The sequence below is a fragment of the Lathyrus oleraceus genome, chromosome 1 (genome assembly GCF_024323335.1).
Source record: "Lathyrus oleraceus cultivar Zhongwan6 chromosome 1, CAAS_Psat_ZW6_1.0, whole genome shotgun sequence".
Lineage (NCBI taxonomy): Eukaryota > Viridiplantae > Streptophyta > Magnoliopsida > Fabales > Fabaceae > Lathyrus > Lathyrus oleraceus.
The window spans coordinates 396,275,260-396,347,348 of record NC_066579.1 but is presented as its reverse complement, the minus strand read 5'-3'; the positions used below and the strand labels follow the sequence as shown (position 1 = coordinate 396,347,348).

General features: G+C 34.4%; 2 protein-coding genes across 3 annotated transcripts; one reads left to right on the top strand and one right to left on the bottom strand.

The window, feature by feature from the left end:
• Positions 1-36,104: 36,104 nt before the first annotated feature.
• On the top strand, positions 36,105-38,433 carry LOC127074487 (30S ribosomal protein S1, chloroplastic). Its single transcript, XM_051015821.1, has 7 exons — positions 36,105-36,489; positions 36,788-37,063; positions 37,169-37,249; positions 37,341-37,622; positions 37,715-37,825; positions 38,056-38,142; positions 38,221-38,433. The coding sequence occupies exons 1-7, from the start codon at positions 36,205-36,207 to the stop codon at positions 38,320-38,322; spliced, it is 1,224 nt and encodes a 407-aa protein (XP_050871778.1). The 5' UTR covers positions 36,105-36,204; the 3' UTR covers positions 38,323-38,433.
• Positions 38,434-50,865: 12,432 nt separating this feature from the next.
• On the bottom strand, positions 50,866-68,886 carry LOC127074473 (uncharacterized). 2 transcript variants are annotated; one of them, XM_051015809.1, is made up of 15 exons: positions 68,868-68,886; positions 59,750-59,975; positions 59,528-59,640; positions 59,185-59,281; positions 58,965-59,089; positions 58,036-58,531; positions 57,724-57,909; positions 57,194-57,487; positions 56,296-56,448; positions 55,687-55,841; positions 54,235-54,340; positions 53,050-54,000; positions 52,643-52,727; positions 51,607-51,966; positions 50,866-51,362 (listed from the first exon to the last, which is right to left on the bottom strand). In XM_051015809.1, exons 2-15 carry the CDS (start codon positions 59,852-59,854, stop codon positions 51,169-51,171), a joined length of 3,420 nt encoding a protein of 1,139 aa, XP_050871766.1. In that variant the 5' UTR covers positions 59,855-59,975; positions 68,868-68,886; the 3' UTR covers positions 50,866-51,168. The 2 variants fall into 2 exon arrangements, with proteins under 2 accessions (XP_050871766.1, XP_050871758.1); XM_051015801.1 differs by lacking the exon at positions 68,868-68,886 and adding an exon at positions 62,459-62,492.
• Positions 68,887-72,089: the final 3,203 nt, after the last annotated feature.

Here is a 72,089-nt window from a genome sequence, read left to right as displayed (position 1 = left end):
TTCTGTTTGACTTCAATTCCTTCAGCCTTGGTCTTTGAAATGCCAAATGAAGTTTATATAGACATGAATGAGACTTTTCCAATCAATTCCAATCATCAAATCACTGATTAAATCCACAGTTGACCACAGTTGACTTCTGTTGACTTTTGGTTGACTGGGCCATATTCTGATGAATTCCAAGCCTCTTTCAAATGAGATCTTGATTCCAAATGATACCACAAGTTATATGAACTCTTAATGAATGATCATGGTGTCCAAATTCTTCAAGAATGGTCACCATCCACTGCTCAATGCCTGATTTAACTGCTTTGACCTGGCTAGCTTCAGCTGCAAGCAACATGGTTAGATGACAATATTTTTGTACTTTTGGTTAGTAAACATATGAAAAGCAATGATATACAAATGCAATACATGCTTGGTGATCAGGAACCACACTCACAAGGTATCCCACCCACTAGGAGGGCAGCTAAGGTATGCAATGATCCTTGAGGCCATGATATGATATGATATGGGCCATGAGGGATCTTAGGGCCAAAATTGGGGTCTTACAGATGCCCCTATTTAAGGTCATTCTATCCGGAGAAGTGAAGTTTAGAAATCTTCATCTCGACGCGGTAGAATGGGCTTAAATAATAGTAATGAGACGAATTTTGGTCCCTAAGAGACCTCATGATGCAGATGTATGCATGCAAAAGCAAATTCTGTGGGGAATATATGATTCGCACAGAAGAAAGGACGATCCATCGGAGTAATACACTCACCAGGAACAGAGACTCTAATAACTCTTATTGGACTCTATTAGGGGATAATAAAAAAAGAATGCGTGAGCAGGACACGACTTGGATTAGGGACACAAAACTGACACAGCGTGACTAAGTCACGACTCCGATTGGGGATAACAGGTATCGGACTGGAGAACTTGCTGGGGAAGCAAAGGACTCACACCGGGGAATAAAGAATTCCAGAGGAAGATAAATCCTTCAGAAATACATAAGCTGACTCAAATTATCCACAAAGGATACTTCGGATAAAATCCGGACTCGGACCAGGAAAAGATTCGCAGAGAACCTACCTGCCGGGAAAATGCATATATTGGGGAACAACCATATAGCAAAGGGTAAAAATCACCAAAGGAAACTCCACAGGGGAATGTCTAACAGAGGGACTCTCCTGGGAAAAGCAACAGGAATGAGGTGTTACCGGTATAAGGGTAACAAACTCAGGAAGAATGAATATCTAAGACCGGTATGAAGGTGAGAGATACAAAGGGTACAAAACTCAGGAAAATCTAACTCCACAAGGGACCAAGGTCATAATAGGGAGTAGAAAGGAAGGAACACCAGGGATACCGAAGTATATAATAGGTGACCGATCGAAACGTGAATTGGTATATATGCCAAGACACTCATCATCCGAAAGGAGGGCTTGAAAAAGCAAATCAACTTAAAGGATGGATATTCGAATCCACAACGGGACAACGAATCTTACTCAACTGGGGACACAAACCCAAAGAGTGCATGAGATATAATATCCATTACCGGCAGACCGTGGATAAGATACTCGCATGAGACATATTATCTATTACCGTCAGAACGTAGATAATAAACTCGTATGGTAAGAAACACCAGAGATACCGAAGTATATAATAGGTGATCTACCGAAAACGTGAATTAGTATATATGCCAAAACACACATCCGAAACACCACTGGTTAAAGGATGAATATTCGATTCTACAAAGAATACGAATCTTGCTCAGGTGGGGAAAGTCAACAAAGGATTCCAACCAAAGAGCGCATGAGACATATTATTCACTACCGGCAGACCGTGAATAATATACTCGAAAGGAAAAGACACCAGAGATACCGAAGTATATAATAGGTGACTAACCAAAAAGAGAGACAATCGTTACCAAGCATCCGGGTAAACGAGAGACAACTCAAAGGATGAATTGCAAGCATCCGGCAATTATCCAATAACAAGGAAGAATATTCGACTCCGCAAAGGGAAATAACGAATCTTACTCGACCTGGGAAACACAAAGGCTTCGACTGAAGAGTGCATGAGATATATTATCCATTACCGTCAGAACGTGGATAGTATACTCGCATGGAAGATTATCCACAACCGGTCACTGGGTTAATAAAGGATAAATCGACCGAAAAGAAAGGCATCGGGATACCAAACAGGCATATAATGATGACCAATCAAAGGGGGTAACAACATTACCAACAAAAAGGTAAGTGAAAGACTCACTGGGGATAAATTGCAAGCATCCGGCAATTATCCGCGAAACTGGGGATACATTGATAAACAATCAATGATCCGGGGAACAAATCACTAGCAAACGGTGAAAAGACCCACTGGCGACTTCAAAAAGGATAACATTGCAAGCATCCGGCAATGATCCAGAAGACTGTTGGGAATACAAGTGCTTACTCAAGAGCAACTAACCCAAGGCAGGGAGGAATATCAACATCGAATATTGAATGAAGATAACCACAAAGAGATTAGGGTTTACATCTACCGAATACGGGGCAGAAGACCAAAAATCTGGCTGAGAAAACAAGAGGTTTAACAATACCGACTACTGGGTAAGAAACCAAAGACTCAGCTGAGGATAAAATTGCTAGCAACCGGCAATTATCCACATGTATCATAAGATACCACTCCGCTGGAGAGAAAAATCACAGCGACATAGAATTTACAGCTACCGAATACGGGGTAGACCACAAACTCCACTGGGGATAAAAATCACCACAGGGAACAAAACTCTGTTTGGGATACAACCACAACAACAGAAAATTCACCACTAATCAGATCGAACCACAAAGGTTACCACTGCTAGGGGGAAAAAGAGATAGGACTTACGACTACCGGTATGAGGGCAGTAGCCATACTCTGGCGGGAATAACCACAAATTAGGGTTTACATCTACCGAATACGGGGTAGAAAACCAAAAACTCCGCGTGGGGATAGAATAAATCACAAATCCGCACGGGAAACCAAAATAGGGTTTATAACAAACCACAAACTGCTGGAGAGCAGGAAAATAGGATTTACGACTACCGGTATGAGGGTAGAAAACCAAAACTCTGGCTGGAGAATAAAAGGTGTATAACCACAAATTCTGCCAAGAAGGCCAGGACAGATAGGACTTATAACTACCGGTATGGGGGGTAGAGGCCCGAAACTACTCCGCTGGGGATAAAAATCACCACAGGGAAGCACAAGGAACAGACGATAAATGTCAATTCAGGAAAGATCCGAAAAGACAGACTGAATCAAGACACGTCCTAATGAGGATATAACTCAAATAGGAACCTCCATCCCAATATATGTGCTGGGAGGAAACGGAAGAAACCGTCATCCACGAGGGTATATCTCAGTGGGGAACCGCAGAAGGAAAGACAACATTTTCTGCTTATGGGGCTGACTCTATATGGAGAGATTTATAACACCCGACCTCTGCTTGGGGGGATCTGTAAAGAGATCTATATCACCATAGCAGGGAACAACAAACAAAGGATATATGGCAAAAATGCAACATGAATATCTGAATGTTTTATGAATATGCATGAATATGCGTGGTTTATGTTTGATGAATGCTGACAAAACAGACAATTCTAACACAACAGGTCCAGGGATTAAACGTCCGGTATTACACTTCCAGGGGAAAACCAACTGGAAAGCCAATTCTGCTGGAGATCTACATGCTATAAAGCAAAGATCTGCGGGTACTGCTGGGAAGCAGAAGCAAAAGAATCGGAGATATCTGGAGAACATCACAAAATCTATAAGTAATGGATCAGCGAATCACCCCAACTAGGGCACAGAAAGTCACAACAGGCAAAACAGCCACCAAGACAAAATCTGTTGGGGAACAAGAGAAAATCTCAAAGTCCTGCAAGGGATCCTAGCAAACACTGCCATGGAACGGATCCAACATAACTCCATTGGGGAACAACCCACTGAGGGAGCAAAGGTCATCCATATAGAGTCTGGCTGCACAAGCAACTCTACTGGGGATATCATCAACTACTCTCTTGGGGAACAACCCACTGAGGAAGAAAAACACCAAACAAGTAGATTCTGCAACAAACCACTCTACTCGGGGCGAACACACATCTGATGGATCACATCAGTAAACTCTGCAATAAAATCCGCTCTACTGAGGATCGAAAAGTAATCAGGAAATCAATACAATCTCTGGATGACGGAGCTATCAACTGACCATACCGGGGATTGAAAGAGGTTCAACAGGCAATACTGCCACAACAACCGCTCTGCAGACAAATGCTGGAGGAAGATGGATGAAAATACGGGGATATCAACCCGAACAACCACGGAGTAGGAAAATAAATCCTGCTCTGCTGAGAATAACAACCATTCTGATAGAGTGAAAGTAAACAACTCCACTGACGACTTCGCCGAGGAAAAGGTAAAGTACCGGGCATCAAACCACTGACTTACCGAGTCTTCCAAAAGGAAAGCGACCGTGCTGAGAAAATAGATAAATCTGCTGGCCACTGCGCTGGGGAGAGTGACAACAACTCTGCTCGCAACTGCGACGGGGATATCAATAACTGCTCTACTCGTGACTGTGCTGAAGAGACGAATAAAGTCTGGGCGTAGGGACCCACTGGAGAAAGTGGCGAGGCACCAAGGTGACAAACCATCAAACGCCGAATCTTCCACAAGGAAAGCATCCATGCCGGGGGAGAACTGCGGCTGGAGAAACACTGAATCTTCAACAACACTCTGCTTGGGGAACAACCCCACCAACAACTCGGCTTGCAATTACGCTAGCAACTCACTTGGGGAGAAATACGGGATACGGGGATATCGACCCACTAACCACAAATATCCTGAACGACTAAGCAATCAAGCCGGGGAGAGACTACTGCCGGAGAACAGACTGAGTCTTCAATACACCACTCTGCTTCGGGGAGTCAAAATCCACAGAAGCTCTGCTTAGGGAACAACCCTAACAATCGAATCTCTGCTTGGGGAACAACCCCAACGATTAAATCGGGAGAAGAAGGATACAAACCAAACCGGAAGTATGAACAAATGTCTTACCTGTTGGAAACCATGCCACCCTTGGGAGAGCACTGAGAAATTCTGCGAGTATCCTTTCATCATTGTGAATGTTCACTTTGTTTAAAACAATAATCTTTGAAAAATTTTGTTTTTAAAACAATGATATTTTTTTTTTATCAATTAAAACATGCAAAACATTTGTTGAATTGAAACAAATAAGAGTGCAAATAATTGGATAAAAGCTCAAATTTATTTGATGGAATGGTAGTCTGCAAATGGCAAGACTCCATAGATCTGTACAAATTTGAAATCAGTGATATATATTGGAAGAGGGCTACATTGAACATAATGATCCTTTCTCTACCAATCTGAATCTCGATGTATCCGAAGCTTCAGTTGACGACGAATCGAGAATCCTCTGACGAACAGACAGCTGGTGAAACAGAAAGTCTTGTCAGGATGCAGTTGCTTGCCTGATCCCTAATTTTTGCCTAGATTGCCCCAGGGTGAGGTACTCAATCTAGCGGGATGCAAATATGCTTTTTTATCAAGTCTCTAACTTTTGCCTGGATTACCCTTGCAGGTTCTCCACCGAGACGCTCATTTTTGCTTAAGCCGCCCTTTCGGGTTTTCAACTTAGCGAGCTATTCTGTTTTTCATTTGCATATACTTTTTTTTTTAGGCAAAGTATCTCTTAACTGCATCTGAATTCACAGGACGAGTGAAATCCTCCCCATCCATTGTTGTAAGCATCAAAGCACCGCCTGAAAAGGCTCTCTTAACAACATATGGACCCTCGTAGTTTGGAGTCCACTTGCCCCTGGAATCGGGCACGAAAGACAGAACTTTCTTGAGCACAAGGTCACCTTCTCGGAACACACGAGGCTTGACCTTCTTATCGAATGCTTTCTTCATTCTCTGCTGATACAACTGACCATGACACATGGCAGTCAATCTCTTCTCTTCAATCAGATTCAACTGGTCATAACGACTCTGAATCCATTCAGCATCAGTCAACTAGGGACTTGAGGGTATCAGGCTTCTTTTATTCTTTTTTTCTATTTGAAAAAATTTTCCTGATTTTTGCCTTTACTTTGATTTTTCACCCTCTTCTCTTGTTTTTTTTTTTTACATTACATTGGTAATGCCCCAGTTTGACTGTTCTGCTGATTCTCATGATACATCTGAATGAGCTTCTCTGATGCTCAAGAAGGTGGGTAATTTCATCAGGAATCCCCTTCAACATCATCTTCCTCTGCCTTGAATACAAGGAATTCAAATTTGGGAGATAGCGTTGGATCATTATGTTCAATGGGTTTAGAAATCCCTGCATAATGATTTTGGATAACGAAAAGCTTTTGTATTTAAACAAGCAAATCATTTATGCAGATGAAAAAGTTGTTTTCTTGTTTTTCAAGGTTTTTTGTGATCACTGATTTCATGCAAAAAGCAAAAAGTGAAAACAAATGGAAAAACAAATGTTTAACAATGCATTAATTGAATGAAACATCATTGCATTAAAATGCTGCCAACAATGTCATCACTTCTCCTTTTGGCATGGGAGAAGGGTTTCAAACAAAGTGAACAAATCACGCTGACTTATGAATGACCGTAGGAACATCCACAGCGACCCAATTGTGGCAGACACCACCAGGTATGATGAAATTGTCCAGATCTTCTGCATCTTCTTCTAAGATAGCAGCAGCTTCCTCTTCAGGTTGATCAGCATGGATGAAACCTCCACTCGTGAACAAACCTTGCTCCTTAAGTGCCCCAGAACAGCAGCCAACGCCAGCCCGGGATTTAATCCATCAGAAGCACTCGGTCGGGAATATTCCTCCTTGAATTCACAATTCTCTGCTCAAGATGATCCATCAATCTCGAAGAATTGGCTCTGGTATAATACCGGTGAGGTGCGTCTTCAAAATAAATGAAGATCGCAGGGTCAGACCACAGGACGGGAGACCGGAACAAAACACCTGCTTATGCAAATGATGCATGAAGTGTTTATGCATATGCTAGTTTTTATTTCAAAGGAACTCGAGGGTTTTATTTGCAAACTTTGAAATATTTAGCATTTTGATCATATATGAGAATATCTCATCAGATAGATCAGGTAAAAAAAATTTTCCGGTTTTTTCATGTTTGAAATTTTTTGCAAATAAACTCCTTTGAGTTCCTTGAAAATTTTCTTTTTATCTGATGATATGGATGCGGATGAATGTATGAATGCATGAATGCAACAATCACACTCAAGGATCAAGCAAAGCACACCAAACAAAGGTCATGGGAAAGCTCTATGTATCCCTAATATCAATCATCCATTTTGGTGGATTTAGGTTTTCACCTTATCGATACCCAAGTTCCATTGATATTAACGGTACATGAACCGGCTCAAACATCCTTAATATCAACCAGCCGCTTTGGTGGATTTTAGGTTTTACACCTGATCCGGGATCCATTGATATTAACGATGTTTGAACGACTCAACCACGAATCACGGGTTTGCTGAGAGTCACGAGCATGGGGTCTTGGTTAAGAACCACCCAACGGGAGTGTACTAGGGTTTAAACCTGCCAGACATGTTCTACCAGAGGTTCCCATAATCATCGTTCCATCTTTCGAATATTATCGGAGGAACGAATACTCGTATTCCAAAAATATTCTCAAGAGAGACTCTTATGAGTGTAGTATCGCGTAACAATCGCATCAGATCTTACATCTGAACGACCTCCGCACTACGTCCTAAAAATAGGCCAAGATGGGTTTGGTAAACTAAGGTCCTTGGCTTCTAAGGCACATGATTGGAAGAATAATGCCTAACCACAAATAACTTGTGTGACATTATTAATCCAACATGACCTCCACCAAGTGAATGGGCTCGCAAGTCAACTGGCTAAGGACTACTCCACACCAGTCAACAAGACTACGCCATTCTCCTATCCTAGAGTGCACTCGAGTTCGGGTATAGAACTCATCTCACAGAGATCACCAAAGCAAATAGCAATTGTATATCAAGCAATTCACACATTACAATCAATACAGTTATCCCAAATTGTACAAAAACATGTCAAATAACAAATAATAATATATCACACAACAAGGGTGAAAAGTAGGCAATACCACCAAGGCAATACATCCCCAGCAGAGTCGCCACTTTTCTGTAGCGGTGTATTCGTTACTATATGATCTATTGATTAAATCATAAGCAATGTATACAATGAATGTAGAGTCGCCACCGCACTTTTATTTATCCTAAGGACTGGTTAAAAAGCGAACAAAAACCTAAGAAGTTTTACACGTAGAAAACCAATGAAAAGATCAGAGATCGGGGTAAGGGGTAAATTACGCAAAGGGAAGGTGTTAGGCACCCAATGCGTCCTAGGTACTCCTAGGGAGCCCTTTTCACACTTTGTTGTTTGAAAATTATTATTTGTCATGACATAAGTATTGTGCAAACATGATTGGGATGATGAGAAAAGAATGTACATGTTAATTATTTTTGTGTTTGGATGGATAACCATTGCCTATGTACCTTTACAGGATCAAAACCTCGTAGTTCGGCTAAAAACTTCCAAAAGTTAGTGGATTCAATTTTAAAACACAAGCTCAAAGGTCTTACGTTACCCACGGGAGAAAACTCAACCTTGTATAACAACTAGTCCACCATGTGAGAAAAGCTTCAACTTGCTAGAGAGGGGTTAACCCTATAATAAGCAAGGAAGACTTACAATTCAATCAACTAAGGACAAATAGGTGAGATTAATATCAACCAACTAGAGTAAATCAAACCTATAGCTAATGTATGAAGACTTAACAAACATGGACAAAGCCACAAAATCATTTGAATGGGTGAAGTTATTTGGATTATTTACAAAAAGTCAAAGTATGATTAAAGTCAATTCAAAATGAAGTATTTACAAAGATGAAGTTTGGAAAATCATGGACTTAAGGTCCAAGTTTCTAATTTGGAAAGAAGGTGAGAATGTTTGCACAACACTTATTTCAAGTTTTTAAAAGTATGTGTGAAAAGGTAGGACACAATGGGACGAATGGATAATGGTGGAATGTAAAACTTCTTAGAAGGGTCCACCTCTTGAAATCATATATAAGATGATTCAAGTGTGTCCTTAGGAATGGGCTACAAATGAGCAATGAATATGGTAACAGATGAAAGTAAATAAAAGCGGATACTGGATGCCACTCAATGGTCTTATACCTGTCTCCTAAAACAAGTAAGGATATCAGAAGCCACTCTATGGACTTACACTAATCTCCATCAGAATAAAACAAAAACAAAACAGGGAAGTCAACTGCCAATCTATCTGGACTTATGTTAACCTCCACAGTATGATCCTAGGAAAACCAATGCCACATCACAGGGACTTACAATGGTATCCTCACATACACGAATAAATGCACTAGGCAATGGGTATGAGTGACCAAGGAGGTCTTACACTCTACCCCTTCCATGTCATGGGAACAGATGCCAACTCACAGGGACTTATAACTGGTTCCTCAATGGGTAATCAAACAAACCACATAGGTATGAAATAATGGACATGCTACAAGGAGCATTGAATGATAGTAAATGCACTAAGGCAAGCAAGCAATCATGTGCAAATGAGTAATAAATCACAAATAATCAGATAGCACACTCTATAGCCAAACAAGGAGGCTCAATCAAAAGGGTTTGACTATGAAAGTCCACTGTAATAGGTAAGTGTCGCTCTTAACCTAGCCATTGAGGGGCTCAGGTGAAGCAGATGAAAGGATATGAGGGGTGTGCCTCATTGCTTCTATCTCAGGTCCGAGAGAGCATGTAAATATAAGAATGTGGGGGAGTTCAGAAAGATGGAACTCTTTCCCCGGTTAGACTCGATAGATCTTGGGTTTGGATCTCAATGCTACAACCATGTAATGGGAGCAAGGAGAAGACTCACAGAATAGTGGGGGATAGATTGCTTATCCCTACCTTCCACCAATTGCCTCAAATGAGGACTTTTCCTGCTTAGGACAAATATAAACATACACAAGCATTGCCTCTTAAGGAGGACTTCAGACAGTTTGCCCGGCCAAATAACGGGCCGGGTCTCCAGACTACATGAAGAAGAAGGTGCAATACCTCAATGCTAATTGCTTATAAGCAAAGCAATGCAAGTTCTTAAGAGAACTGAGCAACTAAGGGTACCTGGAAAAATCAAACAGAATCAGCATCCCAACATAATCAAACAACAATGCAAGAATCAACAATGTACAATCATAATCAAACAATAATGTGCATAGCACAAAGCTCAATGTGAACCAACATCCTACAAAACAGCCACATTAGTTTACAAGTATCAAGCAAAACATCCCAAATGTGAAACAATATCCTTAAGCCTTAACTTCTTAACCTGAAAAGCCAAAGACAAGTTCAAATGTAAGTGACAAGACCACTAGGGCTAGCCTAGGGTCCAAAAGAAGGAAAAATCCTAAAACAGCAACCAATTCATGATCAAAGTCAAGATATTTCAATAACAAAGGGATCCCAATTGGTCCCATATCCAAACTATACACCTATTTCATTTTATGCAACATGTAAGGCAAAGTGAGCAATGTTAAGCCACATAGGAGCAACCAGCAAGATCACATCCAAAAAATATCAAAACAGCATGGAAAATTCCACAAAAATTATATCCTAAACAGAGGACATTCAACAAGCTACATGTCAATTTTCAAGCAATTTGGCCTAGTAGAACTATGGGAATTAATTCAACATGTCTAAGCATGCAAAAACACAATCCAATGAAGTCATAAAATGTACACTAACTTCAATTAAATGGTAAACAGTGATGGTAAATGGGAAATTAGTAGGACCAAAGCCAAATGAAAGATACACATGTTAAGAACTACCCTATCAAATTTCATGGTCATTGGATAAGGTATGAAGATTTGGCAACATATACACAAAAGGTTACACAAGTAAAGCCCTAAAATGCTAGGCAGCAAGAAAAAATCCTAATCAATTAGGAAATGGATTATAAAAATCCACAAAAATTCATATTGATAGTCAACATATCAGAGATGTCTCATGCAAAAAATTAAGGCCATTGGCCAAGGGGAAGCATGGCAAAAAAAATCAGGGAATTCAGCATGTCACATTGTGTCACATTTGATCATACTCAAGTTCAATAAATCATATCAAAAAAACCAGAGGTCTAAAAAATACAAAACCTATGTCAAAAATTCCAGAAATGAGTTAAGAATCATCATGTAAATTTTCAATTCAATTGGAGCTAGCATGGTGATTTCATAATTAAAATGGTAGAACATGTGAAAATGGTATACATTAAAGATATCTCTATGTCAATTAAAAATTTCCTCAAGCACAATTTTATTTCTTGTTTCGATAAAAAAGTAGAGAAAAAATGGAGATTAACAAAAAAATCCCCAAATTGTTTGGATGATTATTGGTGGTTTTATGAATTTTTTTTTAGTTTGTTAAGTTTATGTAATAATTAATTAATTTGTGAATTAATGGAATTGTTTTAGTGTTACAGCTAGTAGCAGTAATGTGAAATTCCACGCCAGGCTTTGAAATGGTACTGTAGCATTAATGTGATGTCACATTTCTATTGGTCAAAACAGGTGGGAAACACAATTTTGAAAGTGGAAGTGCACAGCATGGATCTACAGCGGAAATCTCCAGAAAGCTTCACGTTCATCCGCGGTTCTTCGCTCTTCATGTTCATCATCACCGGCAAATTCGGTTACGGCTATTTCTTCACCAAATCCAATAAACCGTATACCGTTGGAAAGGTTATTCCGCGTAGAACACGGATATGCCAATGAAATCGCATAATTCTTATCGTACCGCACAGATCGAGTGAAAGAAGATTTCGCATCAAAGTGTAAATTCAAGATTGCTCTCTCTAAACTTAACGGTTTTCGATTCTATAAAGTGCTGCACGATCTACAAGGTATATTCTACAAGAACCACAACTCAATTTGGAAAATGGTGATGATCGAAATTTTCACCTTCTTGATGACAGTGGCGGAATTTGTTGATGTTAAGCTTCCTAATGCAAAAACAGATCCAGTACGCTGCTATGGTGATTGGTTGGAGTGATTTGCACAGCTCGAAACAGCTCCAGATGCTTGAATTCTCAATCTTCCATGGTTGAACAAGCTTGAGCAGTTATGGTTCTTGCACTCTTTTCACCTCAATTCCTTCGAACAGTCCTTTGGAAGCACCTGCAAATGAAGACTACACCAAGAATTTGCAACAATATTGATGAACAATTGATGAAAATGATCAAAAAGTGAGTGTAAAAATGTGAGAAATTGAGAGAATCTAAAAATTTTTCTTTTGGATCTTGCAGAAAATGATTAGTGTGTGCAATTCTGTTAGAGATTAAACTTATATACTTGCTCTTAATCCAACTTTAATTATAATTAGCAAAAATGGATTAGTGAAAAATGAGCTTATGTGATGCATTTTGGCTCTTATGCCCTCCTATCATTAGAAGCAATGTAGCAGCAATTTATCACTTCAAGCAAACCACAAATATCATTTGGAAGCTGATAGAATTGGTCTCATCTTCAAATTCCTCCTATTTTGCATTTTTACTATGTGATGGCTTATGTGTCCATTTTTCCAATTCATTTTCAAAACCAATTCTCAAACCACAAGGCCTAGGCATGTTATGAATATTCCAACAATTTTCAAATACCATTTATGAAGTGTAGAAAAAATCCCCACTCAAAAATTCCAATTATTTCACAAGTTGGACGATTTTGCCCCTGGTTCATTTAACAGTCCAGTTGAAATTTGACCTTTTGCATTGAGCAATTTTGAAGAAATCCAATTATGCACCATTGAAGTACATATTAAATGGAGTTTGTGCATATAAAGAACTTGCAATTTGGACAATCCATGTGGAAGTTATGGCCTCCTGATTACGGGTCTTTTTTGAAATTCACTGAGCCATATCTTGCAAACCATAAATGGGATTTTTGAGTTCTTGGACTTTTTGGAAAGTTGAGATCAAGATCTTCAACTTTCATGTTGGACACATTTTGATTTGAAGCTTGTATGATGAAGTTATTTTGAGGAGCAAAACTTTCCATTTTGGGCAGCTGAAATTACAGGTCCACTTGCCATTTTGGGAAATTTTCTGTTTGACTTCAATTCCTTCAGCCTTGGTCTTTGAAATGCCAAATGAAGTTTATATAGACATGAATGAGACTTTTCCAATCAATTCCAATCATCAAATCACTGATTAAATCCACAGTTGACCACAGTTGACTTCTGTTGACTTTTGGTTGACTGGGCCATATTCTGATGAATTCCAAGCCTCTTTCAAATGAGATCTTGATTCCAAATGATACCACAAGTTATATGAACTCTTAATGAATGATCATGGTGTCCAAATTCTTCAAGAATGGTCACCATCCACTGCTCAATGCCTGATTTAACTGCTTTGACCTGGCTAGCTTCAGCTGCAAGCAACATGGTTAGATGACAATATTTTTGTACTTTTGGTTAGTAAACATATGAAAAGCAATGATATACAAATGCAATACATGCTTGGTGATCAGGAACCACACTCACAAGGTATCCCACCCACTAGGAGGGCAGCTAAGGTATGCAATGATCCTTGAGGCCATGATATGATATGATATGGGCCATGAGGGATCTTAGGGCCAAAATTGGGGTCTTACAGGAAGGTCTCAATCGCAACGAGGGCGAGAGAAAAGAATCGCAACAAGGGCGAAAACAAGTAAGGATTAGTTGTTAGTTGTCAGTCAAACTCGGCAAGACATCGCATCTCGTGCCTACGTATCTCATCTAAACATGGGAATCAGAGTTGTCGTAGTTCGCCTAACTAGGGGTTAAGGATTGCCATCTGAACATGGACTTACAAAGGAGGACACCAGTTGTGTCAAAGGAAGGTGGGCAATGTGTTCACGTCCTAGCAATAGGTGTCGCAGCTCGCTGAATCGAGTCTTAGGCAGTTACCTCTTTGCAATAGAACGGATTGACATGCCACAAGATCGGAGACGCACGGAAGGTCTAAAAATGGGGAAGCTCTGCCCTAGAGTTGTCATGCAATGTGGACCTATGTGTTAGGATTTACAAAGGGAGTATCTACCTAATGTTAGCATGCAAAGAAATGAGGGAATTCTACCTATGTTATCATACAAAGAATAAGGGAATTCTACCTATGTTATCATACAAAGGGTTCTACCTAATGGATGCTACCTAAACGGAACAAGAGTTGACAGAAGGAGCAAAGAGAGAAACCATGGGATAAGGGTAGATGGCGATGCCTGAGGCAATCGACTTACAGGTAGATGGTGATGCATGAAGCAATCGACTTACAAGAGAAATGGCGATGCATGAAGCAATCAACTTACAAAAGGATAAATGAATACGTGCTGGTTCTGTTAAGTTTTGAAAATGATTACTCGACATTGGATCGAGCTTTTGATCTTGTTTTGAAATGGTTATCGTATGTTCGTTTTAATTCTTATTAACAAATGAATAAAGAATGAAAGAATAAATATTATACACTTCGTGGGAGAGGGGTACATTTATTATGAATGGGGGTTGTTCATGGCAAACAAACAATAAGAATATATGCCTCATACAACATACAAGTAGGCAACAATTAATCAGACAAATCAGATATAAACAGGTATGTAATCAAATCAACGAATCAAATAATGAAGCATGAAACAATGTATGGAAGTATGAACATGTTAAACAATCAAACAATAGTGAATATGGATGAAAGAAACAAGTATAAAAAATATCAGATGAATCAGACAGATGAAACTATGCACACAAAGGATCACTGAATAATTTAATCGGGAAATGATGCAAGGATCAAATAAAATCAAGGTAAAATGCCTCTAATACATGGCTTATGAGATGAACAAGGGAGGATCAAAAGATCTCTTCAATTGCCATAAGCAATCCCTAAGTCAAACATCAATCATAGAAAAGTCAACTAAAAAGTCAAGTCAACTTAAAAAATATCAAATAAATAGTAAATTAATCAAGAAAATTATGAAAAATTAAACTAAATGAGGTGGGGTCAGGACATCATCATCCCCCAAAAATATTTTAAAAATAATGCTAATTAGTGTATAAATTAATTGAAATAAAACAGAAGTCAAATGAAAAGTCAACCAAGCAAACTAGGTAAAAAATAAATCCAAAATAAATTGAAAATGGAAAATAAAATTCCAAGAAAAGGTCAGGTTGACCATGAAATATTGGTAAACCCTCATCCCAAAAATCAGAACCTAAAAATAATTCTAAGTCATGAAAATAAAATCAAGAAATAAATGTGTGTTAAAATGGCCCACTTGAAATAAATAATTAAAATAAAATATTAACATTAAATAAATATGAAAATAAAAATTAAATAAAATTAAATAAAACCTTAAGAAATGTGAAAAGTATTTTTTGGTATTTTTATGAATAAATAAAATATTTTATTAATTAAAAAACAAAGCAGAAAATAAAAATGTGAATTAAAAATGAAAATGAAAATAAAGGATGGATTTGGTAATGGGCCACGAATGCAGGGGTGCTGAAAGTAAGTGCAAGAAGCCCAGCCCAAATGAATTATTTAAACGTGTGACAAATAAATAACATTTTATTAAAAGAGTTATGTAATCGTGCTATCAATCGGTCAAGTGGTATAAGTGACTAAAGACAAAAACAACAACCAACGGCCAGGATTAAATCACGCATGCACGATCCAGCGGTCTGTAGCGTGACACGTCCTGTCTTCCTCACAAGCCAAGGAAACCCTAGCCATGCAGACGTGAGACACGACCAAGTGCAGTAAATTTTTTAAAACTTCATCTCCAAAATGCAAACACTATAGGTCATCAAACATCATGAAGTAAAGACCAAAGTTCATGTATGAAATGAGTAGTTTAAAATGGTATCTTATTTCATTAAAAATAGTGACTTGAACATAGATAAATATGGCCAAGAAGACAGCCACATGCACACGGATATGACAGAAATTCCACAACACAAACTCAAGCTTAAAGACCATGCCTCATGTTAAGGGCTTCATAACCAAACATGGCATAGTATTAACATGGAAAATCAGCATGAAACAAGCATGGCAATGGCATAAAAAAACAGTAATGAACAATGGTAAGCATGATGATAAGCATGAAATATTGTCATGGAAGACAATGAAAAGCTTACCTAGTGGAAAACAGTCCACTGCCTCTTGGTATTGGAGGAATGGAGGAAGAAGGAAGATGCTTTGATGCTTGTGCAATGGAAGAGGAATGAAATGGATCTTTTGCTCCTTGCCTTGTTTGCTCTTGCTTAGCAAGAAAATAGTAGCAGCCACCACCCTTCAGATTAGGGTTTATGTGCCTTAAATATGTAGGATTTGAAGTGTCTAATGGGCTTGCCAATGTTTGTTTTGTTTATGTGCAATATGATACAAAAGGTGAGGTGGTGAAAGCAAGCTCTAATTGTGGCAAAACTTAAGTGAGTGGACAACAAAAGTACATGACCAAATGAGGAAAAGCATGTGGCTGGTCGATTTTATCGTCTGGCTGCAGCAGGGCATGGCTTGAAAATAAGTTCAAGAGGGTGACTTTATGACTATGTATCTTGATGAGTATATGACCAAATGGCAAGGCAATGCAAACAGTAGGAAGAGTGCATGGAGCTTAACATCTTTCATGTTGAACACAAGTTGAAATGATGAGTGGAAAGAGGTGAAAATGGCCATAAAATCGTGTCTCATCATCTGCAAAATGGCTGGGCCAGTTTGGCCTAAATGCTGCCTAAAAATTCAGTTCATGATGCCAACTTTAGATGAGTGCATCTCTCAAACCAATGATCTAAATGGGATGATTCCAAAAGGATGTGAAAGAGGACATGGCAAGGTGTAATTATTGTGAAGAAAGTATTTTCAAAAGATTCCTTGAAGTGAAAGAAATCTGGCCAAGAAGTCTTGACAAATAATATCTCACTTTGACCAAGCATAACTTTCTCAATTCTAATCCAAATGGGACAAACTTTATATCTCTAGAAAGCTTGGAACAAGAGGAACAACTTTTATGTTGGAGAAATTTTCAAATGGATCTTTCATCTTGATGGACAATGGGCTTAAAGTGGGTGCAACAATCATGAAAACTTGCCCTAAATGGAAAGTCAACTATTTCCAAATTTAGTAACTTTTCCAACTCCTGATTAAATGATGAATCCATGATCCAAACTTGATAAAATTTCACATATAGGCTCCCTTAGGCATGAATTTTGAGATTCCACTTTCAAAATGTAAGGAGTTGACTTTTCTGGCCCCACAGTTGACCTTTCCCAAACTGTTTGATTCCCGATTCCATTGATCAATTGAAGCACCTCTGGCTCAAATAAAGAGCTGGTTTTTTTGTATGTAGACCTTTGTGGACATATGGAGGGCCATGGAAAAGAGTTTCACCCAAGGAATCAGAAATAGACTGATTTTATACCAAACCCTAGTTTAGGGCAAAAATGATCAGGAACTGATTGCATTGATTGCCAATGGATCTTTTTGAGATAATTGTGAATCTTCCTAGGCCAAGATGCCTCTTTAATCATGACATGAATGAGCCCCTCTACTTCCAGCCAAACATTGCCTGTTGCAGATAGCCATGAAACCCTAGTTTCCTGATTAAATCCAGATGCACACTCTGGGAGCTCTGAATCCTCCATTGATGAACTGTAGACCACCATAAGATACCTGGACCACCTTGAGACTTGTATATTTGGAGAATGAAGTTAAATTCTCAGTCTTGCTTTGTGTGGGCTCCTTCTGTTAAGGAGTGATCAATCAAACCCTGATTTCCATGTCACTAATGCAGTATGCAATGAGTATGACCTAGTATGATGCTAATGCAATGTGAAACAATCCCATGCTTCTAGAAAAAATGAAAGGGTAAATTTTGGGGTATTACAATGGGCTAGCCACATCGTGATGGGAGTTCTGAAATGGTCTAATCTAAGTGGGATTCTCGTATTGTTCGAACAGGGTGTAGACCCTTCGGTTCAATACTAAATAATCACTGATCATGAAAACAAAACTTGGGTTTAAGGTGAGGTCCCTAGAGTCACGGATCGTATTTAGAACCTCCCCACAATAATGGGCTAGCCATATTATGATGGAAACTCCAAACAGATCTACTCTTGGTGGAGTCTTCGTATTGTCCCAATGAGGTGTACACCCCTCGGTTCAATACTACACAACTCCGGGTTCTAAGTTTTTCTCGAAGCTCGGGTATGGAGCTTATCTCACAGCATATATCAAGTCCCATATCAAAGTATTAAAACATATTACATACAAGCAACAAGCAATCTGAATAAAATACAGAGAAATAAAGATGGAAAGAAAGAATATCTTCCAACAGTCATAGCAAAATCAGACTAAGTTAGGCTAGACTCTCTCTTGCTTGGAGCAGGGTCCCCAGCAGAGTCGCCAGTCTGTCGCACCTCGAAAAATGATAATGTGATCCCTCGCGATAGGACGCGGAAAAACGTTCGAAACAGAGTCGCCACCGAACTTTATTTATTCCAATCAAGGAATAGGAAAATATCGAGAAAACCTTTAGAAATAAGAGTAATGGTCGTCGAAACCATATTCGGGTTCGGGAGTCGATTACGCAAGGGGAAGGTATTAGCACCCCTCACGTCCGTTGTAATCAACAGGAACCTCTTAGTCTGATTTTGCTATTTGACTGTAAATTGAATGTTATTCGCTTGCTTCGAGTACTTAGAATTGATGATAGATATGGATGAAGACCTCAGGATGGGGGAAATGGGATATTTTTTATTAGTGTGCTCGCGAAGATACAACAATCTCCTACCTACGTATCCTTATGGTGCAATAAGGAAATCATAGCATTCGTAGTTCGGGCTACTACGAATATTTGGTATGTTTTGTTTGATGAACGACTGTGTAGGTCGGCGTTCTAATGGCTAAACGCTGACTTGTCTACTCTCGGTGGAGGCTCTAGCACTGGTTTGTTGTGCGCATTAGAAAGGATTTACAGTGTTCTTTTGAAAAGGGGTTTTGGTCACACGGGGGTGACAAGTTGAATTGATGTGTTTGGGTTTTTTGTTTGATTAGTTTCGACCGCGCGGGGGCGAGAAATTAGATTTGATTTGTTTTGGTTGTTTTTGAAGAACGACGAAAGATTGAGCAATGTGGTGCACACAAATCGTCCAATTCTTTCGAGGAATAACAAGGCGAACGCCTTCTACTCCTTTTTCGTTCGATTTATTTTGAAAGTTTGTTTGCGGACGTTGAATATGCACGGTAGTGAGGCGTACGCCTCCTACTTGCTTATTCAAATAATAATGAGGCGGGCGCCACCTATTCCCTTATCCAAGTTTATTTAGCGTGTTTTAGTCGGAAGTCGATAATTTGTGCAATATGGCGAGCGCCAATTGTTCAAATAATCGAGAGATGGTGAGGCGAACGCCTTCCATCTTTTATCATCCGAGGTTTAAATTGTAAAAGATATGTTTGGATGTTGTATTTGATTTATGAAGATAGTTTGAATTTTGGATTTTGATAAGTCGAAAGTCGATTATTTGAGCAATGTGGCATACGCCAATTATTCAAATAATCACAGAATGGCGAGGCGAACGCCTCTCATTCTCAATTGAAGTTTAAGTTATATAGTTTGTTTTGCGAGATTGGATTTGATCTAAAATGTAATTTGAAATTATTCGATTGCGCTTTAATTTGATGATGAAAATTCGAGCAATGTGGCGTACGCCAATTATTCTAATAATCGAAAGATAGTGAGGCGAACGCCTCCTATCCTTCTATTATTTTAAATCTAGAATTAAAAGAATTTGGAATTTGTAGTTGATTTAAAAGAAATGAGTTGAAGTATTATGGTTCGATGTTTTAATCGGGTGACAAGAACTCGAGCAATATGGCGTACTCTAATTATTCAAGTGCTTGAGAAATAGTGAAGCGGACGCTTCCTATATCTTTTTCATCCCAAAATTTATGTTAAGAGGAAATTCTTTCGAAGTTAAATGGTTTGAAAAATGGTGGGAGTTCATGTTTTGTTGAATAAATTATGGTGAATCGGTCATCTACTCGATTAATTAATAACTAAATAGGTCTCACTCTAAGAAAGCCCAAGAGTAAGCTATGTGAGGTTGATGGCGATGCATAAAAGCGATCGACTTACAAAGGTGTTTTTGAAAATGGGCTCGATATTTGAATCGAGAATTGTGTGATGTGTTTTTGAAATTGGTTTGGATTGATGGTCAATTGGAATGAAATAAATCAGTAAATTTCTAATTAACCAAATTAATTTCTTTAAGATTTGATTGAATCAATTAATTAACTTAATTAAAATTAATTATCAAAATTATTTACTTAAGCTCAAATAATCATGTTAATTAAAATTAATTAATAGTAATTAATTAATTAAACAAAATTTAAATTAATTGACTAATTTAATTAAAATAATGGAAATATGTGATAATGTTGATTTACAAAAATTGAATCGGTGGTCACAAAATGTGCTTAAGAACCGGTTAGGGCGAAATGACAATATGGTTGATGTCATACGCGAGGTCGTAACGCGGTGAAAATGTTCGATTAATGTATTTGGAATTTGGTGGTATAATGACATGAAATTGCCGGATCCACGAATGGAAATTTTAATTTTATTGTAAAGCAATAGAAACGAATTATATTTACAAAGTTCATATTAAATGGTCAAAAATCAGCAATGTCATGACATAATTAGGTCAACATTTATATATACTAAAGTATTTCAACAAACAATATTGTTACAACTCTTAACACTCACTTATCAATATAAACACAATTTTGAACCATTAATTGACAGTTTAACTACAACACCAATAATATAATCACAAAGTTAGGATTAATATTACCTATTATTCTATTTAACTTGCACAAAAACTAATTAACCCAAAAATTGGGAATAAGCTTTGAGATTTATATCCTGTAAAAACTAACTTTAACCTCAATATAGTTTAAGAAACAATATGACAGAATGAGGAAATCATTTGCTACAGCTCAAAATCGAATTGAAGATCTTAACTGCTATCACCAATAGCCCACGGTTTCACACATAAATCGCCTATGTGAACCGAAACAGAAGAGAAGAAATCTGTGATCGAAATCGATTCGCATCGAAAATAGGAACAATCGAGCAGAACAACAATGAGGAATATGAACCAAAAATAATAGAACAGACAGACAAAAAAAAACATCATACTACATTTGGCCAGCATCGAACACCAATATATTATGATAAAATCGACAATAAAATAAACACAAATCGAAACAGAATGATGATTGAAATCAATATGGATCCAAATTGGGATAACAGTAAAGACAAATGGCTACAAATAGTATAACATGACGCAAGTTGTTACCGCAATATCGAAACGTTGTAGCTGTTTGGAAACCTGTCGAGCTTGTTGTTTTACCGTGAGTTGCAACTCTGTGACGTCGGAGACGAAACCAAACACGTGTGTGCGTAGAAAATGTGTCGACGTTGTTATTGTTGTTTGAAATTGTGAATTAGATCTGTGTTATCAAAGTCACTGGTGGAGCAGGGCGATGTTGTCGTTGCCGAAAAAATGGATCGCGGCGGAAAATAGAGGGTAGTTGAGCGGTGGAAGCGGAGGTTTATTTTGTTGGTTGACGGTGAAGATCCGCGAAGGTGTGGTTTGAAATGGACCGACCGAGAGTTGTTGTTTTGCGGATCGTGGGTTCGACGGCGACGAATATTGAAGAAGCGATTGTGTTGGTAGAGGACGGTGGAGATGAATGGTGGTTGGAAGTTGTTGTGGTCGAAGACGACAAGAAGATCTGGGTTAGTGGTCGTTGGATAGTTGATGGTTTTGAGTGAGAGTAGCTGGAGTGGGTGGCGGAGAGATTAGTGGTTTAACGGCGGCGACGTCGTGTTGTTGAGGGGTTATGGGTGGAGATTATGTGGGGACGGATGGTTTTGACGGTGGATGATGGTCTCGGTGAGTGAAGGTAGGCGATTTTGACGGCGGAGTAGGGTTGTGAAGGAGGAAGATGAGAGTGAAGGGTTTGTTGGTTCAATGGAGATGGAGAGAATGGCGTGAGGTGAATTTGTGAGAGAAGGTCGAGAGAGCCGTTGAGAGAGGCAGGTGAATAGTGGGTGTGCGAGAGGAGAGGTAGGTAAAAATGAGGGGAGTCTTTGAGAGTGAGTGAGGTGGAGAGTTAGAAGAGGAAGAGACGCGTGGGAAGTAATAAGAGAGAGAGAGAGAGAGAGAGAGAGAGAGAGAGAGAGAGGGACGCGTGTGGGAATCCTGTGAAGAAGAGGAATAGTCTGTTATTAATGGATAGGTAGAGAGATTTGAGAGAAGAGAATGAGTGATTTTGTGAGTGGGTGACACGTGTGAGAGAGAGGGTGAGGAAATGTGAAGGATACGGATGATGAAAAAATTGTTTGATTTGTGAAGGAGTTACCCTGATTTTGTGGGATTTTCAATGGAATGAAGATATTGTGCCAACTGTAAAGAGAATTTCCATCAAATATTATTTCTACTGAATGTAACGTTTTTAATGATGTAACCTTATTTTTTGGTTTGCATTTACTAAATGTAATTTTTAGTTTCTCTAATAGTTATACAATATAAGAGAGTAATTTAAATGAGAATAATGTATTTATATATGAAATTAAATTAAATGAGCATGAGAAATAGTTACTAAAAACATGAGATGATATAATTAAATAAGAATAAAAATGCTACTAAAATTAAAATGAGATGATTTTGAAAAATTAAAATGAAATGGTTGTTTTGGATAAAGGATAAAAATAAATGGGTCAATGATGGATAAAAAAATAAAATAAAATAAAAAGGTCGGGCGAAAATTTTCTAAAAAAAATTAAATCGGATGCGTTAAAATGATCAACACAAAATATACTTATTGAAAAAATACAGTGTTTCTTCAAATTCTGAAATAAATTTGCACCGGTTAAAAGGCTTAGGCGGGTCGAAATGTAACCGAAACAACCGCTGAAAAATACAACGAGCACACCAGATTAAACTACATGAACCGTAGATTAATAATACTGGTGTCTGTGATTTTAATTTTGAAACTTTTTACCCGCTGATTTTGCACATGTTTCTTGAGAAATGATTCAACCGATTTGTCTGTATTTTCAATAAATTTATCCTGACTGATATTTTAGGAATTTATTCATGATGGAATGTATGTCATGCTATGCATATGATGCAAAATAAAAATTAAATCAATTCTATGAAAATTTAAATATGCCCGGACAAAATTGGGGTATGACAGTCGATCCTTAACCTCTTGACCTTCGTGCCAGTTTGGTTTTCAACCAGGGACTTCCAACTGTGAAGAATATTTCTTCTTGTCTTTGGTTATAGTTTTGATAAAGACAAACACAATAACAAAAAGAAGTCAAAACCTGAATACTAGAGCAATCAAGTTCAAATGATTATAAGCTTTGGAAAGTCAATGTAAGAATCAAGATGGTTGAGTATACTTTACAAATCAAGTATATATCTTAATTGCTCAGAATTATCATAATAATTTCATCTTATGCATGCATTCATTATAAAATCATGTGAAACTTGTTTGAAACTTAATTTTAAAGTATTTTTCCCTTTCATAGCAGGTAAAAACACTCTATTTTTGGTAAACCATGGCATTTGAAACCGACGTAACAAATGAAGATTATTAGGAGGCGATGGCAAGGCAATCCGATAGGCCACATCTCTTATTCTATACAAGATCTGGTATGGACTAACAAAGTATGGCGTGAGCTTTCAAGACTTCAAAGCTCGACCGATACCGATTACTAGATTAACTCTAAAAAACACATGGTCTCCCTCTTGGAACTTAAGGGTTTTCCTCCTCTTATCATGATAACTCTTTTGGAGACTCTCTTAATCTTTCATCTTCTCTTGGATCATCTTGATCTTTTAAGAAGTATGTTGCACAATCTCATGTCTAAATACTGCACTCTCTCCAGATTCGTACCAACACTTAGGTGTCCTACACCCTCCAACCATAAAACGCCTCAAACAAGGCCATCCTAATACTTGAGTCAAAAAAGTTATTGTAAGTGAACTCGATCAGTGGCAAGTAGCTATCCCAAGTGTCGCACCGCGAAAAATACCTGAGTGCATCGCACACTCGAAATATAATAGAGTCGTCACTGAACTTTATTTATTCTAAAGGAAAGGGAAAATATCGATAAAACTCAAGGAGAAGAGAAAAAGGATAAGGAAGTAAGTTATGCAAGGAGAAGGTATTAACATCCCTCACACCCGTTATACTTAACGGGAACCATTTTGATTGTTCTTTACGCGAATGAGTGTTATTATCTAAAGGTTACTTGCAATTGGTTTTAATTCAGATAAAATAGTTTATTAGTTAACGTGCTAGCCAAGGATTCAAACACTCGTGTCTACGCATTCTCACAGTGCAATGAGAAAACCAGAGCTCCACAGTTCAGGGAGAAAACTACATATTTGTTTGTATTTTTAGGGAACAATGTTATAATCGTATCCTAGAAGTATGACTACTAAGGAACAAATTATAACAATTATTTTATGAAAAGAAAGAAATTTGTTTTGAAAAGGTTTGTGATTGAATTGAATAAAAAAACTAGTGAATGAATTGGAAAAGATTTGTGAAATGGTGAAGGTGTTGCGAAGATGTGAAATGGTGAAGGTGTTGCGAAGATGTTATTTTTCACTTTCATGCATACAAATGGTTTTTCAGAAGTTTGTTTCAAACATTCTGTTTTTGGTAAATTATGACATTTAAAATTGACGTAAAAACACTTTAAAACATCCATAATTCGCACCAATTACTCCAAACGTAAAAATACTTTAGTTTTTGAAAAAGTATAAGGTGTAATCGATTACACATTCGAAAATTTCAAATTATCATGAAAAATCTGATTCCAACATTTTGCATCTTTCATACATCAAACATGACAATGTTTCATGAATATACGCTCTTTCAAAAGGGTATATTGCATGTATATATACATGTGATTTCAGTTTTTCAAAAAGAAACTCTTAGATACAAAACTTTCATATTTTAAAAGAGATTCTTTGACATAAAACTTTTACATCTCATAATCCAAACAAGTTTCTAAATTTTAAAATATGAAATTTTCTGCATGAACTTTCATACATATTCATTAAAGTTTCATTCATATTATTCTGAGTACTTAGGTGTATATGTTTGGATTGTAATCAATACAAAGAGGAAATCAATTAAAACATAATTGATTTAAGAGCTATAGCTTATGTTACAAACTCAGATTTGTGTATACCTTGTTGTCAAGGATTGTTGGAAATAAGAGAGTGAAAAAGAAAGAATCGTTTTCTTTTTTCACTTGTGTTGCTTATGTTAGAAGATTGTAGGATTGGTCTTGGATGAAAACTTGTACAAAGATCTGACATAGTGGAAAATCTCTCACGGGGAGTGAGGGGACTAGAGTACTCTCAGATTATGAGGGGAACCAGGATATATCATTGTGTCATTTACTTTCTACATTTATTTTTCAGCATATTTACTTTCATATCAATTCTGAAAAATAACAAAACCAAGACTAATGCTTCAAATCGAGAAAAGTCCAACAAATTTAATTCATCCATCCTCTTAGAGTCCACTCATAAACTCATAATTGATATCAGAGTGAGTTATTGGTAACTTGCTCCTTAGATTTAGAAGAGGGCTTCCACAAATCGTGTTTTTAGAGATGATGCTTTATTCAAGAAATTTGAAAAATTCTTAAGAAAGGAATGAACAAAAGAAATGATTAAAAAAGAAGCACCAAGAAGGAATGTTACTTGTTTTGAATATGGAGAAAGAGGACATGTTAACATGCAATAATTGTTCATCTCTTGAGTCTAAAATTATTGAATTAAACCAAGAAATTATGAAATTTGAAAAATGTCAAATTGATTTAGAAAATGTGTTAAGTAGTCAAAAATTTCAAATGATAAATGTGGTCATGGCTTTACTAACTTTGATAAACATAGTATAAGTCAACCCATATTTGTAAAGGCTATTAACAAATTCAAAAATGAAGAATCAAAGATAGAACATGTTGTAAATGATAATAAAAAACCTTATAAAAGGAATCATGTTTTTAGGTCTACTTGTTTCTATTATAAAGCAAAAGGAAATACTACTAATACTTGCTACATAAGAATATATGGTATTCCTTGTAGTGAGTATGTATGGGCGAGGAAGGTATCTAACCCAAAAGGACCCAAAGAAAATTGGATACCTAGATGTAACTAATTATTTTGTAGGTACTTGAAGATAATATGCTAGCATTGTCAAATCAAGATTGATTCTTCAAGATACAAGATCGTATGATATGGTAATTCTAAAAGTTTCGTTGATTGAAAAGATATTTTGAAAAAACATCAATATTGATGTCAACTTTGACATCAAGTCCTTATGAAGGAGATAAATGTCTAATTTTGTGCTATAAATTTTTAATTATAATAATATATCCTTCCTATGTTATCACTTTGCTTTGTACTTTATTTTACTTTGCCTTCTTTTTGATGATGTCAAAAGGGGGAGAAATAGTTGGTATTGTATTTGTTCTGGTTCATAATATTTTCAGGAGAGAAAGTCTTGAATTGCAAAAGAAATGGGATATATACAAGAAAGAGGGAGATTCTAGTTGCTGCTCAATATTTCAAAAACTTACACATTTAAGCAACTCATTGATGAACGAGTAAATTTTCAAAGGATGTTTTGTCATCATCAAAAAGGGGGAGAATGGGAAGAATATTTCTTCTTGTCCTTGGTTATAGTTTTGATGAAGACAAACACATAAAAAAGAAGAAGTCAAAGCTTGAAGACTAGAGCAATCAAGTTCAAATGATTATAAACTTTGGAAAGTCAATGGAAGAATCAAGATGGTTGAGTATTCTTTACAATTCAAATATATATATCTTAATTGCTTAGAATTATCATAATCATTTCATCTTGTGCATGCATTCATTTTAACATCATGTTGAACTTGTTTGAAACTTAATTCTTAAGTATTTTTCACTTTCATAGCAGGTGTAATAGGTTACATATGGTTTTTCAGAAGTTTGTTTCAAACATTCTATTTTTGGTGAATTATGTCATCTGTAACCAACGTAACAACACATAAAAACCACAATTCATTCCAATGACTCCGAACGTAAAAATACTTTAGTTTTTGAAAACGTATCAGGTGTAACTAGTTATGGTAACTAGTTATGGTAACCATTTACACATTCAAAAATTTCAAATTTTCATGAAAAATCTGATTCCAACGTTTTGCATCTTTCATACATCAAACATGTCAATGTTTCATGAATATACACTCTTTCAAAATGGCATATTGCATGTGGTTTCAGTTTTTCAAAAAGAAACTCTTAGATACAAAACTTTCATATTTCAAAAGAGATTCTTTGGCATAAAACTTTCACAACTCATAATCCAAACAAGTTTATAAACTTTCAAATATGAAACTTTCTGGATGAACTTTCATACATATTTATTAATGTTTCATTCATATTATTCTGAGTACTTAGATGCATATGTTTGAATTATGATCAATACAAAGAGGAAATAAATTAATACATAATTGATTCAAGAGCTATAACTTTTGTTACAAACTTAAATTTACGTATACCCTGTTGTCTAGGATTGTTGGAAACAAGGGAGTGAAAAAGAAAACTTTGTTTTCTTTTTTCACTTTTGTTGCTTATGTTAGAAGATTGTAGGATTGATATTGGTTTAAGACTTGTATAAAGATCTTACAAAGTGTAAAATCTCTCACAAGGAGTGAGGGGACTGAAGTACTCTCGAATTGTGAGGGGAACTAGGATATATCGTTGTGTTCTTTACTTTCTGCATTTATTTTTCAGCATTATTTACTTTCATATCAATTCTGAAAAATAAAAAAACTAAGGCTAACACTTCAAATCGAGAAAAGTCCAAAAAATTTAATTCACCCCCTCCTCTTAGAGACCGCGCATAAACTCACACCAACTTTTAGAATTTTCAAAAGTTTCATCCTTAGTCTTCTAGATGAATATCCGTAACTTTATGGAATAATCATCAACCATTGATAGGAAATACTTTGCACTTGAGTGTGAAGGATTCCTTGTAGGCCCCTAAAGATCAATACAAATGTAATCAATGGATCCATGTGTTCTTTTCTTACCTTTATTAAACTTCACTCTATAAGATTTACCAAATACACAAGGTTCACAAAACTCTAGTGTTTAGACCTTATCACCACATAATAGATTTTGTTTTGACAATTTAACCAGACCTCTTTTACTGACATGGACAAATCTCTTATGTCATAGCTCAATCTTCGACTTAGGTTTTGTGGATTCCACATATGTTGAACCACTTACAACCTTAACCTTAAGGGTATACAAACCTTGTTTCTTCACTCCTCTCAAGATTTACTTCGACCCCTTCATTACCCTTAGGGTACTTTGATCTCATTTGAAAAAATATCCTTTCTTGTATATATCACCAAGAGAAATCAAATTTCTGTGAAGTTCAACTACATACCTGACATCAATCAATAACCTTATTGACTTATCATGGAGCTTGAATCCCACGATCTAATACTTAATAATTTTGCAAGCTTTGTTGTTTCCCAGCAACAATGATCCACCATCTTAATCACATAATTCCTCAAACACGTATTTGTTTGGAGTCATGTGCCAAGTGAAACTTGAATCCATAATCAACTCCTTACTAGAGTCGCTGCTTGAAACCACCAGGACATCAGATGATTCATAACCATCTTGCACAAAAGCTACATTACCATTATCCTTTCCACCATGATTATTCAGTCGACCAAGGCATCTATTTCTTGTATTACCTTCCTTATTACAATGATAACACCTAATAGCATAAGCATTACCATCATAAGGATTTTGTATAACTTTACCCTTCTTCTTCTCAAACCTACCATCTCTTTGAAAACTTTCCTTTAACGGACAATCCTTCACTAACAAATGATGGCTCCTTTTGTTCATTCAAATCCTTGAGTACGAGGCAGATTGAACATCTTCAAAGGTAAAAAAATATCTTTTATACAAGAGGGTTTCTTTGAAATGAGTATGATACTTAGGTAAAGCACATAACAACAATGCTTGATCTTCATCATCAATCTTGACCTCGATATTCTCAAGATCAAGAATTAACTTGTTGAACATATCCAACTGCTCAGCCAAGACTTTGTCTTTACTCATATTGAATGAATACAAATCTTGCTTCAGGTAGAGACGATTGACCAACGATTTCGTCATGTACAAACCTTCGAGTTTCGTCCACACACCAGTTGTAGTTCTCTCCTTGGAAACCTGGCGGAGAACCTTATCACCAAGGTTCAAACAATGTGTTGTGGACTTTCTTGATCATCGTTATCTTCTTCTTCTCATTTAGGACAACATTCATCTTCTTCGATCCTTTCAACGCTTCTAACAGACCATGTTGAACCAGTAGGACTTGCATCTTCAAGCTCCATAAACCGAAATCATTCACACCGGTGAATTTCTCAACCTCATACTTTTTTGACAGTGTCTTCTTCTCCATGCTCATCACACCAATTTATTATGAAATGATGCCTAAGAAAACAAAGCATGATCAGTTTCTTGATTAACAAGAAAACCACAAAGGAAAAGAAAAGAAAGAAGAGAAGAGAAGAGAAAGAACAATTCAAAGTGGTTAAAAACCGGATTCTTGATTCAATTACACATTAGAGAATAAAATTTGCAATTGAATCTCAACCACACCACTTTCTCCACCTGAATAGGATTATCAGGGATTGATGGAGAAGAGGTGACTAGTATTCTATTTATAAGAAAACTAAACCCTAACTTTCAACTACCATACTAAACAATTGACCCAATTTGACATGCTAACTTAAACACTAAACTAACATATTTCAACATCATGCTAGAACAAGCTTCAACTATAATACACATATCTTTGACTCATGCATGCTTGATCAGAATTCGACTATAGCACACACAACTTCTGCCAAACCATGAAGCTACCCTTGTCGAGGCTAGAGTTTGATCCAAATACGATATTTACTTTGCTGAAATTTAACATGTATGTCTTATTTTCATACTTTTCAATTACTACATTTACCATGTCCGAGTAATCCGGTTGAGTCCGAAGTGTGAGGACTGTCATACCAATGAGACTTGTATAAATTGCACGCTAAATTAATTATAACAATAATTAAAGTATTATCTCTTAACTTCAGTTTTTGAAAATGAAATATGCTTGCTACAAAAGTAGAAATATCGAGATAACCATTTATGCACCCACGAGGCAGTATCTGACATAGAAGTTTGATCAATAGATTCTGATGGACGTGCGAAAGTAGGACTAGTATCATAATCTATCAAGAGAATACTTAGTTCTGCAAATTCAAAATTTAAAATTAAAGTTTACTATGACAATAGGAACATCGAAATAACGGCTTCGACTCGAAAGAGCAAAAATAGTATTGTACTTAGAAATTTATGATTTTTTTTTAAATAGAGAAATCATTTTCTAATTAAATAATAAATTACTATTAAAGGGATTTTAAACTTGTAATTGTATCACGCGAAAATGGACGATTACGAGTTTAAAATGGATAACAAACACGCAGGCAATACCTCTAACTTAGTTTTTCTACAAATAATATTTTTATCGTTACAATAAAACGCTATAATTTATATGAGTAATACAGGTATACAAAATTATGTTTTGACCTCTCGTTATTAAAATTTGATTTAAAATCGATTATTTTCATTTTCGCGCAAAATAATCCATACACAGAGCCTTAGATAAACACATTAATAATAGATAACGGTACTTGTCGATTGCTCTCTTTGGGATTCAAAAATCTTTTATACTAAACCGATAAAGCCCTACACTTGCGACCCTATCAAGTTTTTGACGTTGTCGTCGGAGACCAATTCCTGCAATGTCGTTATTTAGTTGTTACGATGTATATACTAAGGCATACTTTTTGTTAATTTTTCCCATATTCCGTTGTATGCAAAGAACCCAGAGCACTTGGAATCTAGCCCAACCGATTGAAGAAATTGAACGCTACCTACATGTTAGACGTCGATTACAACAAATTTGACGAGAAATGGCAGAAAATGACAATCGTTCGCTTAAGGATTTTTTTGTCCCCTATGAGGACAAACCTCATTCCAACATTGTTAATTCTACAATCTAGACTAACAATTTCGGGTTAAACCCCTATCTATTGTAAATAGTGCAGCATAACCAATTCTCCAATAACCCAATGGAGGATCTGAAACTGCATCTTTATGTCTTCGTGCAATTCGGCTGATACACTTAAGAGCAATGTCGTCGATCCCGAACCCATTCGCATGTGTCTACTTCCACCCCCATAAGGGATAGAGCCAGAGCATGGCTATAATCCATGCCGTCAAATTCCATTACAATATGGAATGAGCTTAAGAAAGTGTTCCTCGCTAGATATTTCCCGTTGAGCAAGACGACACAATTGAAGAACCAGATTACCTGCTTCAAGAAGATGGACTGTGAATCACTTTTCAAAGCGTTAGAGCGACATGTGGATTTAATGAGAAACCATTGCAAATATTATGGATTGGTGATTGCATGAGCTCTTGCAAATATTTTTCAAATAAAAAGGAATAATACAGGTTCCAACGGGAAATCATTGAAGAGTGCACGTAGGCAAAGTGAAATTCTGGTGTAGTCAGTATTCAGATGTTCTACTTCAAGTCATGACATCTGATCTAACATTGTACCTAATACAGCAAGACAGTTATTACACTCTGTACTAATGTGCACCCTTTCACAGTGTCACATCCTCTCCTTCTATGTCATCCTAGAATGGAGGAACACTTAGTTATGTGCACCATAACATTCACTACTGTTGTTTTCCTACACAGTTATCAGCACGATGTCTAAATCCTGTTTTGGACATCATCTGTTACATTGTTCCAGTTTGTTGGTCATGTACTTGTATTTCCTAGATTAAAGGTTGTAACAAGTTAAACTAATCTCCACTTATTAAGGATCTAACAAATAGATTATTTGTTAGGTTCATTAATTGTAGCTTAGTTGTTAGTTTCCTAGATTTTAGATCAGCTGGTGGATTCCTGAAGAATAGCCTGAGAAAAATCCTGAAACAGAAAACTAACCATCCAACAATTTAGCATATGCAGTCGTGAGTGAATGTCACAACATTCCGTTTGACATCCAAGTCCAGAACCCTATGCTAAGTCTGTTTGGTTCCTGAAACCAGACTGTGCTAAATTTGCTGTACTGTAAAAGACCAACCAGTCTCTACTTCAGTATCAGCTTACTGGAAGAACTGTCAAGACATCCAGTTTGACAGTTCCACAATGATCTTTTGGCCAGGTCTGTTGTGCTCTTGAACTCCAGACTTCACTACATACTGAACTGAATTCATCAGCTTATTAAACAGTATGTGCTGTTGTTGATGAATGTCAAAACATTCTGATTGACATTCCAACAGAAGGCTATGTATCAGGTCTGCTATTATCTTGATGAACAGACTGGAATACATGCTTAGTTATGGCAGACATGATTATATCATACAGAAGGAAAACAAACACAGGAAATTGTTAACCCAGTTCAGTCCAACATGACCTACATCTGGGGGCTACCAAGCCAGGAAGAAGATCCACTATTAGTAGTATCAATTCAGAGTTAAACTCCCCCGTTTACAACTCATCACTTAATCCCTACCCAATGCAATCTATACCTAGGAACTCCTAGATAGAAACCTCCAGTTTCCATTCCTATCACTACAAATACAATGTAATGTGCAAACACCTTGAACTTGCTTCACAGCTTCATTCAAGAACATAATCACTCTTGCCTACAGGCTTTGAGTGACAAACACTCTCAGGTTTACCACTGAGAAACACATGGTAACCTTCCCACAGATTGGGAGGTTTACCTTACACACACCCCTAAAAATTCATTCTAAGAGGCTTACAAAAACTAGATTACAATCAGCTATTTATAACCTAATCACCCAACTGGATTTGGGCCTTCAGAAAGTTGCAGCAGACTTGTTCTTTGCTGTTGCAACTTCAGCAGAAAAATTCTGCTACAAACAAGGTCTTCAAGTTCCTAAACTCTCTCCATATATATCTCCATGTTTAGAGCCTATATATATTCTGATTTAGTCTTCAAGACCTCCACATGGGAGTTAGGATATTCACCAGATATCCTTGCTGATCCCATGACATATACTGAATTAATTAATTCAGTTTCCTACACATGTGCGATGTCACAGACCTGATGTCGTGACATCGTACATGACATGTTGGTCCAGATGTTGACTTTCTTCAACCCAACATATTAAAACAACAGAGATGATTACATTATTTGTTTTCTAAAATTACTGCCAATCCTAAGGAATCAACACAAAGTGATGACGAATGTCAAAACATTATAAATCTCGGTTTCATCTCTATCATCACTCTTACATTTAATTTTCGTAGGATTTGCATGCTTAGGTATTTCGATTCTAGAGTAGTTTATATTTTATTCAATTGGTAGCGATTTATTGCGTAAGCTTGAGTTTCGTTAGAATTGGTGCCTAATTTAGCTGCATTGGCGATTAAAAATATGAGAAAAAATTGATGTTAGAATTTATTATCATTGAATCATTATATAATCAATTGAATCAATTGAATACCTTTGTGTATCATCGTCAAACCATTTGTAGTGTTGGTGAATCGATTTAGTGTTAACGTGACCAAGCTTCAAAAAGTATAATTTTCATATTTTTTCTTCAAACCTTTCGCGCACATTTTTGAAAAATCTATAATATTCAGTTTTTAAAAGAGCAGTTGAATTTTTCAATAAGAGTCTATTCACCCCATCTAGACATTTTTTTACTTCCATATTCTCACTCAACAAAATCCACAGGCTTTTAAACTTTTAATCAATTAAAAATATGTCTTAATTGATTAGCTTTAGTCAAAAAATGAAACTTTGAATTTGGACGCCACTTAATCAATTGCAAGCATCCTTAATCGATTAGGACGAGTATCACATTATTTTAATCGATTAGAATGAAGGCCTAATTGATTATCCAATGTATTTTTCCTTCCTAATTCACCAGGCAAGCTTCTTAGTCGTTTAAGCACTAACTCATATTATTTTTAAGAAGTTTTATAAAAATGATGAGAAGTTTGAAATACATTGTGTGTACTATGTGTGTGCGTGAGCATCGCCTTAGTACCTTAAGACTTACTCCAACTTCATTTATAATTAACATGTCAAAAATAAGGTAAACTGCTAAGTGTATGATCAAACAAACTTTCACAACTTCAAGTTCTTTTGCTTGATTTAACTTTGTCTAACAGTTCATTTAAACTTTGTCTAGCATTTTCAACTGAATCGCTTCTTTACTGATGAGACTTTAGAGATATTCTTTCTTGTTCAATTGTCATCACCAAGACCATTGGAAGAAGGTACATGCACAACACAAGAAACCATATTGTCCCTTCTGATGATGACAACACGTCTCTCAAGGAAGTAGTAAAACAGAAAGATATAGATAAAAAAATTGGAGTTGTTAAAATCCCTCTCTTAAATAAAGAGAGTATACCTTACTTCCCCTAAGATTATACTTCTCCTAATTCGTCACTATCAAAAAGGCTGCAAATAAAAGAGGAATAGACAAAACATATAACACATATATGCAGTTTAAGATGAACAAACACATTTTATGAAGAGAAGACCGTTACATAAAGGTAAACAAGAAGAAAAATAAGCAAACAACTAAAGTAAACAACAGGCAAAATTAACTAGATGTGACTATCATTATCACCCCCCAAAAGTCCAAGAGGAATAGTAACTCAAGAGTCAGCTAGGTTGTGTGCCAGAAAAGAAACTTGGGCAACCATCCGACTCATAATCCTGGACGCTTTTTGGTTGGTTATGATGGTGTTAAGCATTGCTTCATTAAGGGGAGTTTGAGGGATCTTATACTCATAGTTCTTCAGGTTTGAAGCTCCTGTTTGCTAAGATTCTTATTGTTCTGGTTAGGAAGCTCGTTTTTTCACATTAGGGTCATTATACACCAAGACTCCATTTTGGTCTTCGATTTGAATCTCACTCAAAATGTGTTCCCCAATTTTGTTGGAACTCTCAATCGAATCTTCCATTTCATAATTAAATCCAACATGCATAAAAACTTTCTTATTCAAGTCACCATATGTCTGCCTTTCTTCGACATTCCAATGTGTGTTGAATTACCCCCACTAGCTCAATTTGTCTCGGTCTTGTTTTTTAGTAACAATGTAACCACATCAATTTTCGACATTGTCCAAGGGATTAACACATGTGTAGCCACATTATGAATGATACGAACATTCGGAGTCCTAAATCTTGCAGTAATAGGGAATTTGTGACTTTCTGGTAGATCAATTAGAAGTGATTGAGAAGAAGATAGAAAATCATAATCTTCCACCACACTAGAGGCTTTAGAAGTGTAGAGAGAGACGAAGTAAGGTAAATAACACGTAACAATAAATTCTCAATTTAATAGATAGATAAATTTGAATCTTTGGAATGAGTTAATTGTTTGAAAAAAAAAAGGTGCTTCTTAAAGGTGTTTGCTTGACCTTGAGATGAAATTTTTAGAAAATATAAGCTTGACTAGTTGAATCAAAGAGGTACATGCACTACATAGTAATTGAAATTATATTGTTATTATAAAACAATGAAGTTATTATTAATGATTAAGTTTTGACACATAAGAGATTCACTAATCATCTATTTAAATTTCTTTAACCACAATTACTAAATAATTGTCTAAATTAAAATAAAAACATTTCTCTACTTTTTTTTTCTTTTATATAAACTTTAGGTAAACCTTGTAAAAAAAACAATAAAAACAAATAAAATTACAATCCCCATTTGATATAAATAAAATGTGAAATGTAATACCCATTTCATATATCTCATCTTAATTCTTATCCATCTTCTATCTCATAAAATAAAAAGCGAAGCAGAGAGAGAGAGAGTATCTGCTGAACAAACCATAGAGATATTAGCATGGCCATGGCGTCTGTGGCTCAGCAACTCACGGGTGTAAAATGGACCCCTCTTCTGTGGAAACCAACTCTAGCGCAAAAGCAAAGACGCAGTGGTGTTCTTCCTATTGTATGTTCCATTGCAATTTCAAGTGCAAATAACAAAGAAAGAGCAAACTTGAAACAACTCTTTGAAGATGCTTATGAGAGGTGCCGCACTGCTCCAATGGAGGGTGTTTCGTTTACTCTTGATCAGTTTACTGGCGCTATAGAGAACTATGACTTTGAGTCTGAAATTGGGGCAAAGGCAAGTTCATTTTTTTTTTGTTTCTCTCTGTTTTTTTATTATGAAGTTGTGAAATTTATTACTCATTGATGTTGTTTTAGTTGAATTTTGATGTTGGGTTGTCTTGAATTTCTGTTTAATTCTTTGTTTTGGTTGAATTTTTGATTTTTTTAATTGTTGATGAATATGGGTTTTGTTGAATTGACATTTATTTGTGGTGTGTGTGGAATACCTAATTTTTGTTACGAGATTGTTTCTTAGGGGATAATTCTCTGATGTAATCTGAAATACATTGGTGATTTTTGTTGGTTTGTTTCAGATTATCGGCACTGTGTTTGCCACTGAAACTAGTGGAGCTTTTGTTGACATTACTTCAAAGTCCACTGCTTACTTGCCGTTGCGAGAGGCATGCATCCGTCAGATTAAGCATGTAGAAGATGTGGGCATAGTTTCTGGCGTGAAAGAGGAATTTGTAATCATTGGTCAAAATGAAGTTGATGATGGCATGATCTTGAGTTTAAGATCTCTCCAGTATGACCTTGCGTGGGAACGTTGTAGACAACTTCAAGCAGAAGATGCTGTTGTGAAGGGTAAGGTGAGTTTTGCTTACTCAGAAATTCAGTATCTGTCATTGTTTAGATAAGAAAAACATTTTTGTTTTTGTTCGTGAGTTAATTTATTGACACACTTTGTGTGGTAGATTATTGATGCAAATAGAGGTGGTGTGGTGGCTGAAGTTGAAGGCCTTAAAGGATTTGTTCCGTTCTCGCAGATGTCAACGGTTAGCACTTTACCTAGTTTAACTTTTATATACTTGCATACATTGAACTCAAAACTCAAAACTCTTTCTCTTTTGCCTATTTTCTTTGTAGAAATCACCGGGAGAAGAGGTTATTGAGATGGAGATTCCTCTAAAGTTTGTGGAGGTGGATGAGGAACAGTCCAGACTTGTCCTTAGCCACCGCAAAGCCGTGGCCGGAATCCAGGGACAATTAGGAATTGGATCAGTAGTTGCTGGCACTGTGCAGAGTCTAAAGCCATATGGTGCTTTCGTTGACATTGGTGGAATCAGTGGTCTCCTTCATGTCAGTCAGATCAGTCATGATCGGATATCGGATATTGAAACTGTTCTTCAACCTGGTGATGTTTTGAAGGTAAACATATTTTAAAAAAAAAAAACTATATTGATATTTGAATAGAGTTAAATGTGTCGTGTTGATATGAAATCTCATTTTTCTATGATTAGGTGATGATCTTAAGTCATGACCGAGAGAGAGGCCGAGTAAGTCTTTCAACGAAGAAGTTGGAACCTACACCAGGAGACATGATTCGAAACCCAACTCTTGTGTTCGAGAAGGTATATTTCAAAGAAAATATCTTTAGTTTTTTTTTTTTGCTTGCTGCATAGGTAAACTACGATTACGCCAGAAGAAGCCAAGATGCTAAACTATTTGTTGCTATGTGTTGTTCTTATTTCAACCTAACTTTCTTTGATTATTCATCTACTTCATCACTTTTCAATAGCATCAACAATTTTGAAAGAGAATGTACTCTATAAATTTTAATTGGTTGATTCTGTTCGTATAGGCGGAGGAGATGGCTCAGACGTTCAGACAGAGAATAGCGCAAGCAGAAGCTATGGCTCGTGCTGATATGCTTAGGTTCCAGCCAGAGGTATTTGCTTGTTAAATCTTTTAAAGGACAATTTTAGAAGATGGCTTCTTGACTGAACTCTTATTGTTTGTTTTACAGAGTGGATTAACGCTAACCAGCGACGGAATCTTAGGACCATTTGGTTCAGATTTGCCTGAAGAGGGACTGGATCTAAGTGAAATACCCCCAGCTGAAGATTAATGATCGAGCGAATTCAGAGGTCTTAACTTTTTTTTTGCTTTTGTTACACAATTTGATCTATGTATTGTTGTAGAATGCTAAACCTAATGTTATATTTTCCTTCTGTTTTGATGTATTGATCTTTCCTCGTCATTGTAAAATTGAAAAAATATATATAATCTATTACTATGTATCTATTTGAGGAAAATGATAAATATCAGAAAGAAAGAAAGATAGATAGATAGGAAGGAGGAAAAAAAACTAGCTTCCATAGAAATAGTTTGAGTTGAAAGTTGAAGGAATACTTGACAATTTCATAAATGTGAATTTACTTATTCATAGACTTATAATAATCAACTTGAAGTAATATGAAAAAAAAAATCTAACTTAGTGAGATTTATTAAAACTTCAAAGAAATTCATGGTTAACATTTTTTGTTTCCTTGAGAATTGCCTCTGACTTGTGAAGCTTTAGCTTTAGGAACGCCAATCTTGATTAAGGGAGTGTTTTGATCATCTGTTACATGTAACTTGGCAAGTGAAGTTTATGAAGTTCCTTTATGGAGTGTAATTTTACGTTGATGTGGTTGGTCATTCCATCTTAAACTAAATTATCAGCGATGATGACTTTGATAATTTTAGTTGTATTTGATAATAGAGAAGGTGAAAAGAAAAGGATTTTTTAATGAATCCGCATCATGAGAAAATTCTAAAATGTCCTTCAATTTTTGGAGATATATTTCCATAAGCATCCAACACATACATAACACAACCTTATAAGTTGGATTATTTTTATTCCAGAGATATATCTTCGGAATATTTTAATAAATATATTCATAATTGATCAGTTCAGTAGAATTTTCGGAGCTACATCTTCGGAAGTTTTGGCGAGATTTTAAAATGTTTGATACGTTTGCATGTCAGATATTTTCGGAAATGCATCTCCGGAATAATCTGATAAAAGAAACAACCGCATGATCACACAACCATTGTTGTTATTGTTGTTTTCCTCTACAAACCCTCGTCAAAAACCCTTTCATTCTCATTCTATTTTTTCAATCCAAATCTCCAAACTTGTGGTTCATCATATCAAGGAAGCAAAAGAATTTAGAATTTTAGGTAAATATCTTTTATTTCACACTCCATTGCTTACATCAATCTTGTATTTTATTTGAAAAAACAAGCGTTGTGTCTGGAAATGTATCTTCAGAACAAGTATGAACATTTTCGGAGATGCATTTTCGGAACTAGTCTGTGTTCATTTTCCAACTCTGTTTTCAGCAGCGACACATATATACTGTTATGTTGTAATTGTTTTCATTAGATATGGCACACCTTGATGTTTTTCTAAAATAAGTTGTTTCTCCAGATGTCCAATATTATGTTATGCAGGCGGTAGATGTTTGAAACCAATTTAAAAACGAGCAAGAGTTTGAATCTTATGATCAAATATTTCAAAGGATTTGGTGTGGTTATTGGAAGGTCCAATAATAGATCAGATAGAAGATGCGCTTTTGTGACAATGACGTGCGAAAGAAGCAAGAAATATAGAACTTCACTTCGAATTTTTAAAAGAGATGACAACAGTTCAAGAAAATGTATGTCCGTTTAAGGTGCGTGGTTACATGTTGGCAAACAAAAACTGGAGATTTAATGTCATATGTGGTTTGCATAACCATAATTTGTGTGAAAAATTAGTCAACCATTCTAGTGTGTGTCAGGTCATGCCGAAAGAGAAGGAATGTGTTGCTGACATGACATTGAGTTTGATTCAACTGAAAAATATACTTGCAACATTGAAATAGAAAAGACTCGAAAATATATCAAATATCAAGTAAGTGTACAATATTCGATACCAAACTAACAAGGCGTTTAGGGGGGGTAGAACTGAAATGCAACAACTCTTAAAATTGTTGGATGATAACAATTATGTGTCTAGGTATCGAACATACGAGGATAGAGTTACTGTTAGAGGTATATTTTGGACTCATCGTGATTCCATAAAGTTGTTCAACATGTTTCCTATTGTGCTCATACTTGATTCAACCTAAAAGACCAACAAGTATAAACTTTCATTATTGGAGATGGTTGGTGTTAGCTCAACTGAGAAGACATATTCAGTTGGATTTGCATTTCTTGAGTGTGAAAAAGAGGACAATTTTACTTGGGCCTTAGAGATATGTCAGACACTGTTGAAGGACCAAGGTGAGATGCCTTGATGAAATCAGTTGCAAATGTATTTTCTTCTTCTAATGCATTACTTTATAGGTATCACATAACAAAGATTGTGAGAAGTCGAGTTAAACCCGCGGTAGGGACGAAACTAATAAAGTCTGAAGATGGAAAAATAGTGAAGGCGGATGTGGTTGTGGAAAAAATAATGGATGCATGGAATCGTATAATAAACTCTTCCTATATGCCAATTTCGTTATGCATTTCAGGAATGTGTGAAAAATATACAGATTTGTTGAAATATGTTGAAAGCACAATTCTTGTCGGGTGAAGGAGAAAATTGTTTGTGCATGGACTGATAATATTAGACACCTTGAAAATACAACAACTAACAAAGTTGAGTCTGCTCATGCTACTTTGAAAAATTGATTGGAAAATAGTAAAGGCGATTTTTGTTGAGATTGAGACTTAGTGCACCACAGGATTTAAAACCAGCATAATGAGATACCTACGTCATTTGGTCGGAGCATCACATTTTTGAAACACAGATTTAAAGACAACACTTTTTATTCTCAGTTGGTCGGTAATATTTCTCGAGCGGGTTTGAATTATATTTTTCACGAGGTTAAACGAGCTCATAATGTAGGCTCCGATAGCGCAAAGTGTGAATGCACAATTGTGAAACATCTGAAGATGTAAGCGACGATTTCAAGATCGATCGAAGATATTGCGAAGATGTTGAAGTGTCCACCTAGATATTGAAGTAATGTTGCATTTTATGTTAAAATGATCTATGTAATCCTAATTTTATTTTATGAATCTTAATTTTATTATGGAAAAAATTACATGTTTTTGGTTCTACTACTGATGTGACTGTGTTACGGAAACGTAACCACGAAAATATTCTAGAGATGTATCTCCAAAATAAAATAAATAAATAATAGGGTGTCATTCAGAATGACATGTGTTTAGTGTTTGTTGGGATGCGTTCTGAGATGCATCTCCGGAATTGAGGGTATTTTGGGAATTTTGTGTGATGCCTAAAAAACATATAATGTGCATTAAGAATATTTTAGTGAGAGAAAGTTGAAAAATATTTTAGAGAGACAGTGAGGTGTGATATATAATGTTCACGATTCTGGATGTGAAAATGAGAAGGGAAGTACCTCTATTTATAGGCTAGACGGTGACACGAAAAAAAGGAAATTTTATTGGGTCAAAATTAATGTGTCAAGTGATTGTCATCTTGCTCCAATCGACTGGAAGACCTTAAAATAATCGTTTAGGATGTTTAAAAAGGAAATAAAGGATATAGAGTCATTTATGTTCTTTAAGACACCGTCCCAAATAATTAAGGACAATTTTGCATTCACCCAATCGATTGGTAGAAGTTCCAATTCATTGGACAGTACAATTTTGTCCAAAATCATTCAGACAGTTCCTGATTCAGTGAGAAAGACTTCAAAATATTTTTAGAAATAATTCTTTAACAAAAATTATGATTGAAAACATATTTTAGTGTGTGTGTTATTTAGTCGTATAACTTTATGAAAAAATCCTTATGCTTTTACAATATATTGTTCACTCAGACACGACAAGGGCAATCTTTCACACTTTGAAGTTTCAAAACTTGTTCGGTAATTCAATCATATAGGCACTTGTTTGAATTCTTCTTGAAAATGAGGCTTGAGTTTTATTCCAATTGAGTTCCATCATCATAGGATTTTGCAGTGAAAATGAGGCTTGAGTTTTATTCCAATTGAGTTTTATTGGGATATTCCTTGATTATTTAAGGTTCCACAAAAGTAAAAGTTAAAATCATAGTAGTAGGGATAAATAAAGATCATTACATTTGTTAATAACTTTTTCGTGAAGTTCTTTGTCTTTAATTTCTCTGATGAAGTTTTATGCATTGTATATAATACATATGTGAAGATGGAGGATATTGTCAACTATTTTCATAATTATATGCATTTCTTATTGATTCATGTATGTGTGAGTGAAATCAAACACATCCATGATTATGGTGTAACATACCCTTTCAAATTTCTCAAACTAAAATACTTAAGAGTCACCCGACTCAACCTTTAACTAAAGTGAAAGTTATTGGGAAACTGTTGATGTCCATATCTTGTGTAACTTCCATAACTAATGTATCTGTTTATTTGTTATTCAACCAGGTTCCATTGATTTGAGTGATGGGTTTGTGTATGCAAACTCTTTAATGCATTTTTGGAAAATCCAAAATAGAGGATAAAAGATTCTGGCGTCATAGACCTGTGTGGTTATTTGCATGCGGAAGAAGTCTCCTAATTCCCAAAGACTTGTTTGATTGCCTTATTATTTTCCCAACCACCAACTTATATTCAGCATTCTAACTACACTTTAAATTCCCAACTACACACTTAAAATATTCATTACTACCTTACTATCTTCTAACACTATAAATACCACTCCTCTGCTCTCTATTTTTCACATAATTTAATCATATATTTCATTCTTCTTACTATTAATTTGAATAATCTATTTGCATTTATATTTAGTCAACCATGTCTTTTTGTTATGAATGGAAAAGGATCATGAAAACATAAAAAGTATTTAAGAATTTCTAAGTTTTATATTTGCCTACTAATTTAATTATAATGTTGTCAACTTTATTTTAGTATTCTTCTTTCTACTTACAAATTTAATTATATTATTATTAACTTATTACTACTATTTTTTCTTTATTAGGATATATCCAAATTTAGATCTTGTGTTCATGAATATGTTGCACCTAACAATATTATACTTCAATGTTTGGAGCATATGAGATTTGGAAATGTGATCAATATTGTTGGAATTTTTTAATTTCAGCTCAAGAATTCATTAAAATTTAATGAATTTCGAACAAATTTTGATGAAATCTTTCTGATTGATTATTCCTCTTATTCTTCACTTTTCATTCGAGTGAATCAACTACACTTTGATTGCAAGATTTCGCTGCAATTGATAATGAAAAGAAGCAAAATTGAATTGGGAAAGAAAAGAAAATTAGGATTTTCGACTAAAGGAAGAAGAAGAAATTCCTACAAAGTTTCTCTCTGCTCTCAAACTGAAAATTTTATTCTTTACAACCGCAAGTTCTCACAATTACAACGATACTCCCTATTTATAGATTTGGGTTTGTTAGCTCCTTAATCAAAGTCCAAAACTACCTAATATTGCTAACACTACAAAATTAGACCTAAGTCGAAATTTCTGTCGAGGCACACTACTTCGATGTTATAATATTTACACGGTTTGACACTTTCTTATTTCTTTCGAGCAACTTGCTTCAACACAAAGAATTATAATTCAACAAATATTACTTCACGCAATATTAATTAAAAATTATCATATATCTCATAGAAAAATGGAGACAAAAAACACATATTTCATCTTTTAGTAAGAGAATGCACAATAATTTTAGAAGATGCACACGTGTTGTTGGATTTACGTGTCTTTAGAGACATCTTCTAAAGAGCTAAAAATTACAAAAACAAATATCTATATACTAACATTATAGGTAACTTTTTAAATCCAAATAGTTCAAGTAATATGATCCATTTAAGTTGATTATCATTAGTAAGAGATGCAGTTAAGATAAATATATATAATTTAGGATATGCCTACTTGGCGTGACTTGACTTTATGGAGGTGTGTGTAAAGAGACATATAAAAGGGTGGAAAAGTTAAGTGGATGCAATGTCTTGCTCCAAACTTGGGGATGGTCAAACATGCAAGATATAACTTCAATAAATTCAAATTCATATGTCTATTCAGTTGCAACCAAGAAAATTAAAAAAATTATTACATTTTATTAAATTTCTAAATATATTTCAAATAATATTTCACAACTTATTATATTTTTTTTATGTTGGGTGTTGTGCAGATGATACGAAATATGAAAACACATATTTACATAATATCATAATGTATCAGTCGTATGTTGATCACATGACGCCAAATGATGTAGTTCCTCTTCACTTTACAATGTTTTAAGAATTGCATGTACTGACAAGGTTATTTTATATACCGGTTTAGTTATAGGACTTATCATGGTTTCGAGGAGGTGCATCAAGAGGATGTAACATTTTGGAGTGTAACAAATTTATTTATATGTTTTCACTAAATAAATCAAACAAATTTAGTCAAACTTCAGTTTGGCAAGCATTAGGACATATCGGATTCATCGAGGTGGGTGAAAGAACGTCATGAAATGAAAATTTATGACGCTTGGAAAGAAAGAAGTATGAAGGACATTAACAATGAAGAAAAAAATAATGGAAGAAATAAACCGACGTAGTCTTGCATTGACCAACTATATCATGTAAATCACCAACAAGTCAACCTACGCGAGCAACCATATTCCTATAGTTAACATGCAACTCACACCAAAACCTCTTAAACAAACACAAACTTCAAATCCATCCAACCATACACATACTCCTAATTCCATACACAAACCACCCACACCAACGTCCCTTAACCACACTCATACAGAAAACTCACTCAATAACAAACATACTTTAAATCCTAATTTTCATACATGCACCCCACCCAACAAAAACAATAACTTAACTCTCTATTTCTACAAAAATCATCATACATCAATCCCTTAATCCATACTCATACATGCAACCAACTCCCCAACTCAACTACAACTTCCAAACACCTCGGCAATAAATTGCATTTTATCCACCACAACCATTCATGCGAACTCCACCGCTTACTTTCAACTTTCAAAATTTCCAACAACAATCCCTTCTTTTACTCGACTACTAAAAAAGTTTCTCCTCACAAACAAACTATTAATGCCGCAAAATTGAAATATCAACCCCACCACCAACACAACTGCAAAACCAATTCACGTCCAACAAGAAATTGATTTTCAAAGTGAAAAGTTTATGGATTTTTCGCACTAAGCATCATTAGATGAAAATTGCGTATAAAATATATGTGTATCAAATAAGTTTTGAATAAATTCCTATAAAAGAGAAAGTTCTTTTCAAACTCCATGAACTTTTGATGACTAAGGTCCAGACAAGCGACCATCTTCAACCAACGCACAAAATGAATATCTATTTTTACTAGGTAGGGGTGTTGTGAGTAGAGAAATGAGTCGGGATCATGGGCATGCTTGTTTGGTCTGTATGCTTATACCATTTACTTTTCTCTTCTCATCCTTTTTTGTGGGCCTTGGAAGGCGCAACCCTAAATGAGACTGGCATGACTTTTGGCCACTTGTGGATTTAGGAGTGTAGAGTTTGTCGAGCCGAACAATAGTTTTTGGCCCACATCCTACTTGGTTCGGCCCGTCCCTTTTTGTGGCGGGATTTGATGGAGTGGGCCTAAATGGGGCAGGCATTCCCATTTGTCATATTTAAGGGGTATGTGATAAGGAGTACCGATTCGGAAATCACCCCAAAGCTTAGCAACGTAAGTATTACATCTTCCAAGTTTTTTGGAAAAGCCACACAACATTTGTCACTTCCAAGTAACCCACCACATTCTACTTGATTATCTTCTTTACTAGCACCATTTATGTTCAAACAAACTCAACCCTCATCTGGATATTTCCATGTGCGCATAGCTTGCACATGACATCTACTTTTATGAATTAAACTACTACCTTAAGCTAATTGATAAACTTTAACCTACCTAAAAATATCATGGCAAGATTATCGTGTTTTTTTAAAGGTATCATTATGAAGTACCATATTCCTCCATCTCCAAAGAAAGTGGCATCTAGTAGCCTAAAACTTTGGCCAAGTACTTCCCTTGTTACCTCCATAATACTGTAGAATTTTGAGGCGAATCCACTCTTTAATATTTTCTTTGAAGAAAACTTCATGTATCCCCAAGGAAACAAGATTACACCATATCTCTTTGGGAAAATGGAAGTCGTGCATGACATAGAAAATATCCTTTATCTCATCCTTACCATGCTTGCACAATGATCACCTAAGAGCGTTGTATTCGTAGTATGATTCGTAAGCAATCTTTGTGATACAAAATCCAAATAAGGTTATGTATTTTCTATGGAGCACTAAAGCGCCATATTCGATCCCGTTGAAAATCCAACTTGTCTTCACCAAAATAACATAATTTATAAGCAGATGAGACTATAAAGGTACGTGTATTCATTCATCCCTGCTAGCTGCAGTTGCAAGGCACTTGTGGGGTGAAGCCATTTTAATTGTAGTGTACATCATCAATATATGTCTGACAAATAAGTTGAACAACAAAACACCTCATGAAACTTGGTCAGGGTTGAACCCAAGTGTAGGTCATCTCAAGATTTTTGGTTCATCGTGCTTTAGACAAGTTCATGAAAAACTTAGAAGAAAGTTGGATGATAGAAACCAAATTATGGTTATGATTGGATATCATTCAACATGGGCCTACAAGTTTTTCTCGCCAACCAAGAACAAGGTGGTGATTAGCAGAGATGTGGATTTTGATGAAAGCAAAGGTTGGAATTTGCTGAAAATTCCAGAAAATCCAGTGCAAGAAGGTGAAAGTTCAAGCCATGTCAGAACTACTCTGCATAGTAAGTAACATGTTGCACCAGTTGAGCTTTCACAAATAAAATGAGTGAGAAGATTAAGCGGAACTAGAGCTATATCACTCATGATGAATGGCTATGAGAAATTTCCTAATCAAGTAATCAGGGAAAATGGTGAGCTGGCTGAAGAAACAATAATGGATGAGTTAGAACAAATTAATCGTGTGGAATCCCTATGGGATGAAAATTGGAATTTTGCAATGATTGAGGAACTCAAGGACATTACGGGAGTTGGTTGAGAACTCAAGCAAGAAATAAATTGATGTAAGGTGGGTTTACAAACTGAAGTTGAAACCAGATGGTGAAATTTCCAAGTACAAAGAAAGGTTGGTTGCAAAAGGCTTTCTTCAAAGACCTGGAGTAGACTTTAATAAAGTTTATGCACCTGTGGTTGGGCTTGAAACAATCAAAATGGTTGTTGTTATAGGAACTTACAAAGGTTGAAAGATGTGCCAACTTAATGTGAAGTTTACATTCTTCAATGGACCTTTAGAGGAAGAAGTTAATGGAAATGAGAAGCATGGAAAATCTGAATTAGGAAGGGTATTGTGGTTAGTTCAGTTTGCTTTAAGAATATATTCGGGGGGTATATCATAGACCCGAGTAGGTATATTAGTTTTAGTTAGACATACTGCTTTAAGAATATATCTGGGAGGGTATATCAGTTTTGTTTCTAGACAGTTTGTTTTAATTTTGATTTGGTTGGCTAGTGTGTCTATAAATATCGCCCCTAATTGTAATTAAAAATACAACACAAATACATAATATTCAATAAACTTGTTTCCTTCAATCGCTCTCTAATTTTCTCTCAATTTATCATTATTTGTCAAGTAACCCTTGAAACAAGTTACCCAACACAAAGTTCGAGCAAATTGAAAGGAGTTTGATCCATCGGTTATACGGAGAGATTAAAGATGGTGAAAAAGTTAGAAGAATTTATAGGCTTGTTTCGGTCTTCTCAATTGGGAATGAGAATAACGAGGCACAACGTGCGTGTGAGTCAGTTAAAACTGACAGTGATATCCTATTAAGTTGTACGGACCATACGATATTATTTTGATGGTTGTAATCGCTTAGATATGTTGTAATGTTAAATCCTTTTATTTGTTCTGTGTGTTGTTGTTTTAGGTGTGTTTGTGTTCTTTTTTTTATAGTCGAAAGTTCCATTCAATATTAAATTCCATTGTTACAAAAACAATACATATCTAAGAGTGCATACAATAATTATCTTGTGGAACTTGTTCCAAGATTAGGACAACGTTTTAGTGTGTGTTCGGCAACATATACCACATAATTTTACCATTTTCCAGTCGTATCCATTTCGAGTCTAATATGTGTGTTGTTAGGGAAAATCTTTTTCTTCCTTCACATATTTTGTTGTGTCAAATTATGCCCCCTTGATATGTAGGTCAATATTCCTCCTTTGCTACCACTGGGAATCTCTTGTTATACACATTGAATACGTTTATGACTTTGTAAACGGAAGATAGATGCTTGGAAGCGTCTTGGCGACCATATGAACATGCTACAATGATATGGGAGCAAGGCATACGGAAGGCTTGAAACTTTTCGTAGTCGCACCAACCTCTATTTAGTTCGACCTGATAGTACCCATTTGGCCTCCCCTCATTATGGTTCATTGTCTCCTCTACACTTAATTTTGTCTATGACGGTCAAAGCATGTAACCACATGTGTGTTAGCTTTGACAATTTCCTCCTTAATAAATTTTACGCAGCTTTCATTGAACAACTACATTGATTCTAACATTGAACTCCATTTTGAACCTATGGTCGCAAATAGTGTTCCTAACCTAAAATAGGTTTCTCTCACGATCGCGATTATGGGTAGGTTTCTAACTCCTTTGAAGACAGAGTTCATTGATTCCACAAGATTTGTTATCATGTGGCCTCATCATTGACCATTGTCAAATTCCCTGGTCCACTTCTCCATTGGAATATTATTGATCCACTTTAGCGCGTTTATATTTGATAATCTAATCTCTTTATGGTAGTGTTAAAATGATGATTGAATTAATGCATGCCATGCGTTCACAACTTTTTCCGAAGAGTCTTGTCTTTGATTTCCCGCGTAAAGTTTTGTGCAATATGTCTAATGCATTAGACATGCATAAAAGGAAGATCTTGACAAACGTTATCAGGATTATTATATGCACTCTCAGTAGATGCATGTTTGTCTGAAGTCAAACAGAGGTTGGGTTGTAGAGCATCATGTATTCGGAGATTCTTGAGAAAGAAACTCCAACCACTATGAGTCTCACCTTCAACCAGAGCGAAGGCAATTGGAAGGAAATTATTGTTGTCATCTTGTGTCACTGCCATAAGTAACGTTCCTTTATATTTCTCGTACGATCATATTCCATCAATTTGAATAATAGGTTTGCATAATGCAAAACCTTTGATACATGGTTAATATGCCTAGAAGAGTCAATGGAATATTCTATTTCCATTGACACGAGTTTTGTCCCGAGTATATATCGGCAATGTCTCTATAATAGCAACAGTTCTGGGAGCATCAACAAATCCTAGATTCTCCAACGTGTTTGGGACAATTGCATCAACTTAGAGTCGATGCTCAATGGAACTTTCCCAATTGGAGAGATTTCTCTAAGGATGTGTGTTGTTAGTGGAAACGTTGTCATAAACGAAGTAATCATGCCATCTGAATATAAACCAACTCATAATTATATGAATTGGTATAAATCAGTTACGCAAACTCAATTTGTGTATGAACCGGGGTATTTAATCGACCAACGCCAACGAGTTTCGTCATCAAACGCCTAACATGGTTACCAATACACCAACACCCAATAACCAACCCAACAAAATTATTAATCCACCTACACCCAACAACCAACCCATCATGATTACCAACTCTCTTACACCTAACAACATTATCAAACAACATACACCCAAACCCGCCCGCGACCAATACATGTCACACACTCAAACACAAAACTAAGAACATGACACATACTACCAACAAACATATGTTGACACCACATCTTACCATAACACCGATGAGATATATGATACCACCATTTTCTACCATAGCACACAACCAATATACACTCAAACATCACACCACTAAAGCACCCAAACATCACAACACCAAAGCACCCAACCAACACATGCCTACCAAACACCACGACAATCATTTATTCGTTTTCAAAATGAATCAATGTCACAACTCAAGCGATCAATGCATCCACCCGTAATCCAACAAACATGAACAAATTACGACAGCATGGACATTAAACTCGATTACGGTAACGCGTCTCAACTATCCTGGGAAGAGATGCTAGAATTGATGGATAAACACCGATATCTCAGAGACCTCGCACCAAGTACTTCAGATGAATCGTGGAGGTCTCAACGACGAAGGACATTGCAGGAGTGTGGAACCGATAGCCGTTATGATGAAGCGGATTGTTAAAATATGTGTCCAAAAATTTCTCGCGTATAATTCTATTTAAATTTATTTATTTAGTTCTCAATTTTTTATTAATATTTTATTATAAATTTAATTAAAAATTTTAAAGAAAATGAATACGCATTGGCATCATACCAATTGAACATGCATAACGTCTATAGATAGATGTCAATTGATTTGACATCCCTATAAAAAAGTCATCATATAAGTCATTTAAACTATTGCATTCTCCTAACTGCATTTTTTTTTTAAATATAGATAGTTTGATATATATTTTTTAAAAAATTAGTTATTTTAGAAATTAAAAAGATAGTTATTTTGAGAGAGAAAAAATCACATTAGAGACAGAACAATTTATCCTGAGGGAACGTCAAAGATAGGACAATTTATCCTTGTTCTTAGTTTCTGAATTTTTCTAAATGAATGATGTTTACCATAGTTTAATTGGCTTTTTGAACCAAATAAGCCTGATGCCTAATCAGTTATTTATCATTGTTATTTCCATATCATTTTGGACTGTCACCTATCTACTTCTCTACAGTGTTGAAACTTGGAAAGATATACAACATACAAATTTGTGAGCTCTCAAAATCAAAACAAACAAAAACAAAAACAAACATATTCCGCCAAGTAAATCCCACAAAAGGTTGGCATGGCTAACTCCCTTGTTTGGCACTCTTCTTGCCTTTCTTTTGTTTTTGCTTTAATTGAGTCAGTCCAGCTGCAGTTATCTTCACATTACCAACAATTGAAGCAACTAATTCAGGATCGGTACAGGCTTTCATCAACTCCTTCTCCCGATTTGTTGCTTCTGATATGTGGCTGAATAAGTTCATTGCAGTTTTTGCAGCTGTACAATCAACAGGAACAAAAATGTTATTGCAACATCTTGAAATAAGATACGCTTAACCTGGGAATCAACTGCTGCATAAACTATGGTAATGAAGAAAATGAGATATGGAAAGGATTCATTTTCATAATGTTACTACTCGTGGATTAGGAAGGACCAAAAAGCACAAGCTAGAAAATAGGTTTTAAGCAGAAATATAATCAATTGATGATGATGATGAAGTTAAATGTAAAATATTTAGAACCTTTTCCTTTCTTCACAGGTCCAGGAATTATCTTCACTCGATACTTGTAAGACTGAACTGCATTGTATGGACCACATACAGGAATAGCATATAAGAGAATGTCATTCGGGAGTGGATTCCCTGTCAAGTAATCCACGTCATTTAGTTTTTCTTTCTCTTCTTCTCCAATTTCGTGAATATCATCTTCTTCCATTGCCACTCTATCTTCTAAGGAAGTGTTTGAAGCACTCATGTTGGGATTTTCTTCAGCTTCACTGGTTGCATGACTGTGCGACAGATCATTTGATTGCTCCTTACAATCCCGAGATAAATGACCTAACTTCTTACACTTGTAGCATATTTTTGGAGCATCTATAGGACCTGCCACAATCAACATTATAAAACAATAAATAAGATAACGAATTTAAGAGCTGCATTAACTGACACCTCAATATGTTACTGTCTAATTTATGGCAAAGTTTATATCTCAGTAATCACGGAAAAGATACAATGCAGAGACACATTGAGTTATAAACATCCACACCACATGAACGTGAATGAGCCAAGCTTGGTCACAACTCAACTCTGATTGCTTCAGAGAGTTCGATTCATTAACAACAATTTTACCAAATAAACATTATATTTAGTGAAAATTAATAATTTGGAAGTGGTGCACATAACTAGAGGATGCAACTGGAATTAAACCAACAACGCTACTTTGAAAAATAAAATGGCACCTATTTTGGAACTTTTATCTTTCAAATATGACACTTATTATAGGTCAGAATGAGTACAGTATATGCTAAAATATCATGTAAATAGAATAATATGCATGTTCATGAACCTACAGTACCAAATTTGTGAGCCAGCTTTAGCTCAAATGAGCTCATTTGCCCAAACTATTCAAGTTTATTTATGAGCCAAGCCCAATCCAAACAAATTGGTTCATATAAAATTTAAGCTGAACATTAAGGTAATCTATTAAAAAGAGAATGAGATTCCCATTGGCTCAGCATATTGCTAGAAATACTGGTTATGAAAATTTAGAAAGGCTTACCACTGTCAGATTTTTTCCCTTTATCTGAAGCTGATGCTTCATTTCCAGATAATGTCTCTTCCTTCTTGATTGGTTTTCCAGAAGACTACAAATACACACCAGCTTTAGAGTTGAATTAACGGAATTTAACCCACAGCAATAAAAAAAAGATGCATGAATCAATTCAAGATTGTAATATGTTGCCCAGAATATCCTTGGTGTGATATCTTAGTTCTTATATACTTTCTACTATTCTAATTTTAAAGGTTTTTAAGAAAACTAGTGTCAGTTAAATTTAACATTTTTGGAACTCATCTTTAGCAGATACAGTATGATGTCTAACCACACATTGAAAATTAAAATATTCAAATAAGAAACAAAATGTATATATTTGTTGTGCTGAAGGACAAGCAAGAAACTGTACTCACAGCCAATAATGTCATTCGGATCTTCCTTTCTTCCTCATCTTGGTCGGCATACTTCTCCTTTATCTTCTTAAGTTTTCCTTTCTGTCCACGGCTGATTTTTTTACTACCTCCTGTCTTCAAATTTTGAGCATCTTTTGCATGCAGATTATCAGAAATATCTTTTATTTTTAATTCGTCCTTTCCATGCTCAACACTTGGATATGCTTCTCCATGTTTCGGTTCATTTTTAAGCTTTCTTCTCTCAGCTTTCGATATATATGGTTTATCCCTTACTGCAGGTTTGCTCGGTTCAATATAGTGCTCACTGCTTAAATCAACCCGGGTGTTCTCAGCTTCATAACTTTTATTTGATTTGGCAACAGATCCAAGGCCCAGAGCTCGATCAATAAGTTCTTCAAGTTGAGGGGAGACAGATGCTAAGCCATTTCCACCTATGTTGGATAATTTCTCACTATCAAGCATATTCGTTGTACTTGAATCTTTGGCAGAGAAATCATCTGAGACATCAGTTTTGGCATTAATTGTTGTAGGCAAACTATTTTGAGACGAGTCTTTAAGAACGTCTTCTGTTGGGGGTACGAGTGAACCTGCAGATAGATTGTCATTCCTTTCCGAATCTGCAGCAGATTTTTCATCAGTAACATCCTTCTCAGACTCTGAATCAGATTGTTCTTCAACAGGGCCAGTTTCAACATAATCATCTATTGTTTCCTCCTCTCCTCTTACTCTCCTTTCATTTAAATGTGATCCCAAAGAACTCTCATCCAAGCGAAATAGCAGGCCGAAACCCATGATAAGAGGGTGTGGCGGAAGAAAATTTTTCTTACCCCGTATCATGAAACTCCCTACTGTCAGATATTCCCCAGTAGGTGCAGTTTTACTAACCTGATGAGGATAAACCCACCAGGCACTGGTAACCATTTTTGAATCCCATGCCTGGCTATGGCAAACCTACATTCAAAGATGGATATGGAGGTGGTTAGCAAGTCCATGCAACGCCTTTTATGGCAAGAAGTTTTGAACAGTTACAACTGCTCCCTATAAAGTAATAAATAAATAGGCTAACATAACATTGCTTTTCTGACATGTCTTCCATAAAATATGTTGCTTGGACCAGCATCAATTACAATTTGATTTAGTTCATGAACATAAAAATGAATATTTATGGAAGGGTGTTGAACATACTGTGAAACATCCTGCTTGGTTTAGGGTCAGTGGCGGAACTGGCTGCAAAGGTTTGTGATTCTTGATGACTGTACTAGAAGCTCCATGCAGTTCAGCATGCACATACCTATAACATGAATTAACAGAATGAAAATAAGAAATACTGACTGATATTTTTTCACTGGCAAGACATGAATTCCAAAATACTAAAGCAGTTTTACAATTGAAAATCTTACAGAAGCTTTTAGTGTCACAATATTTTTTTTGTTTTCAGTTGTCATACCAGAAAACGTATCAATATTGGATTTTATGAAAGAATAAAAAAAACAATAGTTTATTTATTTATTTGAAAAAATAAAAAGAAACTTTGGGAATATGAGAATTATCGCAAGAACTAAATCATCATAAACTTGGATACAGATAATCCAAGAATTAGGGTTGGGCTAAACACAACCCCACAAGGTGAGACTTGCCTCTTCCATAAATCCACTACTCAAGCAATATCATTATCCAATATGAGTCTCAACACCCCCTCATGCCCAGGACTGAACATGTCTTTATAAATGGAGGCAATCCTCGCCCTACAAGCCAGTTTTGTAGGATTGAGTTAGGCCCAACCACATTTCTTAACATTGTATCAAGAGCCTCGTTTATGATCCAGTGGGCCACCTGGTATCAGATTTCCGCTATCGGGCCACCCACCATTTATTTCCACACTCCAGATGTCCAGTCCTGGGCGTGAGGGGGGTGTTGAGAATCTCACATCAGACAATATAGGACCTGAATATGGGGGGCAATCCTCAACCTACAAGCCGGTTTTGTAGGGTTGAGTTAAACCCAACCACATTTCTTAACAAATGTCAAGGTTTCCCTAAATTTATAACAAAGAAAAACAATACTACGCATTAGATGAATTTCCAAAACCTCTAAGTAGCAATATCCTTCTCGGTTTCACATCCTTTCTACCCATTATGACGAAACCATTTTACAACAAATAACATGATATAACAACTATAACCTTGTGCAAGTTAAGGTGATAATACTCTTAGACATCAACCTCCCCTCTATTCCTTCATAGGCTCACAATAGATTTTCCAACTAGAATGATAATCCCTAATACACAATAGGTATTCTTACTCCAAACACAAAGGAAGCTTCTCGTGAATATCTCAGTTTTGTATTGAACATCATAGGTACCTAGGATCTTGAAGAAGCAATCATTTTTTCTTAATGATGTATACAACAATTTTGTTTTAAATATACGGTTGTTTTAGAAAGATATATGAAGTTAACATATTCTTCAAATGATTTGTAGACATTATAAAAAAATTGAAGTATCACTCATTCAATAGAAGATAGCCTCCAAATAAATATTATTTTCTTCATTACTCAATAATTTCTATTATCAATGTATAAATTCTAGCCACAGGAACAAGGAAGTCGGAACAGTATGATACAACAGGAAATACTCACAGATCTCCTTTTGACATATAGCGCTTTACTATCATCTCATTTTGCTGGGCATCACGTCCACTGATAATCAAATAATTCTCACTGCTAATGAACCAATTAAATTTCTCAAACCAGTGAACTTTGCGCATATGCGAAATTGAGGCAACAGTTTTTTCCTGGAAAAAAATTAGTAAAGAAATCAGTATAATTAATTAGCAGAGGATAAGAAATCCCCCTGGGAAAATACAAGAAGAAAAAAAGGATAAAACATCAAATATGACAAAAAATGAGAGGAATCGTTATGAGCTGTTAACGGCATCTCCCTAATAGTCAGCAGAAATTCAATTTAAGCTAATATTCCCCCACAAATGGAAAGTCCACTGAATAATCAATTTGTAGTATACATGATAACCATAAATATTACATGGTAATCATGACCCCATAAACTTCTTAGATGTTGAAAGAAGATGAACTTCTACTCTCCAAAATCTGACTCTGCTTAGTCCTATAAGGATATTACCACTGACGACATATTTACTTTTCTGCAAATTTCTTCTTTCAATCTATTTATATGAGATAACAATGTGCTAATTAATTACATTTCAATCTGTAAATACAATTAATAACCACCTGACTAAGTTGTAGGCGAGTCTTTCTCTCTGCAGCTTTAAAAGCCTTTTCATGGGCAGTTATAGTTTTTTCCTGTTTGCTCTCCTGTTTTTTCTTCTGTTCATACCACCTCCGAGCATTGGCATGTGCTGAGAGAGCTAAATCAACTTCAACCTTGAACACACCAACATACTACGGTTACTAATATTATACATTTTCGGGAAAAACAATAATCTACATATTTAAGAAAACAGAAAAACAACCAGTGATGAAAATGACAGTGTAAAACTAAGTTTATGAAAATTTTAATAGTGGTTTATTGACATACAGAAGAGGGCATAAAGTACCAGAAAGCATATAACTAACTTGTTTCTCAAGTCAAACTCTTTGATTCCTTCTCATGCTATATTTGGTTAAAATCATATAATTGTGTAATAATGGTACATGGTAGATAGATAGTTTAGAAATGCAACTATTTACATTCCTATATATGCGCAACAACTAAGATGTATTGCAGAAATTGTAGGCCAAGACAATCTGGAGGTAGTAGCATAACGGAAGAACATTAGAAATTTTTTAATTGAAACCCATATTAAACTTTTTGGGCAATGTGCAACCTATGCTACACTTTACTACCACATTTAGTTGGAGTGTAACACTAACACATATTTCAGTAGGTAACTGCAGCACAGTACTTGATTTGGGATAAAAATAGAAGTAAGCTCCTGAGTTTTTGAGGTTTCTATGTTGAGGGATTAGGCAGCTTTGCTCCATTGATTTTATCCTTTTGTATGGTTGTTTTCTTTTTTATTATTTAAATTTAGGAGGATTCATTGTTGACCCTTCTCTTTGTAACTATTGCTATTTCATCTTAATGAATTTCTAATTGCAACTAAAAATAGATAAAGACATTAAAAACCTTATCAGCAGGGAGTGTCTTCTCTTCATCATCCATTTCATCAAGATTGTTGCTTAAGAGTATAGTCATGCAATTCCTTTCAAGATGGAGCTTGTCAATAAGACCAGCTACTGGATTTCCAGCTTTCTTTTCTTCCTTCACCATCCGAGCAAGGTCATCCCAACTCATACCCTTAGCAAGAGATACACGAACAGCTAATATAGCAGCATCCACATCTTCTAAGTTATATTCTATCAATTCTGCCATTTTAATACAGTGATCAGCTTCTTTCCTCAGAGTGTGCACTCGATTTTCCTATACCACAGAAAGAAAAAAAATCATTTTGTATAACACCCTACTATTGAGTATCAACTATCAACAATATTAGAGCAAAAAAAATGTCTTCTCAAATTCACATGAATACTTAAGGTTGTATTACTTGTGTGTATTATTTTTAAAAGCTATGGGTATAATTTGAAGGTTCCAAATTGTTCAGTTGATTTTCCAATTATACAAGTAAAATAGTATGGACGTGGACCATGGGTACCAACCTGATCGTTGCGTATCTTACTAAGTTTCTGAAGAGCGGAGTTTTCTTTGGCCTTGTGCTGTTGTTCAGACCTTTGACTCTCAATTTTGCTGTAGAATTCATCCAAAGCTGCGTCAAATGTCTCAAACTTTGTATGATCCCTTGACTTAAACTGGTTAAGTAAAATGGGGCAGAACTCATCATAGATCTGCATTAAATAGTGCATGAATGTAAACGATGAGTATCAGAGGACAATATGAGCATGAAATTCTGTCACTTATTCGCATTCTCTTCATATTCATGATGCCACTAAAATTATAGAGTAGAAAATAACCTGTTTAACACTTTCTGGTTCCAATATAAAAGAATCCTTCCCCAAATTTTTGTTTTGCATCAAGATGTATCCTTCAGGAACTAGTTCACCTAAAATGATATCCTGCATCCAATCTTCAAACTTTGCAACAGCTTGAACCAAAGCCTGAACAGTGGCATCATCCCAAGTTTTATCTTTGGGCACTTTTTCACTGGGAACCAAACCAGCATCTAATATCATATGTTCAGAAAGTGCAGGTCCATAACCGAGTGCCTCCCCAAGAACAATTTTTAAAGTGGCATGTGACTTCCCACCTTTTCGGGATCCCTGCTTCTCTCTCTCTACATTAGAAACATCAGCTCCATTTCCATTGGACTTAACAGTCTCATCATTGTCACCTTCTTTGGAAGACATTAGGGCTGTCTGCAGCTTTGTTGTTGTAGTTCGTTCAAAAATTCTACAACTTTCCATAGGATAACGATGGCGTGACATGATTGCAAACCCCTTATCATCATCCCTGTTATTGATAAATTGCTATAATTACTCTTACTATAGAGATAGAGATGTTTAACAAATATGAACATAGAAGTTAAATTAAATACAGATCACAGAAATCTAGTCTCATTTTAAAAAGTGTACTCTGGCATAACATTCGGCCTAATATGCCAAGCCAGTTAGCCCAATAAGGCATGAGAAAAAAATCCAGCCCTACAACCATACCACATATGAAATCTACAAGACAATTTCCTAATCCTCCATAAGTATACGTGTTTTCTCTCTAAACAAATTCTTTCATAAACTAAACTTATAAAGAAAAAGATCCTATCATTGTTATTAAGTTATATAAAAAATAAAAAAGATAAGCAAATTTTTTGTTTGTGTTTGCATTTTATACAACATGCATGGAGAACAAACTGAAACTAAACAGCATAACCGAAAACAGTAGTAACCTGTGAGATCGAAGCAGAGTCATGACAGTGAAACTAGAATCCGTGAGTATGATGTTGCCTTGAGCATATAGCTCTAATATAACATAGTTTGCATTCTCCCCAAGTCCAAATTGAAAAAGAACAATCTGTAACAGATTTTCAAGTAAAAATTAAAACATTTACTTAAAATTCAACAATAATAACAAGTGAAACAAAAGATGGTTCAAATTGAAGGCTATACCCGATCGTACCCAAGTTGCCGCACATCCTCAAGCCTTCTAGTACGAATATGTTTCCTCAATTTAAGTGTAAATCCAGAAGGTGTGTTGCTTTTGTCACTACAAACACCGTAAACAATCTATTCAAATTCTAATTCTTCAACATTCACGACACTTTGATGTGTTCAATTGATAAAAGATAAAGAACTAAGATAAAACCTCTATTGCACTGACACCGACAGTTGTGATTACATTTATTTTTCATTTTATCGCCGAGTCAGTGTCTGGTGTTGTGATTCCTGTGTCCGTGCTACATATGATAAAACTATAGGATAAAATAAAACTATAGGATATGGTAATGATTACCGCATATACACAGTAGTGTGCAATCTAACACCACTTTCCATGAGTAGCAAAACCTTCTCGCTCTCACCGGATTCAGACACTCCACTGCTGTTCATTAGCTTGAAAACGTACGTCTGAAAAAAAGCACAATAAAAAAGGAGTAAGAAATTTACTTTTGCGTTTGAGATTGCAATTGCGATTGCGATTGTGAAATTAAGTTGAAAAGAGATAAAGGTAAGGTACCTTGGGAGTGAGATCATAGACATTGGAGCATCGCATTCCGATTAACCTTCGGAGACATTTAACTTCGGCGGCGACATCGGCGGTGTTCATACGCACCTTCACCATCGCTCTCTGTAACGATGATACTGTGAATTTGTTAGGGTTTGGTTTTCAGTAGGTAAAATGAGGAGGAGGAGGAGGAGAAAGAAGGAAAATGGGTTATGTAGTTATTTTTATTATTTTTATTTAAGATGGAAACGGAAAGGTTAAGATGGAATGGTTTGGAAGCTTGGACTTGGGAATCAAGTAGTCTTGCTTGGTTTGGATGGTCAATCACGTGTCACAAAAGAGTTAAAAACAAGATTAAGTTAATTAATCACACAATTATATATGGGTCCTCCTTAATTAAAAAAAACAATAATTTTAATATTTTTTAAATAAAAAATTATTTTATTTTATAATAAAACTTTGTTCATCTAATCTGGTGAAAAGTAAATATGATGTAATGTATGTGTTTGATGTAAGAATGTCATTCTTCTATGTTTCTTCTATGTTTGAACATCTAAAACTTAACACCATATGTAAATACATACAAATATTAATTTAATAAACATATATAAATTATTAGTTAAATAAAAATTGTATGATTGATATTCGGTGTAGGACACCTTTATTCTTAGAATATCTTTTTTTTAAATCAAAGTTGGAAAATCAAATATCTCAAATGCGAGTATGATGACTTTTTCAAATGTATTTTTTGGATTCATCATTTATTTTATACTAGCAAGATATTAGTACGTTTGTATGGATAAATTTATTTAAATAGTATAAAAATATATTTAAATACATGTGTAAATTTGAAATGAAAAATAGAATTTGGAAAAAAAATAAAAAACTTTCACATTTAAAAATAAAGAATCCATCTCTCAATTAAAGATAATTGTTGGTTAAAATAAAATAGATATTGTTCTAATAGTTACCTCTGAAATAAAAAGTCAGTGGTTTGCATATTTATTGAATGATATTCAATTTGATACAATATAAAATATTTTTAGATACACGTGTGAATTTATAATGTGTTATTTAATTGTAAAATAAACAATGATTGTATAATAATATAAAAAAAGAGACTTATGAGATAGAGAAAGAAAAAAAAAATCACATTTAAAAATAAAAAAAATTGTATCTAAAATAAAGTTATATATTATCCTGATCGTGATCCGTGAAATAAAAAATTAGTTGTGTGTTCTAATATTGAATGTTATCCAATTTGATATAGTATATAATGTATTTAGATACAAATGTCAATTTCAAATGAGTTACTTAATTATAAAACGAACAATAATCATATAAATTATGAATATTTTTTATATATAATAATTCTAAAATAATTATGTTTTTATTTTAAATAATTTTTCTGTTATAAAAATTTAACATTTTTGTGTTCTTCTTCGTCAAATTTAAAAGAGGTTCGAATTATGTTATTTATCCTTAAAAATATATAGTAGAAAAAAGAAAATGGAGAGATAGAAAATTAAAATGGAAGTGAGAATGTATGGAAAAAATGTGGGGGAAATTTGAATTAAGAAAAGAAAATGAAGAGCAAGAAAGTTAAAAGTAAAAAGTGGAAAATTAATGAGGTGACAAAATGAGGTAGTTTCGATTTTTTTAGCATTTGTTAATTATAAATATGCCTTTTTGCTAGTACAATTTTTGAAAAAGAAAAGAATATATTAAAGAGTTTGATGGCACTTTATTTTAATGGATAGATAGTTCACTGGTGTTTAATTTGGTTTCTTAACTTTTAAAAATATTGTTTTAGTCTTTTAAATTTGCAAATAGGAGCATGTTATTTATTTTCGTCCAAATACTAGTAACAACGATATTTTTTTCTTTATGTGACAAATGGCGTATAACACTAAACTTTTGTAAATAATTTAACGATCGAAAAATTTGTCGCTAAAAGAGATTTTCTAGATTTTTTAAAATATTCTCCATCTTCTTCATTAAAATCAATAGCACCTAAACACCAAATTTCTTACCATTTTTTTCTATTCAATATCCATTAATATAAAGGGTAATTTTTGACCCAGACGTGGATTTGTATATGATGAAAGTTTGAGTATTAAACAATACAAAATTGAATCTTTTTTTATTTTAGGTTTTCAGTGTGTGTTTGTGGTCTTGCAATCCGCAATGTTCATCTCTTTCTCTTTTTAAATTAGTTACTCAAAACAGTAACTACGGATGATCATCTAACGGATTGAAGCAATAGAACAATTATTTGAACAAGTAAATAATAATAGAAAATATGGATGTTTTCCTAAAATCCTAAACTAAAGAGGTAGGTGAAATCATCAATTTCTAACATCCCAATCATTAAAACAATCCTTAAATTACACATGTCACCAAAATGTCCCAAAAAGTATATCTTAAAAGCATATACCCCGAGAAAAGCAACATCAAATTGGTTAAGAAGCAGTGTCTCGTCTGATCGATTTAATGGTCTCCAACCATCACCATGGTTTGAAGAAAGTCTTGATTGAATGCGATTTGTTACTATTCTTGTCAATGGAAATAAATTTGGCGGCGACATCGACGGTGTTCATACGCACCTTCACCATCACTCTCTATAAGGATGATACTGTGAATTTGTTAGGGTTTGGTTTTCAGTAGATAGAATGAGGAGGAGAAAGATGAAAAATAATAGGTTATGCAGTTATTTTTATTATTTTTATTTAAGATGGAAACGGAAAGGTTGAGATGGAATGGTTTGGAAGCTTGGACTTGGAAATAAAGTAGTCTTGCTTGGTTTGAATGGTCAGTAACATGTCACAAAAGAGTTAAAAATAAGATTAATATTTGACACAAATTTCAATCGTACACCGCTTCTTACAATCATAAATATGATAAAAAGTGACATGAATAGTGAAAAGTGATACGAAGAAAATGTGAATAGGAACCATGAAACAATGTTTGAATAAAATTGATTAATGATATATAAAATATCGGTTAATATTATCCATTATTTGGTTAATAATGTTGAGATATTAAAAATAATATTTGGTAATAAAATTTGATGAAAAAAATGTAAAATATTGATTAATGAAATAATAAATTTGGTTACATAATTATATATCGGTCCTCCTTAATTCGAAAAAAGATAAACAATAATTTTAATATTTTTTAAATTAAAAAAATATTCTATTTTATAATAAAACTCTGTTCATGAAATCGGTGAAAAGTAAATATGAGGTAATGTATGTGTTTGAGGTAAGAATGTCATTATCCTATATTTGAACATCTAAAACTTAACACGATATATAAATACATAAAAATATTAATTTAATAAATATATATAAATTAGTAGTTATATGGCAATTGTATAATTGACATTCGGTGTAAGACACATTTAGTTTTAGAATATCTTTTTTGAAAAACAAAGTTGGAAAACCAAACATCATAAATGCGAGTTTGATGACTTTTTCAAATGTATTTTTCGGATTCATCATTTATTTTATACCAGTAAGATATCAGTGTATTTGCATGAGTAAATTTATTTAAATAGTATAAAAATATATTTAGATATATATGTAAATTTAAAATAAAATAAAAAGAATTTAGAAAAAAAATAAAAAAATTTCATATTTAAAAATAAAGAATTCATCTCTCAATTAAAGGTAATTATTGGTTAAAATAAAATAGATATTGTTCTAATAGTGACATGTGAAATAAAAAGTTAGTGGTGTGCATATTTATTGAGTGATATTCAATTTGATACAATATAAAATATTTTTAGATAGACATCTGTATTTATAATGTGTTATTTAATTGTAAAATGAACAATGATCATATAATAATATATAAAAAAAGATTTATGAGATGGAGAAAGAAAAAAATCACATTTGAAAATAAAAAATTTGCATCTAAAATAAAGTTAGATATTATCCTCGTGAAATGAAAATTTAGTTGTGTGTCCTGATATTGAATGTTATCCAATTTGATACAGAATATAATGTATTTAGATACAAATGTCAATTTCAAATGAGTTATTTAATTATAAAACGAACAATAATCATATAAATTATGAATATTTTTTATATATAATAATTATAAAATGATTATATTTTTATTTTAAATAATTTTTTTGTTATAAAAATTTAACATTTTTTTGTGTTCTTCTTCGTCAAATTAAAAAGAGGTTCAAATTATGTTATTTATACTTTAAAAAATAAAATAGAAAAAAGAAAAATGGAGAGAGAGAAAATTAAAATGAAAGTGGAAAAAAAAAAAGAAATGTGAGGAAAATTTGAATTAAGAGAAGAAAATGATGAGTGAGAAAGTTTAAAGTAAAAAGTGGAAAATGAATGAGGTGACAAAATGAGGCCGTTTCAATTTTTTTAGCATTTGTTAATTATAAATATACCTTTTTGCTAGTATGATTTTTGAAAAAATATATATATTAGAGTTTGATGGTACTTTATTTTAATGGATAGATAGTTGATTGAGGTTTAATTTGGTTTCTTAACTTTTAAAAATATTGTTTTAGTTTTTTAAATTTGCAAATTGGAACATGTTATTCATTTTCATCCAAATACTAGTAGAAATATGTTTTTTTATGTGACAGATGGCGTGTAACACTAAATTTTTGTAAATAATTTAATGACCAAAAAATTTGTGGCTAAAAGAGATTTTCTATATTTTTTTTAATATTCTCCATCTTCTTCCTTAAAATCAATAGCACCAAAACACCAAATTTCTTACCATTTTTTTCTATTCAATCTCCATTAATATAACGGGTAATTTTCGACCCGGTTTTCGGTTTGTATATGATGAAAGTTTGAGTATTAAATAATACAAAATTGAATTTTTTTATTTTAGGTTTTTGGTGTGTGTTTGTGGTATTGCAATCTGCAATGTTCCTCTCTTTCTCTTTTTAAATCAGTTACTCAAAACAACAACTACGGATGACCATCTAACGGATTGAAGCAATCCAACAATCATTTGAACAAGTAAATAATAATAGAAAAATATAATGTTTACCTAAAATCCTAAACCAAAGAGGGAGGTGAAATCACCCATTTCTAACATCTCAATCATTAAAAAAATCCTTAAATTACACGTGTCACCAAAATGTCCCAAACAGTACATCTCAAAATCATATACAGCGAGAAAAGCAACATCAAATTGGCTAAGAAGCAGTGTCTCGTCCGATCGATTTAATGGTGTCCAACCATCACCATAGTTCAAAGAAAGTCTTGATTGAATGTGATTTGTTACTACTCTTGTCAATGGAGATAAATTCAAACCTAGATTTGATGATGATTGGGCATGATAGCTTGCAAAAGCTAGAAATACTACAATCAAAACAATCTATCAATGGGTTTTGAAGGAAAATATAACTTCCTTTTAAATAATGAAGAAATTGTATCCCAAATATTGAAGGAAAATATCTCGTTGGGATAGAAGAAAATTAAATCCCAATCAACTATTTATCCCAACTTTTAAAAATCATAAGTGATTAAGGGGATTTCAATTTAACGTGATCCTATTTATTGTATCCCAACGTGATATAGAATAATATTTTCCTTTAATTTCTATTATAAATAGAACAATAATTTCCTATTTCCAAGTTTTAAATATAACTTCCTTTTCAATTGATCAACGTGAGTATTCAATAAATAGGATCACGTTGAATTGAAATCCCTTTAGTCACTTATGATTTGGATGTTCTATATCACTTTTGTTATGGATGAAGAACAATAATTAAAACTTGGAAAATATTTTAGTGAAGGATTTATCTGTCACTGAATTAGTCATGAAATTGGTCTAAACAACATGGCATTTCAGGCCAGAGCCACATAGTTTTATGGATTGATTTAACTAATATAATAGACGGAAAGAACTAACATTATCCAATTTGCAAAGTTAATGGACAAAATGGTCTTTTTAAAAGTTAAGGGGTCAGGTTTGACTTCGAGTCAAAGATAAGTGATGAAAATGGTATTTAGCCTACATTTGTCTATTGGTTGAAATTCACGAGATAAACAATCCAAACAACATACGACCGAAACAACAATTTTCTTATCATTAATAATTTTTTAACTATGATATATCATTGAAGTATTAATCTTCCATTTCATTTATTCCCTTTACCAAACTTTCTATCCAAACACAATGATGAATTAGCTTGCTTATTTAATTTCATAAGGGCTAGATCATTACATTCTTATTAATTCTCTCAAATTCAACGGGAAAAACTTTGCATATTGATTATAGATTGAAATTTCGATGCACCACAAAACAACAAATCGCTTCATCAGAAAAGCATCCAATGTAAGCAAACATTTGTCTGAATTCTAAAATCTGGACACATCATTCAACAATTGAGTTTCAAACACAACCTTTAAAAGATTTATGCATAACCTTGTGTTAAACCTTACCCTCGTGATCATAACATATATTTTCTTAAGCTCTTTCTAAAATTTATTGCATTCTTATTCAAAATTTTCGCTTGCAAATACAATTTTATTGTATTTCAACATCAAAAGGTGCAAAATTGTCTGAAATTACTGGTAATGTACATGTATATCATTGATGATCATTGAAATAATCTAGTTTTTGGTGTAAGTCAAATCATCCGCAAACCATCTCATTCACCATCTTTACCAAAACAGATACACATTAAAAATAATATATATTTTTATGCACAAATACATTGATTGAATTATAGATGTTAAAGGTGATGGTAATTGTGGATTTTTCTTTGTTTCAACTTTACTAGGTAAGGGAGAGGAAAATCATATACTTGTATGTCAACATCTTATCAACGAGTTGAAGGCCCGTAAGAAATCATATACAAGGCTATACGGGAAAAAAGAATAATATGATGTAATGTATGTGTTTGATGTAAGAATGTCATTCTTCTATGTTCCAACATCTAAAACTTAACACCATATGTAAATACATACAAATATTAATTTAATAAACATATATAAATTATTAGTTAAATAAAAATTGTATGATTGATATTCGGTGTAGGACACCTTTAGTCTTAGAATATCTTTTTTTAAAATCAAAGTTGAAAAACCAAACATCTCAAATGCGAGTTTGATGACTTTTTCAAATGTATTTTTTGGATTCATCATTTATTTTATACTAGCAAGATATCAGTACGTCCGTATGGATAAATTTATTTAAATAGTATAAAAATATATTTAAATACATGTGTAAATTTGAAATGAAAAATAGAATTTGGAAAAAAAATAAAAAACTTTCACATTTAAAAATAAAGAATTCATCTCTTAATTAAAGATAATTGTTGGTTAAAATAAAACAGATATTGTTCTAAATAGTTACCTTTGAAATGAAAAGTTAGTGGTGTGCATATTTATTGAATGATATTCAATTTGATACAATATAAAATATTTTTAGATACACGTGTGAATTTATAATGTGTTATTTAATTGTAAAATGAACAATGATCATATAATAATATAAAAAAAGAGACTTATGAGATGGAGAAAGAAAAAAATCACATTTGAAAATAAAAAAAATTGTATCTAAAATAAAGTTATATATTATCCTGATCATGATCCGTGAAATAAAAAATTAGATGTGTGTTCTAATATTGAATGTTATCCAATTTGATATAGTATATAATGTATTTAGATACAAATGTCAATTTCAAATGAGTTACTTAATTATAAAACGAACAATAATCATATAAATTATGAATATTTTTTATATATAATAATTCTAAAATAATTATGTTTTTATTTTAAATAATTTTTCTGTTATAAAAATTTAACATTTTTGTGTTCTTTTTCGTCAAATTTAAAAGAGGTTCGAATTATGTTATTTATCCTTTAAAATATATAATAGAAAAAAGAAAATGGAGAGATAGAAAATTAAAATGGAAGTGAGAATGTGTGGAAAAAATATGGGGGAAATTTGAATTAAGAAAAGAAAATGAAGAGCAAGAAAGTTAAAAGTAAAAAGTGGAAAATTAATGAGGTGACAAAATGAGGTAGTTTCAATTTTTTTAGCATTTGTTAATTATAAATATGCCTTTTTGCTAGTATAATTTTTGAAAAAGAAAAGAATATATTAGAGAGTTTGATGGCACTTTATTTTAATTGATAGATAGTTCATTGGGGTTTAATTTGGTTTCTTAACTTTTAAAAATATTGTTTTAGTCTTTTAAATTTGCAAATAGGAACATGTTATTCATTTTCGTCCAAATACTAGTAACAACGATATTTTTTTCTTTATGTGACAAATGGCGTATAACACTAAACTTTTGTAAATAATTTAACGACCGAAAAATTTGTCGCTAAAAGAGATTTTCTAGATTTTTTAAAATATTCTCCATCTTCTTCCTTAAAATCAATAGCACCTAAACACCAAATTTCTTACCATTTTTTTCTATTCAATATCCATTAATATAAAGGGTAATTTTTGACCCAGATGTGGATTTGTATATGATGAAAGTTTGAGTATTAAACAATACAAAATTGAATCTTTTTTTATTTTAGGTTTTCAGTGAGTGTTTGTGGTCTTGCAATCCGCAATGATCATCTCTTTCTCTTTTTAAATTAGTTACTCAAAACAGTAATTACGGATGACCATCTAACGGATTGAAGCAATACAAAAATCATTTGGGATTGAAGCAATACAACAATCATTTGAACAAGTAAATAATAATAGAAAATATGGATGTTTTCCTAAAATCCTAAACCAAAGAGGTAGGTGAAATCATCAATTTCTAACATCTCAATCATTAAAACAATCCTTAAATTACACATGTCACCAAAATGTCCCAAAAAGTATATCTTAACAGCATATACCCCGAGAAAAGCAACATCAAATTGGTTAAGAAGCAGTGTCTCGTCCGGTCGATTTAATGGTCTCCAACCATTACCATGGTTTGAAGAAAGTCTTGATTGAATGCGATTTGTTACTATTCTTGTCAATGGAAATAAATTTGGCGGCGACATCGGCGGTGTTCATACGCACCTTCACCATCACTCTCTATAAGGATGATACTGTGAATTTGTTAGGGTTTGGTTTTCAGTGGATAGAATGAGGAGGAGGAGGAGAAAGAAGAAAAATAATAGGTTATGCAGTTATTTTTATTATTTTTATTTAAGATGGAAACGGAAAGGTTGAGATGGAATGGCTTGGAAGCTTTGACTTGGAAATAAGGTAGTCTTGCTTGGTTTGGATGGTCAATAATAGGGGTGTTCAAATCCAATCTAATCCAAAAAAAAAACCAAAAACCGAACCGAAAAAACCAAAAACAAAAAAAAACCGATTTTTTTTGGATATGTTTGGACCACCTTGTAGAATAACCGACCGGTTCGGTTCGGTTTTCGGTTGGCTGCATGAAAACCGAATCAATCTAAACCGAACCGATATTTATTCATATAGTATTTTCATTAACTCTAATTAATTAAATACAATGCACATTTACAGCACATCATGCACTAATTAATAATATTATTTAAATATTACAATTTAAATACAATTAAATACTAATAAATGCAATTGTTTAAACACATACTATTACTAGAATGCATACTAGTTAATAGTTATAGTTAAATATGATTTCCTACCCCTAAAAAACGTTTCGGTCATGCTTTATAAAATATGATTTTCTGCAAATAAATACTATTAAATTTACTAGAATGCATACTAATTAAATATTATATGACAATGAAAAGCCAAACGTTTCGGTGATGATTTCCTACCCCTAAAAAATAGTATTATATTAAATATTTTGTGAGATTCCGCCGCCAAACATTGTCTTTTTAGTCCATAAAACTCAGAACTCAATCGTCCATAATCTCTCCTCAATCTCAATCTCAAATTTTCAATAATATCTACCCAATCTCAATCATCCCCAAAATTAAAAACAATAAATATAATTATTTCTTGGAAAAGCACGTTTAGCTTTAGACAATTCCTCAAGTTCCAATTTAAGTTCTCTCCTATTTCAATTCATCTCCCACAAACCATTATAATTTTTATTATTCACAATTCTCTCTCTCATTTCATCTCAATCTATTCTCCTATTCGGAACCCTCATTCACTATTAAGTAAGTTTGTATCTTTTATATGTTCTAATTTATAATTTTTCTGTTTTTGAATTTAGATTGTATTTTCTAATTTTTTCCGTTTTAATAAAAAAAAATTGTCTGTTTTAAAGGAATGAGCCAAGCAAAATCCTCTGATCCTATTGCTTCATCTACTCAATCTGATCTTATTAGCAGCACCAGTCAGGTATAAAAATTTAATTCGAATTAGTTTGTTTTACCTTAGGAAATGTTGGTTAATGTTCTACAATGGTGTAATGTTGAAACAGTTGATGTTCTACAATTTATTTTTCATCTGTTTCCTATTTTGCATATTTTGCAGGGTGAAACAGTTCAACCTCCACCTCCATTGGTACAAAGTAATGAAGTAAACAATGATGAAGAAAATGCTAATAAGAAAAGGAAAGTTGGAGAAGCTTCAACATTAACCACATCCAACGATCCTAATGTTGCATCTGGAGACTCAGGTAATAGAAAACCTATTAAACCTAGATCTTGGACTTGGGAACATTTTACAAAAATAGGATCAAGAGCTAAGTGTAAATGGTGTGATGTATCATATGTTGCTGATTCACAAAAAAATGGCACAAGTAATTTGAAACACCATTTGTTGCACAAATGTAAGAAGTTTCCCAAAGAGTCTCTTGATCCCACTCAAAAGACTCTTGTTCTTCAACAATTGAAAAAAGAAGATGGAAACGGATATGGTAGTGTTCTCACTAGTGTCCATTTTGATGCCGAGACATGTAGGAAAGCTTTAGCTAGGATGATAATTATTGATGAGTTGCCTTTTAAGTTTGTTGAGGGAGAGGGATTTCTTCATTTTATGAGTGTTGTGCAACCTAAACTCTCAATTCCTTCAAGGATTACAATTGCTAGAGATTGTTGGGATTTGTACACGAGAGAGAAACATAAGTTAAAAACTGTGTTAAGTAAATCAAATCAATGTGTCTGTCTTACAACTGATTGTTGGACATCTCTGCAAAATTTGAGTTATCTTTGTCTTACTGCACATTTCATTGATCATGATTGGAAAATCCATAAAAGGATTCTTAATTTCTGTCCAATTGTAAATCACAAAGGAGTGACCATAGGAAAAAAAATTGGAAAATGTTTGGAGGAATGACTAATAGGTAAAGTTTTCACCATTACGGTTGATAATGCTAGTTCCAATGATGTTGCTATCACTTACTTGAAAAATACAATGGATGATTGGAATTCACATCCATTGAAAGGGGAATATATGCATGTTCGTTGTTGTGCACATATTTTGAACCTTGTGGTCCAAGATGGATTAAAAGACTATCATTCTTCAATTAGTAAGATTAGGAATGCTGTTAGATATATTCGTGCCTCTCCGGGTCGTTTGGATAGGTTTAAAACTTGTATTAAGGAAGCTAGGTTACAAGAAAAGTCGATTGTTCAGTTGGATGTTTCCACTAGATGGAACTCCGCATATATTATGCTTGAAAGTGCGTTGAAGTTTCAGAAGGCGTTTAAGAGATTGAGTGAGAAGTGTGTTGATTTTGTGTTGATTCAAGGTGGTATTCCAAATAATGCGGATTGGGATAATGCAAAATGTTTTGTTAATTTTTTGAAAATATTTTTTGATATCACAAAGAAGGTTTCAGGTTCTACTTTTGTAACCTCTTCTCAATATTTCAATGAACACATTATGATCTTGACTACATTCAAGGGGTGGATAGGATTAACAAGTTCAGACAACTTGCTTGGAAAGATGGCTGAAAATATGAAAGCTAAATATGAGAACTATTGGGGTGATGTTAAAAAAATGAACATTCTGCTCTTTGTTGCTGTTGTGCTTGATCCTCGACATAAGATGCAGTTTGTTAGGTGGGGCTTGAACAAGGTATATGAGAAGAATGTTGTTGAATCTTTGTATAAGAAAACAGAGGAGACATTATACAAAATATTTGATAGTTATAGGATTTTTGTTGGTCAAGGTCAATCTGAAGTTCCTACACATTCCTCTCATGAAGTAGAATTGGTAGAACTTAAAGCACCAGAGGATGCATTTGCTTTGGAAGTTGAGATGGACATGAATCTAAATGAGAGCATGCAGAAAAATGAGGTGGATTTGTATCTCATGGAGAAATTAGAGAAGAAAAGTCCTGGTTTTGATATCTTAAATTGGTGGAAGGTGAATTCCAACAAGTATCCTATTCTTGGTTAAATGGCTAGAGATGTATTGGCAATGCCTGTGTCAACTGTTGCTTCGGAGTCCGCTTTCTCTACCGGAGGTA

Excerpts from the sequence above, each read along its gene's own strand:
- LOC127074487 (XM_051015821.1), top strand. The coding sequence starts at position 36,205 with ATGGCCATGGCGTCTGTGGCTCAGCAACTCACGGGTGTAAAATGGACC. Across the intron at positions 36,490-36,787 it reads AGTCTGAAATTGGGGCAAAG|ATTATCGGCACTGTGTTTGC; the intron begins GCAAGTTCATTT and ends GGTTTGTTTCAG. Across the intron at positions 37,250-37,340 it reads CGTTCTCGCAGATGTCAACG|AAATCACCGGGAGAAGAGGT; the intron begins GTTAGCACTTTA and ends TTTTCTTTGTAG.
- LOC127074473 (XM_051015809.1), bottom strand. The coding sequence starts at position 59,854 with ATGGTGAAGGTGCGTATGAACACCGCCGATGTCGCCGCCGAAGTTAAA. Across the intron at positions 58,532-58,964 it reads ACTCTGCTTCGATCTCACAG|GGATGATGATAAGGGGTTTG; the intron begins GTTACTACTGTT and ends TATCAATAACAG. Across the intron at positions 54,341-55,686 it reads TATATGTCAAAAGGAGATCT|GTATGTGCATGCTGAACTGC; the intron begins GTGAGTATTTCC and ends TTCATGTTATAG.